We start from the raw sequence: 71,607 nt of genomic DNA on the forward strand, positions 1-71,607 counted from the left end.
GTGTGACGCTGTGATTGGTCTAAATGGGGACGAATCACAAATCACAGACACATGCATTTATTTGACGTAGCCTGCGATTTTTTTTGTTTGTTCTGACATCACATACATCGTAGCATAAAAGTTCACAGTTTATTTATAATTAAAAAAATAAAAAATATTTTTTTTTTAATTTTTATAAATAATAAAAAACGTGTTTATTGGGGGAGGGCAGGAATGTCAAATGGGAGGGCCTGGCCCGGCCTGGCCTCGCCGGGCATGGGTATAATAAGTATGAACTCTTAGTAACAAAAGTAATATTTCTTATTTTTAAGTGGTATAATATTTTAAATGTTCGAACATTTACAGTGCCATGTCTTCTACTTACATTAGTCTCAAAGATTGAGGGAAGAAGGGAAGGGATCACTGCCCTCCACCTGCCACAGGAGCGCAAACAACAAAAACAAGCAAGGTGTCCCGTCATGTACCTGGAAGTTTGGGTTGGCAAAATGGAGTAAGAGAGGGACTTGAAAAACCTTGGTGGCTGTCTACCCATGTTGTTACAGTTGTCTTGGTTACAGATCTCAAGTTTTGTGCCATTTCCACATCTTTAGAAAATATGAAAAAATTGAAGTGAAATCAACCTCATCTCTGGAGAACAAACTTCGATTTCTCTGTCTTGTGAGTTTGCAGTCTTGCAGTTTTGCTCCTCCACCTGTAACATCACTGCCCCTCCACCTGCCATACAGTAGGTTACTAACAAGATTACTTATATAATACAGTGATATAATACATGTTTAGTATGCTTACTTATATAAAACAGTAGTATTAAACTTACCTTGTGTGTTCACTCTCACTTAAGTTCCTCTCCCTTTGCCATCAATCCAAAATCAGCTGAGCTGCAACATTATACACACAGGTAATAATCAACATAATCACAAGGACACAATATGGCTCTGCTAAAAACACTCACTCTTACACGCACCAAAGTTATATTTATCTAATATTTAACTCCCTCCACCCCCGCATACAATCCCGTTTAGAAGCCCCACTTCTCTAATTCAACAACGTTGGACCAAATAGACATTAAGAGAACGGAATTTACAATTAAAAGGCTGTTCAACGTCTGTTGCTAACTTGCTTCGGTATACTAGCTTGATCTGTTATCTGTAAACGTTCCCTAAATCTACTAATTTAGGGATAATCCACTGACATCCTTTAATACACATGTTCAATTGAATCAGATGTACTGATAATATCCGCAATATAAATCTTTAAACTTCTTCTTACCTTTAAAAGTCCGTCACGAACGGTCTATTATGCTGCAACTCCACAGCTCTGCTAGCCTTGGCGCTAACTTCCGGGGAACGATTGAGAGGCTCCACGATCCGCCATTGCTGTAAAAAAAGTGGTCTATTGGGGCCGAGGCTATATACAGGACGGTCCTGTACACAACGCCAAATGGCTATATACAGGACCGTCCTGTACACAGCTCTCTGAAATGGCTATACAGGACGGTCCTGCACAGAAGCCCTGAAATGGCTATATACAGGACGGTCCTGTATATAAGGTCTCTGAAATGGCTATATACAGGACGGTCCTGTACACAACGCCAAATGGCTATATACAGGACCGTCCTGTAAACAGCTCTCTGAAATGGCTATATACAGGACGGTCCTGTGGATAAGATATCTGAAATGGCTATATACAGGACCGTCCTGCAGCCAGGCCCAGACTGGCCATCGGGAGGACCGGGAGGTTTCCCGATGGCTTGGCCTGCTAAGTGGCCTGCTGGCCTGAGGACTTTTTTTTTGTATGTATGTCGTGAACGCAACGCTGCGCAAATGTGGGTCTGACTCTGCATCACAGAGGGTGACTGGCTGTCTACATGATGTGGCCTGCCGACATGGCCACTTTCATACAGATCATACTAATGCCCGTCTCTGTGTGTCATTCAAGCTCGGGAGGGTGTGTGTTATGTGTGGCGCGAGCAGTGAGATAAAGCACGCGCACCGGTTACGTGTATTGTTGTTGTTGTTAGCATCTGGTGCTAGCTAGCTGCGCTAACGGATATAAGGAGCTTTTTCAACAACAAGGTGAGGAGAGTCCTCTGCTGTCAGACTGAGAGGCTGATAACCTCAGACCCCCCTATAGGATTTGAGGTCCACCCCCACTTAAAATATGTTCACATAGGTTCCTAAATAGATTTGCAAATTGTTTTAAATAGTAACCCATGTCCATATGTTTATTTTTGGGTAGTAGATTTAAACTAGAGGGCTATCACTACGTGCAGCAATGCTGTAAATATTGACAAATAAATCCAGCAAAATGGCACAAAAAACTGGTAGTGGCCTGACTGGGTGTATAATTCCCGGCCTGACTTATTGTCCCAGTCCAGCCCTGCCTGCAGCTAACGTCAAATGACTATATACAGACCGGGCTATTATAGCATGCTTAAGCAAGTTTCGCGGGTGGTAATGTAGGGATAGGATTCACAGATAAATATTCTCACGACAACATTATTTTCAATGAGTTTCCCCTCAATATAAAATTGTGGCAATTAAATCTCTTTCCATGCCAATTGCTTAGCTTTTTATGCTGATTTCTGTCTTTTTTTTGGCTTATCTTTTTATGTTGTTTCAATAATTTTATACTTTATATTTTCCAATGCACAATGTTTTACTTGTAAAGGATATCACTGCATACTTTAAAGACTACTCGGTTTTATTAAAACTGAAGGTTTTTTTTTTAAAGAATACGCCGACATTTCGTTGACGTGTGATTTTGCATTGAAAGCAACACAAATCATTTATCGGCTACGCCGGCATTTTTATTTTAGAAATCGGAGAAACCGTATTTTGAATTGTATGTAGTATGCTGTACATTTTTGTAATTTATCCTGCTGTAATGGGCAGGCGCCATCTTACCTTAAAGAACTCATTATACCCTACTGTCCTACTAGGGCATTGCGTTCCAAGAATGCAGGGTTGTTGGTTGTTCCTAGAGTCTCTAAAAGTACAATGGGAGCCAGAGCCTTTTCTTATCAAGCTCCACATTTGTGGAATCAGCTTCCAGTTTGTGTTCGGGCGGCAGACACCCTATCCGTTTTTAAGAGTGCGCTTAAGACCTTCCTTTTTGATAAAGCTTATAGTTAGGGCTGATTAGATTCAGCCCCTAGTTTTGCTGATATAGGGTTAGTTTGTCGGGGGACATCTTACTTCTTCCTTCTCTCTGTCTATACCTGTGTACTCTCATGTTCCGATTAACCCAGCTTCCCCAAATGTCCTTCTTTTTGGTGTCTGTATACGCCGGGATCCGGAGTCATGGATGATCCTGCGCTCCTCTGTCCTGGATCTTGAGTCGTGGCTGTGGTCCTGGATCATAGGTCCTGGATGGATATCCTCGTGGATTCATCTTCCTATTATACACACATGCATTTCCAAACATTTGGACTACCTATGTTGCAAATGTATTATCTTTTCAATTTACACACGGCATCTATTGCACGTCTGTCAGTCCTGGGAGAGGGATCCCTCCTCTGTTGCTCTCCCTGAGGTTTCTCCCATTTTTCCCTTTAAACTGTGGGTTTTCTTCTGAAGTTTTTCCTTGTACGATGTGAGGGTCTAAGGACAGAGGGTGTCGTATTGTCATACTGATATTTTGTACAAACTGTAAAGTCCACTGAGACAAATGTAACATTTGTGATATTGGGCTATATAAATAAACATTGATTGATTGATTGATTGATAAACGTTAATTGTACACCAATTATATCCATATTTCTGTAGACTACATAAAAAGCGACTCGATTTTTCTGCCGATAAAGACGTGAAAATCCCATGAAATGTCAGGTTTCATTTCTAAAATTGGTGAAGGTCACCCTCTGGTTTCAAACTAGGGCTGCAACAAACGACTAATTTGATAATCGATTAATCTATCGATTAATGAAACGATTAATCGATTATTCGGATCGTTAAGGTTTTAACTGTACTACTACTTAGGCCTATATCGATACTGCTTATCGATCCGGTCCTTTAACGATAGTATTAACGGTTCTTTTGACAAGAAATAAGGTAAACTAACTAAACAAATTGTGAACAAAACTAACATTGCTTTTTATTTTTAATTAAATGCATAATATTTCACATCAAAAGAAACAACAATGTTTTAACAAATCATATTAAATAATGTGATGACAGAACTGTAAACAGAATAGCTGAAACTTTAACAAACTAAATAACTCAGTTTCCTCTAATCATTAACCCATGTTTGTATAACTGAGTTAACTCTGTGTATTGCTGCTAGCATACATAACACCTGACGTGGAAACGTTACTCGTGGACGGAGCTACAGAGCTGCTAGAAAGACAGTGGAACCCGGTGCATTCCTCCGTGTGAATGTGGAGCACTTTTGATACATGTTTAGACAAATTGCTCGTGTTACCGCCCTTACATGCTAAACTGTTATTGCACTTTTGGTAACGAGTATTGTCCACATCGAGACGGCTAAAGTTTAACCACACCTCGGAGCGCGTTCTCTCCGCCATCTCCTCCGTGTGTGCGTGTGTTGCTGCATGTAGCAGAGCTGCGTGTGTGTGTGTAAACTGCCCCGCCCCCTCGCAAGCAGGCGGGGGAGAGATCTCTCGTCTGAATTGGGATGATCGAAAATACATTATAGACGCATTTTATAGTCATATTGCATATTAGAAACGGAGTTGGCGACACTAAGACTGCGATATAATGTTTATGTAGCAATAATACATATGACATATGTTTTAAATGTCTCCTGTACGGTCCTGTATATAGCCATTTCAGAGACCTTATATACAGGACCGTCCTGTATATAGCCATTTCAGAGGGTTGTGTACAGGACGGTCCTGTATATAGTCATTTGGCGTTGTGTACAGGACGGTCCTGTATATAGCCATTTCAGAGACCTTATATACAGGACCGTCCTGTATATAGCCACTCCCGGTTCATTGGAGTGAACGGAGATGTCATAACTCTTCTATTATATGGCTCTGGTCGTCTCCAATCATATCTTCTATCTGAGATGAGAGAGGGATTTTCGGTTGCCATCAGGCTGTTGACGTTCTTATTACACATCCATCGTATCGTTGACATTTACACATGCATTTACAGGACATGACAGACTCGGATGAAGAGAATAGTACGCCACAGTGTCAGGTGAGTTATACATTTCTAGTTTTCTGATATCACGTTATTGTTTGCAATGCCTGAGTTTGCTAGCCGGTGTTGCAGTATAACTTGAGTCATGACAACTGGTGACATTCTATTATTTTCGTCATAGGAATCCGGGGCGTGTACATTGAGGACCCATTGTTGACTTACCATGTCGATCGCCTCGTTTGTCGTTTACGTTCATCTTTTGCTATATCTGCCTTCCTAAGATCACTTTGATGCACATTCAGTACTCGTATGTGAGGTTGTGGGTGAGAGGTGGATATCGTGACGCTTACAGGGAGGTATCGAACATTACAAAGTAGGTGGCTGTGTGGCTGCCTGTTCAAAATATTACAAGCTTGAATAAATCATTTAAATTATATATTTGTGTCCGACTTTCATTTGTACATCGTTCTTAATGTGATGTATAGTAGCTTTGATAGCTGTCCATACCTTCAGACAGCCTAAAAGTAAAACACAAGTTGTTTATTCACAGCCCGAACGCTCATCGACATGACTGGATCACTCATGACAAGTTGTGATCAGCTCCGATTAAATTATGATATCAATTCTGTAGCTATTCTCCAGGGAGCACGTTTTTTTAATGAAATACCTGTATCCCTCTCATCACAACAAGACTCTACACTGTGCAGGAAAAACAATTACATACATGAAAATAACCTTGATGCATGGGAATGAATCACACAAACTATCTTCCGTGGCTATACTGATATGTCACAGTAACGGTCAAGTTTTAACCCGAAATTAAATGGTGTTTTGTTTTTGAACCATTTACCAACATCGCAAGACATTCTGACACCAGAGAAAAATTGTGCGGGTAGATTAGTAAACCTGGTGTTTACCCTTCATGCTCATCAAGATCCAGGCTGTCGGGTGTTCTTTTCCCCATGACCGCCTCGCTGCACAAATATCCCGCTTATTTCACGGCCATACTAAACAAACAGAGCCCATTCCGTGTTCCTGTTCTTGTTTACTTCCTCTCTGCCTTCTTCTGGTGATTTATCTGACGTTCAGGCGTTCAGCGCTCCGTCTTTTAACCTCTTTTGCTTTCTCTTTCTTGATCCTCCTTAGCAACCTTCATTGTAGTCATCGACAGTGGTCTGTACTACTGTATTAACAATGTGTCACATGTTCAATGAATCAGAATCGAATATTCAACTAAGCCGTGTAATAAACGTTGTTAGTAGCCTTAATGGCCTACACAGTTGTTATGCTATACCACATTGTCCTTCACTGGATGTATAATGAGCTGCACTAAACTACATTTTAGCATTTAAAATACTTAGCCATTATTTTAAGGTTATTTTGGTAAAGTAACTCAAAAGTAGGCTAATATAAAAGTAGTGTAAGTCATTACATTTCAGAGACAGTAATATTGTAATGTAACGTAGCCTATTACTTAAAAAAGACAGTGTACTGTAATGTACTGTATTACATTTTGGAAGTAACTTGCCCAACACTGCAGATGATCCAGTCATCTCGATGCTGCTTTCGGGCTGTGAATAAACAACTTGTGTTTTACTTTTAGGCTGTCTGAAGGTATGGACAGCTATCAAGGCTACTATACATCACATTAAGAACGATGTACAAATGTTCTATATGTATTCAACTTACGTTTCTGTGGTTGACCGTTACTGTGACATATCAGTATAGACACGGAAGATAGTTTGTGTGTTTCATTCCCATGCATCAAGGTTATTTTCATGTAGCCTATGTAATTGTTTTTCCTGCACAGTGTAGAGTCTTGTTGTGATGAGAGGGATACAGGTATTTCATTAAAAAAACGTGCTCCCTGGAGAATAGCTACAGCATTTATATCACAATTTAATCGGAGCTGATCACAACTTGTCATGAGTGATCGAGTCATCTCGATGAGCGTTCGGGCTGTGAATAAACAACTTGTGTTTTACTTTTAGGCTGTCTGAAGGTATGGACAGCTATCAAAGCTACTATACATCACATTAAGAACGATGTACAAATGAAAGTCGGACACAAATATATAATTTAAATGATTTATTCAAGTTTGCAATATTTTGAACAGGCATCCACACAGTCACCTACTTTGTAATGTTCGATACCTCTCTGTAAGCGTCACGATATCCACCTCTCACCCACAACCTCACATACGAGTACTGAATGTGCATCAAAGTGATCTTAGAAAGGCAGATATAGCAAAAGATGAACGTAAACGACAAACGAGGCGATCGACATGGTAAGTCAACAATGGGTCCTCAATGTACACGCCCCGGATTCCTATGACGAAAATAATAGAATGTCGCCAGTTGTCATGACTCAAGTTATACTGCAACACCGGCAACATAGCTATAGAGGTAGTTTAAGCAAACAGCTAACAAACCGTAGCCTACATGTACATGAACCCTTCTGAGGTATTGATTACTTGCTGTAAGCATTAGAGGTGGCAGAATGACAAAACATGTTTCTCTCTCTATCACAATTTTGAGTTGACCAGAACCTGGACCAACTTCTGTTTACTGTTCTACAATGGGCATAGAGCTTGCGTTAATTTTCAATCAATCAATCAATCAATCAATCAATGTTTATTTTTATAGCCCAATATCACAAATGTTACATTTGTCTCAGTGGACTTTACAGTTTGTACAAAATATCAGTATGACAATACGACACCCTCTGTCCTTAGACCCTCACATCGTACAAGGAAAAACTTCCGGAGAAAACCCACAGTTTAAAGGGAAAAATGGGAGAAACCTCAGGGAGAGCAACAGAGGAGGGATCCCTCTCCCAGGACGGACAGACGTGCAATAGATGCCGTGTGTAAATTGAAAAGATAATACATTTGCAACATAGGTAGTCCAAATGTTTGGAAATGCATGTGTGTATAATAGGAAGATGAATCCACGAGGATATCCATCCAGGACCTATGATCCAGGACCACAGCCACGACTCAAGATCCAGGGCTCGCGATCCAGGACAGAGGAGCGCAGGATCATCCATGACTCCGGATCCCGGCGTATATAGACACCAAAAAGAAAGACATTTGGGGAAGCTGGGTTAATCGGAACATGAGAGTACACAGGTATAGACAGAGAGAAGGAAGAAGTAAGATGTCCCCCCGACAAACTAAGCCTATATCAGCAAAACTAGGGGCTGGATCTAATCAGCCCTAACTATAAGCTTTATCAAAAAGGAAGGTCTTAAGCGCACTCTTAAAAACGGATAGGGTGTCTGCCGCCCGAACACAAACTGGAAGCTGATTCCACAAATGTGGAGCTTGATAAGAAAAGGCTCTGGCTCCCATTGTACTTTTAGAGACTCTAGGAACAACCAACAACCCTGCATTCTTGGAACGCAATGCCCTAGTAGGACAGTAGGGTATAATGAGTTCTTTAAGGTAAGATGGCGCCTGCCCATTAAGGGCTTTGTAGGCGAGAAGAAGAATTTTAAATTCTATCCTGTGTTCTATAGGGAGCCAGTGTAAGGCAGCCAGAACAGGAGTAATGTGGTCCCTTTTCCTAACTCTGGTTAGTACACGAGCCACAGCATTTTGAATCAGCTGAAGCGACTTGACTGACTTCTTGGTACACCCTGATAATAAAGAGTTACAATAATCCAGCCTTGAAGTAACAAATGCATGGACTAGTTTCTCTGCATCGTTTTGAGGCAAGATATGCCTGATTTTTGCAATGTTACGTAGATGGAAGTAGGCGGTCCTTGAAATTGATTTTATGTAGGCGTTAAAGGATAAATCCTGATCAAATATAACACCAAGATTCCTTACAGTCTCACTGGAGGCCAAATTAATGCCATCCATAGTTAGTATATCCTTAGATAATTTGTTTCGTAGATTCTTCGGGCCAAGTACAATAACTTCAGTTTTGGTCGTGTTTAACATCAAAAGTTTAAGGTCATCCACGTTTTAAGTCCTTAAGGCAGTCTTGAATTGTATTTAGATGATTAATTTCATCAGGCTTGATTGATAAATATAGTTGAGTATCATCCGCATAACAATGAAAGTTTACTGAATGATTCCTTATAATATTGCCTAACGGAAGCATATATAATGTGAACAAAATAGGTCCGAGCACTGAGCCCTGTGGCACTCCATGGCTAACTTTGGTTTGCGTGGAAGATTCATCATTGACACGTACAAACTGAGAGCGTTCAGATAGATAGGACCTAAACCAGTCTAAAGCAGTTCCCTGTATGCCAACTAAGTGCTCTAGTCTTTGCAATAAGATATCATGGTCGATAGTATCAAATGCAGCACTGAGATCGAGCAAAACAAGAATAGAGACACGTCCCTTGTCAGAGGCTATTAGAATGTCATTTGTGACTTTAACCAGAGCTGTCTCTGTGCTATGATGTGTTCTAAAGCCAGACTGAAAAGCTTCAAATAAATCATTGTTTTTTAAGTAATCACACAACTGTTTTGCGACCGCTTTCTCAAGAATTTTTGAGAAGAACGGAAGATTAGAAATAGGTCTATAGTTGGCTAAAACCTCTGGATCGAGGTTGTGCTTTTTAAGAAGCGGTTTTATCACTGCTACTTTGAATGATTGTGGAACATAGCCTGATAATAAAGACATATTCATAATATTTAATAAATAAGTGCTAATTAATGGAAAAACTTCCTTCAACAGCTTAGTTGGAATTGGGTCTAACATGCACGTTGATGGTTTAGAAGAGAGAATCATTGAATTTAATTGTTCAAGGTTTATGGCTGAAAAGCATTCTAGTTTACTATCTAGTGTAATATTAGAACTTACGTTTCCGGGAGCTGTTGATAACACTATACTGGTCAAAGGCAAGAGGTCATTAATTTTGTTTCTAAGAGTAACAATTTTATCGTTAAAAAAGCACATCAAATCATTACTACTGAGTGCTATGGGAATAGAAGGCTCAATCGAGCTGTGGCTTTCTGTCAGCCTGGCTACAGTGCTGAAAAGAAATCTTGCATTATTCTTATTCTCATCTATTAATGAAGAGTAGTAAGCTGCTCTCGCTTGACGCAATGCTTTCTTATATTCATTGAGAGTAATATGCCAAATTAAACGAGATTCTTCAAGTTTAGTAGAACGCCATATCCTTTCAAGTTGTCTCGACTTTTGCTTTATTTTGCGGGTTTCGGCATTATGCCATGGAGCTAGTCTATGTTGTTTTATTTTCTTCTTTTTTCAAAGGAGCAACAGAGTCTAATTTTATTCGCAGCGCATCTGTAGCACTATCAACAACATGATCAATTTGGGGGTGGTGTACATTTTGTATAAGTTTCCTCCCTTACATGCAGACATGCTATCGAGTTAAGTATTGGTGGAATCTCTTCCTTAAATTTGGCTATAGCACTAACAGATAGGTTTCTGCTGCAGGAGCTTTTGACTAATGCTTTGTAGTCTCGTAACAGTACTTCAAAAGTTACTAAGAAATGGTCGGATAAAGCAGGATTATGCGGTTCGACTAATAGTTGCTCAATTTCAATACCATAAGTCAGAACAAGGTCGAGAGTGTGATTATAGCAGTGGGTTGGTTTATTTACACTCTGACAAAAACCAACAGAATCTAATATAGAGTTAAATGCAACAGTAAGGCTATTTTTATCATCGTCAACATGAATATTAAAGTCACCTACGATAATTACTTTATCTGTTTTAAGAACCAAAGTTGATAAAAACTCAGAGAATTCTGATAAGAATTCTGAATAAGGACCTGGTGCACGGTACACTGTAACAAATAAGATTGGCTGCAAAGTTTTCCAGGTCGGATGCGTAAGACTAAAAACGAGACTTTCAAAGGAGGTATAATTTAATTTTGGTTTAGTATTGATAAGTAAACTTGAGTCAAAGATGGCTGCAACTCCACCTCCTCGGCCCGTGCCTCGGGCAATATGAGTATTGATATGGCTGGGTGGAGTGGCCTCATTTATGCTGACATATTCTTCATGTCTCAACCAAGTTTCAGTGAGACAGCATATATCAATATTATAATCTGATATTAAATCATTTACCAATATTGCTTTAGATGCTAGAGATCTTATGTTTAAGAGACCACATTTAATATTCCTGTTTTGTTGCACTGTAGTTCAAACCGGAGAGACGTGATGTAAGAATTACATATTTATTGTTTACACGTCATATGAATGAAATGATTGCCATGATAGTACAACAGGAGAATGTAATGGTGTTTGGCGATTAGGCCCCCGGTTTGCAGGATAATCATTCAGGAGGGAAAGCACCGCTCCGATGAAATCCCCGGGGTCTAGACACTGGTGGTGGTGATGAGTAGGTGAGACCAGTCTGAAGGAGGAAGGTTTAGCTTTGTCCTGAAGGAGACGGGAGGCGAGAGGGGTGGAGGCGGGTTGCGTGTGATCATCTGCAATGACAACTGACAGGGAGGAAGAGCAGGTATTTAAGGCATTTAGCATGTGCAGCGATTGGCTGCTGAGGCGTGACGCCCTCATATTTAATGAGGGGGGAAGGGAGCCATAGAGTGACGTGTGAGTGACTCGAGTTAGGTCTTCCTTATTGAACTTGCGCTAAAGCTTTCATTTCTAACCGGAGAGACGTGATGTAAGAATTACATATTTATTGTTTACACGTCATATGAATGAAATGATTGCCATGATAGTACAACAGGAGAATGTAATGGTGTTTGGCGATTAGGCCCCCGGTTTGCAGGATAATCATTCAGGAGGGAAAGCACCGCTCCGATGAAATCCCCAAAACCAGTGAAGTATGAATACTGAGATGAACTGAGTTGCTTACCTTGTGGGGTGACTGGTGATCTGGGGAGGAGAGATAATAGATTAACACGTATATGAGCGACACTGTGCCGGAATCACTGCCGGAGCTTACTGGTCATGCTGAGACTCTGACTGCCGAAATCAGTGCCGGTCTTATCTGAAAACGACCTGCGGGTCGCATGCCTGGCCAGCAGGGCTTGACTACGCCGAGGAGCGAGCGGTTTCGTTTTGTAACGGTGGCCCAACGTCCACGACACCGAAGTGTACGGTAGCCTTCCGCTACGACACCGAAGTGTACGGTGGCCTTCCGCCACGCCTGACTTCGCAGGCTATATATATATATATATATATTTCTCTTTATTCTTTTTCCTTTGTTTTGTAACTGACACCGAAGTGTACGGTGGCCTTCCGCCACGCCTGACTTCGCAGGTTATATATATATATTTTCTTTACTCTTTCCTTTGTTTTGTAACTGACACCGAAGTGTACGGTAGCCTTCCACTACGACACCGAAGTGTACGGTGGCCTTCCGCCACGCCTGACTTCGCAGGCTATATATTTTTTTTTTCTTTATTTCTTTTTCCTTTGTTTTGTAACTGACACCGAAGTGTACGGTGGCCTTCCGCCACGCCTGACTTCGCAGGTTATATATATATATATATATATATATATATGTATCTTTTTTCTTTACTCTTTGTTTTGTAACTGACACCGAAGTGTACGGTAGCCTTCCGCTACGACACCGAAGTGTACGGTGGCCTTCCGCCACGCCTGACTTCGCAGGCTATATATATATTTTTTTTTCTTTACTCTTCATTTCTTTTCCTTTGTTTTGTAACTGGCACCGAAGTGTACGGTGGCCTTCCGCCACGCCTGACTTTGCAGGCTATATATATATATATATATATATATATATATATATATATATCTTTACTCTTTCTTTATTTCCTTTGTTTTGTAACTGACACCGGAGTGTACGGTGGCCCGAGTCCACGCGGACTGCAGGAAATACATTTTACGCTGATGCGTTTGAGCAAGGCCTGGGAATGAAATACCTGTGTGCCGGAGATGAAGCCCGTTACATGTAGTTGCGGCGTGAGACGAGACATTATTCCCTGTGGGCGGGGCCCGCGGAATTAGGACAGGAATGCAGTTTTGAATATCGGGAACCTTAGTGAGACATGTATACTTGTGAATGTGTTTGAGCCACCACCAGTTATATGTATAACTACCATAGTTAGGGTCTGAGAGATCTTTGGGAAGCCCGTACGGTGCTGATGTCCGGACGAATGAAGGTTGTGAAGGCGGAGGAGGACCACCGTCCTAGTTGTTGTAGGGATGAGGTAGAGAGACCTTGATTAGCAGCAGAGGTGGCTGCACCTATCCTGAAGGAATGCCCGGGTATGATATGGGTGATAGGCTGGATTTAGTGAGAACTTGCTTGGGTAGAAATTGACGGGGCCATGACCCTGCGAACCACTCTCCCTGGAAGAAACCCCCCAAAACCCATGGATGGGCGGCATCCGTGAAGACCTCATTGAGTCAGAGGAACGCACGAGGCCATCGTAAAATAAAGTAATTCCGTTCCAGTGGGCGAGCAGGAGGGACCAGAACCGAAGGTCTGAGCGGCAGCCTTCGTCTAAGAAAAACGCAGTCATGGAGGTTGTCGACCGCTGATGCTGCGTCCAGGAGGCGGGAGATGAACGAGCGCCCCTGGGGGATGACGTGCATGGCGAAGTTGAGGTGTCCGAGAAGGGAGAGCAACTGTTGTTTTTGTGATAACTTGTTGCTCGCAGTATGACTTGGTGATGTCCTGGATGCGCTGCGATTTGTCGGAGGGGAGAGACGCCTTCATGTCTATGGAGTCGAGGATGATGCCTAAGAACTCTAAGCGTGTGACGGGACCTAACGTTTTCTCTTTGGAGAGAGGGACACCTCACTCCTGAAGCAGTGTTTAAGCTTGGCCAGTGAGATCCCTGAGCTGTCCTGTGGCGGGTTTATGGGGAGGAAGTCGTCCGGTAGGTGAAGGACGGAGGGGATTCTGACGATGTTCAGCAGGATCCAATAGAGCGCTTCCGAGAAGGAATTGAAGATGCAGGGGCTGCTTCTGCACCCGAAGGTCGTGCGAACGCGAAGATAGAGTTTGGACTCCCACTTAATACCGAACAAGTTCCACTGAGACGGATGAATGGGGATGATTTGAAGGCATCGGTAATGTCCGCTTTGGAGAGCCGAGCTCCGTGCCCTGTGAACTTGATCATCTTTATTGCATTATCCACTGAGGCATGGTGAAGGGAGAACTGATCTGGAGGGATGATGCTATTGACGCTGCAGAATGGGCCGGAGCAGGGAGCGGACAGATCGAAAATCAGCCTTTTATTTACGTGTGGCTATTCCGATGGGATTTGAACGGAACACTGAGAAGGGGGAGGAGCTAAAAGGACCGATTATATATCCTTTGAGAAGTTCTTTGTCGATGAGCTGGGAAACTATGTTGGGTTCTTTAGCGGCTGACTGTAAGTTTCTTGCTACGAAAGTCACTGTGGGAGATGGGAGGACCCCTACCCTGAAGCCTTGGGAGAGCCCTGACGGGAGATAGTCAACGAACACGGAATCTGTAGATAGCGCAGCTGTTAGCTGAGGGATGTTAATGGGAGTGGAGGGGTGATATTCCAGAATGTTTTTTTTTGTTGTTTTTTTTATGTTTCTGGCGCAGAGCCACTGTGACGGCCCGTCCACACGGTGCGTGCGTTACAGCTTCCGACGCTTCTGCCCATTCACTTTGAATGGGGTGACGTCACTTTTAGTAGAACTGTATTTTGGGAAGCGACGTGGAGCGTTTGCTGGCGTTGCTCGCTTCAAAAAGTTGAGCAATGTTCAACTTTTGGCGCCTCGGCAGAAGCGTCAGCCAATGAAATCCCGTTTATGCAAATCTGCCGGTACAAGCGCTAGCCAATCAGACCGCGTGTATGTTGGGAGAGACTACGCAGGTAATTCCTCATATTCCAAAAATGTGAGGGAAAATTCATAATAGCGGTAGTGAATCACCCGGTGCTGTATGATCAGTCTCTGTTCATCTACCGGGATACAAACCAGAGGAGCGAGGCATGGAGGGAGGAGGCAGAGACAGTGGGTGAAACTGGTAGGTTTTTGCCTGTTGGGGATTTTTTTCTTTCCAGTTTACTTAGTTTTAACATTGCTATTGCTTTGTGTGTCGGGGGCAAGAGATTCATGTGATTGGTTGTTGCTGCTGTGCGGACCAGTAGCGTAGGCAGAAATTTACTTTAGGGTGGGCCTGTAAAAATATAGGGTGGGCCAGATTTTCTTCTGCGCATCGGAAACTAACCACGATCCCGCCGGTACCGGTGGCAGATTACTTTTAGAATACTTCCTTTCCTCTTCTTTTTCTTCTTTCCTCCTCTTCTTTTTATCTTTTCCTCTTCTTTCTATCTTTTCCTCTTCTTTTTCTTTCTCTTTAGAATACTTTCTTTTCCATAACAGATGGGTATGTTTTGGTGAACGGGAGACACGTATTTTACTGTTTTAATGGCTTATGAAGAGCACGAACACAACATTTTAGTGTCATTCTGGACAGCTCTCTCATCTGCACCGCACATAAAAAGAAAAACTCACCCAGACTGCATTCTTTGTACTGTCTTAAAACCTTTCCTTGGAAAAGTTTATGCATTGTAAGGTGTCCTTGGGTGCTTTGAAAGGCGCCCCTAAATAGAATACATTATCAATATTATTTATTATCTGCAACGATGTAATCACTTTTAAAACTTTTCCCAGTTACTTGTCCCATGCATTCGGCAGCAGCAGGCCATTCAGTTAGATTTGATCCCGTTATGAATGTCATCATTCCGACAATAAATAAATGCTACGTCAACGTTATCTTCCACGTTTTATCTAAACATCTCCGTTTCTACCTTCCAATATGTTTTGAAAGAGAACTCTCTCTCTCTCTCTTATCTGCGTGCGGGGCGGGGCCTCACGGACACGCTGCATCTCTTGCTCGCAGATACGCTGCAGCGCTGTGCACACGGTTCTGCCGGTAATGAATATTACATTGTGAGGAAACTTTCCACCAATAATTCCAATAAGTATTCACTTCAGGTTTACGAGAGTAACTGCACTCAGTTTAATCGTTTTTCAAATGTAACACCGCTGAATATACTGATTTTTTTTTTTTTTTTCTTTCTTTATTTTTCTTCTGATTACGTAACACCGTTACATGTATTCCGTTACAACCCAACCCTGTGTAAGGGTCGAGTGCAAACGTTTTCGTTAAAACTAGTACCTAAGTGCAACGGAAGTTGAAGCTCCTGTGGCGTAGTCTTCCAGAGCCTGGAGGCGAGCATCGATAGCTATCATGGAGCTAGCCAGGGATTGCAGGGAGCCGGCCGCGCTACTCTCCATAGGGGTGTGTGACGCTACCGGACTGGCGAGCCTGAGAAGGGGTGGATTTTTTTGGAGGGGGACGGGGATCCTGGAGGGCTCGACTTCCTGCCCTTTTTTTTACCTCCGCGGCTGCGGCATCGTCCTGCTCTCTGGGAAGCTGGCTGGAGCTGCTGCCCCGGACTGGGGAGCTACGCTGGAGACCTGGTCCGAGAGCTATCGCAGCTGAGAGAGAGTGAGGCCCTGGGGCTGTGGGAAAGCCCTGCTGCAGGAGCCCGGCGATGAGGAAGTCTTCCTCTGTTGATAAGCCGCTGTGGGGAGCCGAACCGGGATCGGAGACTTCCAGAGAAGGTTCGTGTTCCGAATTGTCCGAGTTGGACATCTTGAGCTAGTTGTTTCTTACGGTTTTTCTCACGAGAAGCAGTATTGTATTGCAACTACCATTGCGTGTGATCATCTGCAATGACAACTGACAGGGAGGAAGAGCAGGTATTTAAGGCATTTAGCATGTGCAGCGATTGGCTGCTGAGGCGTGACGCCCTCATATTTAATGAGGGGGGAAGGGAGCCATAGAGTGACGTGTGAGTGACTCGAGTTAGGTCTTCCTTATTGAACTTGCGCTAAAGCTTTCATTAGTTGTTACATTTACTTTGATTAGGTTATTATGTATGACACCTCTATTAGGTTTTACCTTAACTTGTCCTTGGGCAGACACACACACCGCTAATATTGGGTATTTTATTGGGTTCGGGATTCCTATGGATGACTGCCTAGGAGAGAGCGCAGAGAAGCGTGTAAGACTGCGACTCCGCCTCCTGGTCTCAACTCCAGTTTGTCATGGATTAAGTCCACAAAGCCCTGAAATGTTTGCCGAAATGAGATCGGCACCTTCCAAAGTAGGATGAATGCCGTCTCTCTTAATCAGACCAGGTTTTCCCCCAGAAGGCTGTCCAATTATTTACGAAGCCCACATTGTTTGCTGGGCACCACCAAGACAACCAGCGCTGAAATGATGACATGCGGCTATACATGTCATCATTGATCAGATTGGGGAGGGGACCAGAGAAGATTACGGTGTCCGACATTGTTTTAGCATAACTACACACCGACTCCACATTAAGTTTGGTGCATTCTGATTGGCGTATACGAACATCATTACCACCGACGTGAATAACAATCCTACTGTATTTACGTTTATTTTTAGCCAGCAGTTTAAGATGCGCCTCAACGTCGCCCGCTCTGGCCCCCGGAATGCATGTGACTGTGGAGGCTTCGGTCTCTAATTTCACGTGTCTCATAATAGAGCTACCAATAACCAGAGTTGGCTTCTCAGCGGGTGTCTCGCTGAGTGGGGAATATCTGTTAGATACGTGAACGGGTTGGTGGGGACCTGCGGGTTTCGCGTTATGCCCCTTCTGAACAGTCACCCAGTCTCCCTGCTGCTCGGGAGTTGCCGGGGGACGGCTAATAGGAGCTACCTTTTGCCGGTCCGCACCGGCTAACATGGGCTTTACTGTAGCTGAGTTTCTTTCTAAGATGCGGAGCCGGGCTTCTATGGCTATGATTCCCGCCTCCACCTAACAACTATACTACATTTAACACATGTACCGGTACCAGTAAAGGAGGTAGGGAAGTAACCAAACATGAGACAGTTAGAGCAGGAAATAGCACCCGACGGTGGGGAAAGAGCCATGGCTAGCTATCAAGCTAAAGTAGCTACCGTTAGCAAACCCGAAAAGAGTGTAGGCAACTGTGGAGTTACAGTCGCTAAGAGAAGGAGAGTTGTGAGAGCTTAAGTTATAGTAACGTGTGATTACAACGTCAGGCAGTTGCCGTGATCAAGAGTTTTAAAACGATCGATTAAGTTAAGATAATAAGCTATCAGCAACAGAACGGGCACACGGGATACCCGGAGATGACAACAACCGGAAGTTACAACATGCTTACCGCCGGACAACTAAACAGATTAGGCTAGGATACCGGATAAAGTTAGCAACACACGTTAACCATGAACAGCCTATTAATCCGTTCTTCTAATGTTATTTCATCCAACGTTGTGGAATTAGAGAAAAGGGGCTAAACGTGCTTTTATCCGGGGTGGAGGGAGTTACATATTAGTTAAATATAACATTGGGGCGTGTGATTGTAGTGGGTGGAGTTGGTGAAATGAGGATATCCATTTTAGAGTTCAAGCTAGTATAATATAGTTAACGTTACACAATAATAAGGAAGAGAGCTATTGTTGTGATACATCGCTATTGATATGGATTTAGAGTGCATATTTGAGACTTCCAAACAGTAAACTAAAACGTAACTTATGGGTGAGTGTTTTTAGCAGAGCCATATTATGGCCTTGTGATTCTGTTCATTATTACCTGTCTGTATTATGTTGCAGCTCAGCTGATGTTGGATTGATGGCAAAGGGAGAGGGACTTAAGTGAGAGTGAAAACACAAGGTAAGTTTCAAATAGGTCAGCAATTTCCCATCCTATAGGTTGCTAGATGTATCTAACCCTTTATCCTGTCTCCCTCTTTCAGCACAAAAACCCCAGGGGGATTCAATGGAGCCTGAAGACCTGCAATGAGACCCTCACCCTGAGCCTGAGTCTCAACTCCCAGAGCTTTGCAAGCCTCTCCCTGTTCCTTATTTTGATTAAACAGACGTTAAGCTTCCCAATGGTGTGGTCTTCGTTTTGTGAAAAATATGATTACCTCACATATGTTGTTGCTGTTATTGTCTTTTGTGATAGTTAAATTGCTCCTGCTGACTTGAGCCAGCCATTCTTTCCTCCTCTCTGTGTCAGTGGGGAAACCTTACATTCATACTCCTTTCTCTGAGCGCTTGGAGCATCCAGCACAGCCGGGGGATGCACAAATGGACTTCCCCCGCCACAAACTTCCGGGAACTTTTCTGAGTCTCTCTGAACCACGTGACGATCAAGCAACTATTCTCTCTGAGTCTACATACATTTGTAACGCTGTGACAAGTTGAGCGAGCGCAGACAAAGCTGAGCGCGCACAGGCTGGGAGAGCAAGCGCATTTCGTGGCATCTGCAGGCAGTGGCAAGTCCTTCCGGCATATGCCACAGAGACCGCTACTCTGTGGTAGCTGTGGCAAGTCCTTCCGGCATATGCCACAGAGGCCGCTACTCTGTGGTAGCTGTGGCAAGTACTTCCGGCATATGCCACAGATGCCACAACTTGCCGAGGCATCTGCCGCTTCTCAACGGGAGTTGCCACAAGATGCCAGAGTAAGAGAAGGTTTACGGTAGCTGCCACTCGCCTTCCGTGGCAAATGCTGCTATTTAAACCCGTATTTATCGTGTAAAATGTCGCTGTTTTGGCATGACTTTATCGAACTGATCTGTACACAGGACTGATGATCTGTACACAGGACTAATGATCTGTACACAGGACTGATGGTCCGATCTCTATTTTTTTAAACATTATAATTTCTATTCAATTTTACTTGGAGCATGGTTTGCTAAAATAAACAAACGTGCTATATTTATGATGAAATATTGGCGAGTGAGGGTTGCAACGCCCTTGGCAATTTTCGCTTCTTGAGGGGAGTTTCCACTGCTTGCTACGATAAACCATGAGGTGTATGACTAGTAAAGACAAATAATTAACAAATAAATATCTGTATTGACACAGCAACGTGTACACTGGTGTTATTAGACTTGGCTACAGACTTAGGGCAGCTGTAACTGATTGCAGTTGCCACTGCTAGTGAGATGCTAAGGTTTACTTTATAAATTAGGCAAAGGACTTATATTTGCCCCATGCCTTCAGCAGCAGCAGGCCATTCACTTTGATTTGATCCAGTTATGAAATGTCATCATTTCAACAATAAAGAAATGCTACATAAACGTTATCTTGCACGTTTTACCGAACCATCTCCGTTTCTAACTTTCAATATATTTAAAAAGAGATCTCTCTCTCATCTGCGTGCGGGGGCGGGGCCTCACATACATGCTGCTGCGCTGTGCACACAGTTCTGCCGGTAATGAATATTAGTACAAAATAAAATAATACATTTTGTGAGGAAACTTTTCCACCAATAATTCCAATAAGTGTTCCAAAATGTATTCACTTCAGGTTTACGAAAGTAAATGTATTCGGATTAGTTATTTTTCAAATGTAACGCGAGCTGAATACAGTTAGGCTACTTGGTTTTTGTATTCTGATTACGTAACGCCGTTACATGTATTCAGTTACAACCATAGACTGTATATATATAAAGGTTACAACCCAACCCTGTGCACAGATCATCAGTCCTGTGTACAGATCAGTTCGATAAAGTCATGCCAAAACAGCGACATTTTACACGATAAATACGGGTTTAAATAGCAGCATTTGCCACGGAAGGCGAGTGGCAGCTACCGTAAACCTTCTCTTACTCTGGCATCTTGTGTCAACTCCCGTTGAGCAGCGGCAGATGCCTCGGCAAGTTGTGGCATCTGTGGCATATGCCGGAAGTACTTGCCACAGCTACCACAGAGTAGCGGCCTCTGTGGCATATGCCGGAAGTACTTGCCACAGCTACCACAGAGTAGCGGCCTCTGTGGCATATGCCGGAAGTACTTGCCACAGCCATCACAGAGTAGTGGCCTCTGTGGCATATGCCGGAAGGACTTGCCACTGCCTGCAGATGCCACGAAATGAGCCAGGCCCTACTGCAGGCTGGAGAGGTCGAGCGAGCGAGGGAGAGAGAGCGCGTGCAGCGGTCTGCTTGCGCACGGAGCAGGAGTTTTATGAGAGAAAATATATTTCTCTGTGCTCAAAAATGTTCAAGTGCTCGCTCAATAGCATTTTCTATGCTCAACATGTTTCGTTGCGTGTTCAGGATAGAGGCACAAATATAACGCCATACTTCTCCACGGCCATAACCGAAGGAGAAGGAGTTGCGGTGCAGTGGCTGTTAACCAAAAGCCGGTCAGGGGCAGTGTGATGGGCAGATGTTGTTGGACGACAGCGCGTTTATGCATCAGGGCTCCTGTGTAAGATATAACGAGGGGTTACGTATTGTAACCCTAGTTGTATAAGCACAGGCGGAGCCCTCTACTTGGGGCCCTGTCTGTCCTATGCCGATCGCTGAAGAGGGTGTAGGATGACAGTCTTCTTCTTCTTCTTCTCTTGCTTTTGGCGGATTGCAAACAACTTAAAATGTGCATACCGCCACCTACTGTACATAAGTATGAATCAGGATGACAGTCAGGAGGCGAGGCCGCCTTTTATACGGTGAGCTTGCGCGCGCATTCAGGTAGGCCCGCCCCGGGGGCCAGCTACTTTTATAGATATCTCAGTAGGTGAATGCTTGCATAGTATGGTTGAGAGGTAGTACCCATATAGTCCAGTAGAGGGCTCCGCCTGTGCTTATAACTAGGGTTACAATACATAACCCCTCGTTAGATAGCTGGCTAGTGTTAACTAACTATAAAGTAGGCTACATCATAATAACATACTCTGCAGACAAGAGTCATGAATGACACGCAAACACATGAATGTGCAAGTATGTTGTTAAAATATATCAATTTGATGACATCAAATATTTTCTGAGGTAAAGACTTAGACCAATTGGACCGATAAGACCGATCCCACTTCATCTCCCTCCACAAACTGCCACACCCTCAGTCACCCAAGGCGTTCCCCAGGGATCAGAACTCGGCCCCATCCTCTTCATCATCTACATCCTCCCCTCGGTCCCTCAGAACCACCTCAGCCGGTCCCCCAAGTCCAAACTACGCAGCTTCGGGGACAGAGTCTTTTCTGTGGCTGCTCCCAGGCACTGGAATTCCCTCCCCCAATATCTCCACTATTCCAGTCCCTTCTCAAAACTCATCTCCTCTCTATAGCCCCCCTCATAACCCCCCCATCAATCCATGCCCGTTGATCGTGTTTGTTAGTCTTACTTCCCCCACCCTAACCCTCCCTTATATTTAGCGACTTTGAGTCCTTGAAAAGCCCTATACAAATATAATGTTTTATTATCATTATTATAATACTGACAGATATCAGATCTTGCTGTCTAAAATAATCTTCCTGAGAGGTGTCACTTCTGATGTAGTCTGTGTGGTCTACAGTGAATGTATTCCTGACAGCCACAGTTGATAAGGTTCCCCGAGGATTCCATACACAATGCATAATGGGTCATTTTTGACCCACTTATGGAAGCTTTGGGGTAGTAATACAAAAACTTAAATTTCTTAAAATGTAAGTTAAACATTTGAATGGCATGATATCAAAAACATGTTTTTTGAGGAATAGCTGGAATGTGGAATATAATTACAAAGATAATTCAAGAAAACCACCTCACTGGGTCATTTTTTACCCATTTATGCATCTAATGGTTAAGATAATGCTGGCACTGCATTGTTACTGAGTAAAGATATCTGATCACGACTGAAAATAGACATCCAGATCATTTATGTTGTGCTTTTTAACTAATGTTTAATTATATATTGTCATAATGGTTGTCAATTTACTGTAATGAGTTTTGTTGTACCACTGAAATTATATTGTCCTGACTCCTGTTCGTCTTTTAACCAATAGGGGGCGACACGTTGCCTCCTAACTAAGGACACGTCACTGCACTACAGCGGCAAGGTAGGAAACCAAATTTGAATGACAGTCAAATATCCAATCAGAATTATGTGTGATTTCTGTGGACCGATGCTCGACCAATAAACGCGTAGCAACGCGTGGTTGGGGCGGGATTATTTCTCGATTAAGGTTGTGTGTGAATAGTGTATGAGAAATAGGAACGGAGCGGGTGAGTCTTACTGAAGATTAAATATTACATTTGGGAGCTTTAACAGGAAAACTAATTGTGTATTGTAAACTGTTGTCCTGCTGTCATTTGTGAAGGTGTCGCTGATATTTTCAAAATAAGTCTGTCAGGAGGCGCGGGGCAGAGGTGTTCATTATACAGACGCTAGCAGGTTAGCCTCGCTAGCCACACTTTTAACTGGCTGAAATGGAAGCAGCATCAGCACTAGCCGGCCTGATGCTGACTTGCTGTAAGATGCAGTCCATGCTATAACGATGCTTGCATTGTTTCTAAATGTACATATTGTGCATGTTAATAGGTAACGTAGTGCACAAACACTAGCTAATGTTGATTTCCTTGCTCTGTGATGTTGGGAGTGCCGGTTGAGTCTCAGTACTTTTAGGGCTAGCTCTAATTAGCATTAATAAGAGCTCTTTTTAGCTTGCTGGTTTGTGTTTTTGCTTTGAAAAAACCTACAAAATGTGCCGAATACAGGCATAAATCCCTGCAGAGGTTTTCCAGAGTGAGTGCTTCCTGGTTCCTGATGCCACATCTGAGAACGTGGCCTTATCTGGTTGGTCTGGACATGGAAGTTCACTCTTTACAGTTTCAAGACTTTGATTACTGTATATGATGATCTGGCTTATTTAAAACCTGACATTACAAATAAGTTATTTGCAGGATCTATTTCTGAAATAGAAATGTATATTAGGCAATGTTTTTTTCCTTACATCGTATCAATAGATGGTTAGATTTTTTACATTGATCCCAATTTGGGAAATTGTCACAGCAGCATGTAAATATGTAAAGTGCATAAACGGTCAATATAAACATATTAACAGTAGAAATAGAACGTGCACAAAAACAGTAAATGTATACACATATCAACAGTGAAATATGTGTCTTTAGTGTATCTCTATGGCACACTACAAATATACAAAATAGGTTAGTATACAAAATAGACCAACCTACTACAAATTGTAAACGGAACATTATATATGATATGTCTTAAAAGTGATTGAAGTTAAATGAAATGTAAATGAAGTACAGTGTGAGAACACTATATACAAATCAATGAATTAGGTTTATACAAAGGGAATACAAAGTCGGTGTAAAAAAGAAAAACGTAATCAACTATGATGCTGGGAGTTCTCTGCTAGCCAGAGGTAAAGTGTTGTACGGAGTTATAGCTGTTGGCAGTACGATGTTCTTCCTTGAGACAGTGGACCTGAATCAGAAGAACTTGTACCTCAGTCTTACAGTGTCTGTCTCCCTCCCATTAGGTTGTATGGTGAGCTGTTCCTAAACTCGCCAAAATGACCAAGCTGGGCTTCCTCCGTTTGTCCTATGAGAAGCAGGACACGCTGCTGAAGCTGCTCATCCTGTCTATGGCTGGCATCCTCTGTACGTTCTCTACTTCCCATACACAATGCCATGCTCTCCCTCAAAACAAACTGAACACATTAATCAATGTGCTTTCCCTTCTCTTCAGCATTCTCCACCAGACTCTTTTCCGTCTTGAGGTTTGAGAGTGTCATCCATGAGTTCGATCCGTAAGTGTGGTGCTTATTTCCAAGCATTGTGAAGAACAAAGTGTGTTTAACGTGTCCTTAACTCTGCCTTTATCTCACCTTCAGGTACTTTAACTACCGCACCCACCCGCTTCCTGACAGAAGAAGGGTTTTATAAGTTTCACAACTGGTTTGACGACCGGGCATGGTATCCTCTAGGGAGGATCATTGGTGGCACCATTTATCCAGGTAGGACTCAGAAGAATATATAAGAGAGCAAAGTAGATGAATGTTTGCTTATAATCTTTACTCTGGGTGGTTTGATATCAAAAGTAGAGCCGTTCAAGTGTTGTTTCAGTTAAAGAACAGAGGTTAATCAGTGTGCCTTTGATTAGCACTAATGCTAAGCTAACCTGGAACACCTTGTCTCCTCTCTCCAGGACTTATGATCACCTCTGCCGTCCTTTACCATGTCTTACATTTTTTCCACATCACCATTGACATCCGTAATGTCTGTGTCTTCCTGGCTCCCTTGTTCTCCTCCTTCACCGTCGTCGTCACCTACCACTTCACCAAGGAGTTAAAGGTAGAAAACACATGAAAATGACAACAATCCATGTTATTTAAGAATATAAACTCTAAGTGCTGTTCTTTCTATTAAGGGGAACTCCGGTGAATTAGCTTTGAATTAAAAATAAAGCAGTCAAAATCCAGGTAGAAGATAAACGCACACATCTTTTAAAAGATCCGCACCGCCAGATGGTAACACAGGCCTTCTTTTCATTAGTTTGTGTCTTAAGCCGACATTTAAATATAAAACCATGACTTTATCAGGGTCATTTTTTAATGTCGCAAAATAAATTGTTAAACATATTTCCCGGATTAGAACAGAGTGTTGCTTTAGAATGCTGTTAATAATAATATATAAATAATAAACTTTATTTACTAGTACTCTTCTTAACATGATTACAAAGAACTTTATATTGAAATAAAAACCAGCTATGATGAGTATAGGTTAATGATGCTTTTATAGTTATGATGGTGTACACACTGTTTCCACTAAAGCCCTCCTCCCCTGCAGGATGCCGGTGCGGGGCTCCTGGCTGCTGCCATGATTGCCGTGGTGCCCGGTTACATCTCTCGATCTGTAGCTGGCTCCTATGATAACGAAGGTATGCATGCACTTGATATGCAAAACACTGTATTTGAATAAAACCTCACTAAAAGATTGTTAATGAAATCCCTCGGTGCTGTCCTACTCAGGGATTGCCATCTTCTGCATGCTGTTGACCTATTACATGTGGATCAAGGCTGTGAAGACGGGCTCAGTGTACTGGTCGTCCGTGTGCGCGCTGGCCTACTTCTACATGGTGAGGATAGACCAAAGTGCATGATACATATTGTATATTTCTGAGTTCATAGAGGTCCTGATAAGGCATTTGTGTAAATATATAGGTTTCCTCTTGGGGTGGCTACGTGTTCCTCATCAACCTGATCCCCCTCCATGTCCTGGTTCTGATGATCACGGGCCGATTCTCTCACCGAATCTACGTGGCTTACTGCACAGTGTACTGCCTCGGCACCATCCTCTCCATGCAGATCTCTTTTGTCGGTTTCCAGGTGAGTGAAGATGAAGCGCCGCACAGTATGCCGAAACTAGAAAAGTATCACATTACTACTTGTCTAAAAAGTGGCTCTATACCCTATATTATAATGACTGCTGCATAGCTTCTTCAGACACGTGCATATACAAGTGCACGACAACAGTAATAATTGTAACAAAACCATGTCTAAGAAATGTTTATGTTGGCAAGACAGATAACATTCTTTGAACTTCCTTTTAATTAATACCAACGTTTTGTATAATTGATATTATTGGGCTATGCTAATGTCATGTTAAGACGGGTGATGGTACAGTAACTCAGATTTGAGTGTGCTTGTCCAAAAGAGTCTAAATATGGTTTGCCAGTAGGACGCTGGAAGTCTGCAACTGTGAATCAAAACAGGTTTTTAGCCGCGTTACCATGGAGTCCTGCCATTTAGTTATTAAATGCAGTGTTGTAGCACACAGCCTGTTTTTGAGTCATCAAGTAGTTATTGGAGTTTTATTTTTGATCCAACTTTGTTTAAGATTTTTAAATCTTATAGAACACGAGTTAGAAGTAAGACACCCTTGCAGACTGAGTGGCATAGGAACTTAGCACATTGGACAAACGGCTATTATACCGAGCATTTTGTTGACAAAGCAGACTTGCCGGGATATTGAACTAAAGTACCGCAATTTTGAGTTGTGTCTATACTTATGAAGGTAAAACAGTATTAACACATCACCAACTCTTATTTGCCCCAGTCCTGTCAAAAGCAGCAGCAGCACACTATGGCTTCTCTCTTTTTCAAGATTGAAGGATTCAAAGCTTTATTGTCATTCGTACATAGCCACAGTGTAGTTAAGTCGATGACAATCTTAGGTCACAGGCTCCTCCAACAGGGCAACACAATAACACAGATATCTTTTCACATTGAAAGCTAGCCTAGACTTAAACACTGGATCACTACTTACCAGAGGGAACTTGATTCCACAAAATAGCTGACAATACTGCTAGTACTAGTACTCGTATTCTCTTCAAGCATTTCAACTTATTTAAGCAGCATTGTGACATGTGAAGGTGGGAACAATGTGGCCTTTAGAGTTTCTCTGTTGGGATATTAAAGGTATGAACACAATAGGGTACAATGATACACTTCTGTTGTTTTATGGCTTATTTCCACATCCTCATTGAGAAATGCTGTCCTGGCTCCAGGATGTTGGAATGAGCTCCCCATTGACATCAGGACGGCAGATAGCTTGCACATCTTCCGGCGCAGACTGAAAACTCATCTCTTTCGACTCCACTTTGAGCGATAGAACTATAAACAAAGCACTTTTATACTAATAAAGGACTGGCTTACCTAAAGCCAGTTGAGTAGCACTTGAAATGTTTGGCTCTATGAAACCTGATGTACTTATATGATTCTGTTTTCTTCAAGGTTGTGTCTTCCTGGTCGAATGTACTTATTGTAAGTCGCTTTGGATAAAAGCGTCAGCTAAATGTAATGTAATGTAATGTAGGCAGGTACAGTATCAGTCAAAGTATTCATTTTAGTAACAACACCAGTACTGTCTCATGTTTCTTGAGTTACTCTGATCAACCCTTAAAATACAATGTCATGTGTTGGGGAAAAAGGTTCTGTGTCCACAGTCTGACTTCCTGTCTGTGTCATTATCCAGCCGGTGCAGTCATCAGAGCACATGGCAGCCTTCGGTGTGTTTGGCTTGTGCCAGATCCACGCCTTTGTGGACTACCTGCGCAGCAAACTGAATGCCCAGCAGTTTGAGGTGCTGTTCAAGAGCGTCATCTCCCTGGTGGGCTTCCTCATGCTGTCTGTGGGGACCGTTCTCATGCTGACTGGTAAGAGGGCTCACCAGCAGAAACATGCAGAAGAACGTATTAGATTAACACTCCCTTCACCTTCTCCTTTCCTCTTGTGAGAAAGCAATGTAGTTTTTGTTCGGATCATGACTGACCAAAAGTATCTTCCTTCAGGTAAGATCTCTCCATGGACTGGTCGTTTCTACTCCCTGCTGGATCCCTCCTATGCCAAGAACAACATTCCCATCATCGCCTCTGTCTCTGAGCATCAGCCCACCACCTGGTCCTCGTACTACTTTGACCTCCAGCTGCTGGTCTTTATGTTCCCAGGCAAGTGTTTTATTTATTTTATTTAACCTTTATTTAACCAGATAAAAAGCATTTAGATAAAATCTCATTTACAATGCTGACCTGAAGGCAGCAACGTTACACGTTCTTACGTTCTTCAAAAAGATGAAAAGCAGTCACTACATTGTGCACATTTGGGACAGTAAGAAAGGTGCTACTTATTACTGCAAGAGCAGCTGGTGGTAAGGACTTCAGACAACTTCCATTTAAAACAGGCTATTGAGACAAGTGCCCTCAGTTTGAGGCTTGATTGAAGGTCATTCCAAGACCAAGGACCATAGTAAAGACTCCTTTTCCCAGCCTCAGTCCGCACAGCAGGAACCTGGACCCGTATCCAGGCACTGGGTCTGAGGTTGTAAGAGTCACAAACTGGAGCAGATCTGGCACATATGTACAGTGGAAGCTTTCCTAAAATGGCTTTATACATGAATAAAAACCAATGCTGCATCCTACGCATACTAAGTGAGGACCATCCAGTTAGGCTGTACAGTGTGCAATGATGAGTCCTATAGGGTGCATTTGATATATATCGCAGTGCAGCATGGTAGAGTGGGTCAAGTTTGGCCAAAACAGTGGGACAGGCAAATCTATAGATTGTGTCGCCGTAGTCCAGCTGGGACAGGAATAAGCCAGAGACCAACCTCTTACTGGAAGAAGTCGAAAAACAACGTTTAAGTCTGTTCTTAGTTAGAACTTTAATATGGTGTTTAAAGTTCAGATTTCTGTCCAACCAAAAGCCCAGATATTTGTAAGTTCACACGCAGAGTAACACAAATCTAGTACTGTATGATCTACATCTTTCATGCACAGGAAGCACACAGATACTGACTGCTCCCTTGCCTTTCCTTACAGTTGGTCTTTACTACTGTTTCAACAACCTGTCAGACGACAGGATCTTCATCATCATGTATGGAGTCACCAGCATGTACTTCTCAGCTGTCATGGTACGTCTTTAATAGTCACACGTACTTCTCAAACAACTCTGCAGAGAGCCGTCGATCTGTTTACTTAGGTTTGTGAAATCTACAGTGTCACCAGAAGATGGCATAGTTGCTTGATCAAACATAGCTGAATGGAAATGCATGTATTCAGTAAAGGTTTTTGATGTTGTTTTTATCTCTATACCGGCTTAGTGCATCGATAATGTACCTTTGCATGCCGACGTCGGTAGTTAGCAACGCAATTGCTTCCTCAACTAAAACAATGGGGTTTTTAATTGGATTTTAAAATATTGCAGAAATGAAGATCTGTTGCAAACAGATGTTTATGTTACTCGCATGTATTGTCCAGCGGGATCATCTCCACATACCAAACACCACTGATGTGATCATTGAAGCATAAATGCAATCGACAAATAGTAAATAAACTAGCTACATGGCGGTCACATGAGCTGTTGTCATCACTGCTAAGCTAAAGGTTGCTAATATTCGTGTAATGACGTTTAGTAGTCTAATTTGGGACACATAAAAGCTACAAACATTCACCAGTGGGGAATTAATTGACATATTTCATTTCATAAATCTCATAAGCTTGTGTTAACAACAGACCTTATTTCAGGCACCTAACTTAAAACTCAATCAAAATAACATTTGAGACATGACTTTGAGACCGTTTTTAAGTGCTAAAAAACGTACTTATTTCCGGATGTAGGACTCATTCCTGCACCACTCTACATGGGTTAATGTACTGCTGGATTGTCTCCCCCTCAGGTGCGTCTGATGTTGGTTCTGGCTCCAGTCATGTGCATCCTGTCGGGCATCGGTGTGTCCCAGGTGCTCACCACTTACATGAAGAATCTGGATGTCAGCCGGCCAGACAAGAAGAACAAGAAGCAGCAGGACCCCACCTACCCCATCAAAAACGAGGTAGGAGGCCCGAGTCCTCACGTCTTCAGATTCAAACTGGTTAGACAAACTCATCGTGTCCAGTGCCAGTGAGAGGCATGATATTAAAACAAGAATAATGAAAACAGTATTGAGATGTCACTGTTCAGGCAGAAAGAAACTCCTGCCAGGTTTTAAGTACTTAAATAGGGTTGTGGATTCCACAAATATAAAATAGTTCCCTTTTCTTTTTGTCATTTCAGTTCCCAGTGAGGAAAATACTGTAGCTAGCAAAATGTCTTTATTCTTATTATTCTTTCAAAGCTTAATCTCCATTTGCATCTGCAGAAACACCAGGTTTCTGAATTCCAATGTTGCGTTATATTTGTTATATGAATGTTATGAGTGAAGCTTTAAACTATTCCGAATGGCCTTATTCCATAGAAGAGTCTCATTGAGGACATAGATCTCTTTTAAGGCATCCTGGCCAAGGCAGGAAGCATCACACACAGCATTAAAGGAGTATTTTCGTGAGTAATCCTGTTCTTTGCCCGGAGTCGAGTCGTGTGTTTTAGGTGGTGGTATAAGCTCTTTCAATGCAATGGAACTATCTTGATGCAGATGTGTTCTTTCTGACTGGGAAAGCAATGTTTATTCAGAATAAAAGCACACTAATGGAGAAGAAGGTCAACACCTGCTGACTTCCTGTTGCATATACTCCCAGGTTGCCAGTGGGATGATTCTGGTCATGGCCTTCTTCCTCATCACATACACCTTCCACTCCACCTGGGTGACCAGCGAGGCGTACTCCTCCCCCTCCATCGTGCTGTCGGCTCGTGGAGGCGACGGCAGCCGGATCATCTTCGACGACTTCAGAGAGGCCTACTACTGGCTGCGCCACAACACCCCTGAGGTCAGGAGAAACGCCTTCAGAATGACAGACGCATCGTTACAAGTTAGCAGCATCATAGCTGTTGGATTAAAGGCAGTAAGCGGTTTCATTTTGTGTTTCCAGGATGCCAAAGTCATGTCATGGTGGGATTATGGTTACCAGATAACGGCCATGGCAAATCGAACCATTCTAGTGGACAACAACACGTGGAACAACACACACATCTCCAGAGTGGGACAGGTGAGCTGAGGAAGCTCCAGGGTAATCACCTTTCAAAAAGAGCTGCTGTGGTAACTGTGTTCTCTTCTGCAGGCCATGGCCTCCACAGAGGAGCGAGCCTATGAGATCATGAGGGAGCTGGACGTCAGCTATGTGCTCGTCATCTTTGGAGGACTGACGGGCTATTCTTCAGATGGTACGTCCCAAATAACAGTAACCACGCACATATACAGACTATATTTGTACTATAGATGGAGGCTTCACAGAGTTGGCTCTAAAAGTCTGTTTTAGTAGTAAGCCTTGCTTTTTATCAATGAAAGAAAGTTTCAAACACACTCTGACACATCCTTTGCTTGTAAATGTTACTTCTAATTTATTTAAAACATTCACTGTAGTTAATGCCTTACCGCAGCTTTATTGTGTGCCATCCTACACGGCAGCATGCATCTTCTAAATGTTTGCTGTGAAACGACTTTCATTGCAAACAACTGATTTCCCTCAAATGGTCTCTGCACAAACAAGTCCCACACAGTTTGGAAACCACTAGCTTTTTACGTTACAAATCATATAGCTGAAACTCTAATCCAAAGTGATTCACAATATGTGAATAGACAGGAAGATAGAAACTCAAAACAGCTTAAGCTAATCCATAAAGATACCAGGTAATGGCTTTCTTTCATGTCTTGTCTTGTATTGCCAGGACATGATCCTCCCTAGGCTGGTGCTTTTGTTTTGAAGTGTGAATTGTTGTACTCTCATAGATGTAATGACTCTCAGCTACTAGGTCAGTCAGTGTAAAACAGAGGATACTGCCAGTTAGCACAGCAACAACTTCCACAACACTGACTCTGCTAAAGTATTCCTCTCCCGGATGTTGCCTAACCTGGAAATATCTTTGCTCTAGTACTTACATTGCTAGTTTCCTAAAAGTGAACTAGTTTTTTTACTGCTTGCTGAATAAGTTTGTCACGGAAAAGGAAGGCAAATAAATAAGAGCTTATATTTAAGAGGTTTTTTTACCATCATTTCTGTTATGTGTCCATCTGTTTGCCTCAGACATCAATAAGTTCCTGTGGATGGTTCGTATCGGGGGAAGCACAGACACGGGCAAACACATCAAGGAGCACGACTACTACACCCCCACCGGAGAGTTCCGGGTGGACCGCGAGGGCTCCCCCGTCCTGCTCAACTGCCTCATGTACAAGATGTGCTACTACCGCTTCGGACAGGTCTACACAGAAGCCAGTGAGTATTGCTGTTGTCATGCATGACCCGATGTTACCCTCTGTCAGGGGCCGAATGTGAATGTAGGCTTTTTTCTTTTAAATAACCACTAAGTTTAGGACGATAAATGATGCAGCTCCTTCATTTATAAGATGATGGTTTAATTATAATTCAAAAGAACAGTTGGTGAAAACGATATTGCTATCTGCTATTTTTTAAATCGTTATAAAAAGAAATGTTTACGGGAAATACATATATGAAAAAAGTAGGTACAATAAGTGATAATGTAGCCATTTGTACTGTAATTGTGATGATGCTCCTGACGTTCTCTGCAGAGCGCCCCCCTGGTTACGACAGAGTGAGGAACGCTGAGATCGGGAACAAAGACTTTGAACTGGATGTGTTGGAGGAGGCCTACACAACAGAGCACTGGCTGGTTAGGATATACAAGGTAAGATAACAACGTGTCCTCATGCTGTCATTCAAATATTATCATCATCATCATCATCTCTGTCTATAAAGACTTTGCTAAGATCAGATCTACTGAAACATTGATTTGGGGCAATGCAGGAAGTAAGTGTTGAGCAGACATGACGGTGCTGAACAGAAGAGTATTTTTACATGTTTCACCAACATAAACTTCAATATATTTAAGCTGCCACAATATATTTAATTGACCAGTCAGTAGACAAAAGACTAATCAAAACGTTTCCTGAAGTTGTTTTAAAGTTTAAGCAATGAGGCCAAACATCTCATGGTTTTGTGAGAATTTGCTACTTAAATTATAGTGAAACTCATTTCTTTGGACAAAGATTAAGACAAAGCAAGAGCTGTGATGATGGCCCTTTTTTATTCAGAAATCAATTGCATTTAAGAAATTGTTTTACATGTCATCTATTCCAACAAATAATCTATTAATGGAAAATGAAAATGATTGTTGGAGCTCTACATTGTGAACATTTAAACTGAGATGTTAGTTATGCTTGGATTGGTCTTTATTTTATGAAGGTACTAGTAGATCTTTCTAACCCAAAGTCTTGTGTTTCAGGTCAAAGATCTGGACAACCGAGGTCTTTCAAGGACATAAAACCTTGAGACGCAGAAAAGCCTTTTAGCACTGAACACCTTCCCCTGTGGTCTGCAGATGAGTGGAGAGAACGAATACTTTTTATACTTGTTTGGGGGAAGAAAACTGCATCAGAGATTTTTGATTTTTTTTGTGGATGATTTTCTTTTCTTTTTGTTATAATGAAATGTCTCATCTGGGATCTGGTGTCAAAACGTCCAGGAAGTGTACTTTGCAATTAAGTGTTCAAAAGAAAGCAGTGTTCATTTAAGAATGCTTGAAATGGGTTTTTACAATGTGGTCAATTAAAGTGGGGTTCAACGTGATGGCTGGTGTTCATTTGTTCTCCCACACTTCTGCACAAAATACAGACTGATTGATTTTGGAAATCTGTTTGAACTAGTAAGAACACTTTATAAATCCAGGTTAACCTGACGACAACTGTGCTGAAAGGATAAATGACATTATAGAAGTTACTAGTTCAAAACTACTCAGCATTATTTTATTACTGATTTACGTGCATGTCCTTTAACTCACTTTCCTGAATTACTCAATTCAGCCACTGTAGTTCGAAGCTCACTGCACTCAAATGAGATTAACAGTCCCGTCCACACAGCGGCGTGCGTTGAAAGCTTCGCCATTCAATTTGAATGGGGTGATGTCACTTTTCGCCGAACTGCATTGTGGGAAGCGGAGCTTTGCTGGCGTGGCTCGCTGCAAAAGTTGAGCAATGTTCAACTTTTGAAGCCTCTGCAGAAGCGTCAGCCAATCGAATCATAATTCCAGTACAAGCTCTAGCCAATCAAACCGCTGCTTGTGTGTCAGGGGCGGGAGATTCATGTGATTTGTTGGTTGAGTTTCAGACACGCCCGCCGGCAAGCTTCAACGCACGCCGCTGTGTGGACAGGCCGTTAATAAGATGTCCTTTTGATCAGTGACACTGAATGATAAAGATTCATTCGAGACTTTGACGATGCTTTTATAGAGTAAACAATACAGCTGAACTTTTTAAGATAAAGCTTTCTTTTATTGCACTGCGTTTAGCACATCCGTCACATTTATTTAAAGATGAGCAAAGTGTTAGAGGATAGTAAATACATTCAGAATACAATAAGAAGAACAATGTTTTCCTCAATACAATAAAACAGCATAAAAACGGTTTTTTTAGTGATTGATACAAAATATGTGTGTAAAGTGTCCATTAGCAGCGCTCCTCACAGTCTGGGCTGGTCTGGCAGGTCTTCCAGCAGAGCGTGGTTCTTCCTGTAGATGTAGGCGTTGGAATCGCCGTCCAGCATCACCAGCTCCGCCAGCGAGGACACGCAGGGATCAGGATCCATCAGCATCGCCGGCAGCCGGGACGATTTCCGCTCGATGCGGCAGGAGCGGCGCACTGGTGTCAGGAACTTCAGATCTTTGATGTTGTTCTTTCTCTTAGATCTACTTGTGCTGGCCTCCTCTTGGATCGTCTTCTTGACACTGAACAATGGGATTTGAAGGAAATACATTGCTTTCACAAGTGTAATAAGGACAAATTACTTGGACTCAAGGCTAACAAAAAAATAGTTGTTTGAAAGGATCGGGCAAAAGAGGTGGCTAGTATTGCAAATGAAACTTGATGGACTCACCTTTGCAGATATGGTGTGGTCTTCACACTGTACTTTATCATTGAAGCCCCCTCCCTCTGCGGTGTATTCTCCGTCACACGTTGTAAATCATCATCACTTTCTACTTCTTCCTCCGTCTCCACGCCATCACTTTCTTCTACTTGGTGCTTCACTTGCTCAACCTTTGGCTGCTTGCTAACATCCTCAGGTGTTCCCTTGCTCAGCTCCTCCTCTGGTTGGCTGTCCTCTATTTCAGAACCAGAGGACACATCTGTCACCAGTGAGGGCTCTAATGGAAACACAGAAATAACAAATGTTTGTTAATGAAGTGGATAAATGATTTCTTTTTTAAAAACGGACCATATCCCACTAATAATGTAACAGACTGTTGGTAAGCTTACCATGGCATTTAGAGGGAGTCTCCATGGCATCCAAAGCATCACACAGGTTCAGGACGATCTGTCAAAAATGAATCAAAGAAGTTAACATTGATGACAGTGAAACATATTTTCATTAACAACCACGCTGCCGGTTTTCTTACATCATCCACACTGCCCTGTGGGTCACCAGGCAGACCTGCATCAGAGTCCTCCAGCAGGTCCAGAGTGGTGTTCATGACGAGTGGAGTTCTGTCGTGTGTTGGCGCTGCTCCCGGTGTGTCTGCACAGTGAGCCGCGGCAGCAGAGTCCGGCTTGTGTTCCAGTCTGGGTTCAGGTTTGCCGTGTGCAGCTGGCTGAGACTTTGGTTTGAGATCAGCTGCAGGTTTTGCAGAGACGTTGGTTTTAGAGAGTTCTGCTGTCGCCCTGGCTGGTCTCTTGAAAGTCTTCCCCTTGGAGGCCATCCACTCGGCAAGTTTAGCTCTGCAGAGGGAACGCAAAAACATTTGAGCATGCACAGTAGCACTAAGGCAAGCATAACATGCGTATGTGGGAAATATGTTACCTTCTTTCCTCTGCAGTCTCCATGTTGAATCTGTACTGCCTGAGGGCACTTGAGATAGGAGGTTTGTTGACCTTCTTGTCTGTCACTGAAATCTTTGAGTTCTGAGTGCTGGTCCCCTTTGTGGGAGCCACTTTAGTGTTTCTGGAGCTGGTGCTGGCTAGTGTTGCTGGGGCCGTCCTGGCAGGGGGACGAGCAGAGCGGAATCCTGCGGGGGGGCGGCTGAAGAGGGCAGGCTTGGAGACCTGAGCATGTCTATCCAACGCTGACTTGGAACTGGTCGGCACAGGTTTCTGCATGCTATACCCAGGCAGGTCAGCAACAGATTTGGATCTGCATTTCGTGACATTTCCGACCCTCTGGCCTTGTGTTTTGGGTGCTGATGGTTTAGTATCCAGCTCGCTAATGCTGGTAGTTGACTTCCAAATGGATCCAATTTTAGACTGGACGATTTTGCCTTTGTACATGCCGGGAGCAGACTTTGATGATGGCACAGCAGCTGGTGGCTTTGGCGCTCCTGCAACTATTTTCTTGTGTCTCACAGCCTGCTGGCTGAGGTAGGCCCGGCTGTGTGTCTGTCGTGGTTTGACATCAGCAGCAGCTCTACCAGTTTTCTGAAGAGGCTTTACTTTCTGCGGGGCCTCACCAGATGTTGACTTTGTGTCCACCTTGGCTTTAAGAGGACCATGTTCTTCCAAGGTGTCATCTCTGTTGTTGCTTGTCAGTTGGAAGGGAGTAACAGACGGTTTGTCGTTTCTGATGAAGGACTTGGATCCATAGGCAGGCTGAGCATTCTCCTTGTTTCCCTAATACAATTAAAAGCAAAGGAACATTAAGTAGGCTGATTTAATGTAATATTTATATTCATTAGCGTTACAAAAACAGCGTACCTTCTTATTGGTGTGGTTTCGTGTAGAAACGGCAACGTTTTCCATCGTGAAGCCTCGATGTGTTCAATTCAATGGCGATTTCTGAAGGACGAACAAAGCAGTTAACGTTACCTGCACAAGCAGCAAGGTAACACCATCTAACGTGTTTCCCATCAAAACTCTAAACAGTCAAAGCTTTAGGACAAATTTCACAGCATACATTACCTTATACGTTTTTGGAAAATAATATATACCACTTATCTAGATTTGAAAACATTAGCTACTAGTTGGGCGTTTCGCTAAACTGACCTAACGTTAGTTAGCTTACATTATGCACTGCACTTTCTGGAATACACGACGTTAATGTCAACGGTAGTTCGCTCGTTGTAACGTTGTCTATAACATTACCTATATTTAAGTACAGTTAGAAAGAACCGTTGACTTACCCTGTTCCGGTTTGTTGTTGTATTTGTTAATATACGAGGAGAAAGCCTATTCAAAACAGCACACCGAAAGATTCCCTACAGTGTAACTTCAAAACAGGCTCGGGCACAACTGGCTCAGTCTGGCTGCCTAAACATATTGGATTTGATTTGGTGTTGCTGCGATGCAATTGGCAATACAAGTATCGCGAGATGATGGGATTAACCAATAGGATGTCTCAAAACTAAGAACGAGAATTGAAGAATACTACATTCTTTCATCCCACTTCAAATTTCCAACCCGTCGGTAACGGTTTGAATGTTTGAAACTTTGAACGGTTTGAACACAAATAGAATTCCTCTCATACCGGTCCATGCAGATAGCTAGTTTCAGCGACACGCCCAATGCCCTAACAGTTTGGTGAAAAACAAAGAGCTATGGCCTCCAGTAGCTATTGTTCATCATTAGAGAAATAATGTAAACAAAAGCAATTATTTTCAGTAAACATTACACATTTACGTTCAGCGGTGATGCGGTATGCATACACTGTTACAGGTAAAAGTCCTACCTACTATCAAGATGTTATTCAAGTGAAAGTACAAAAGTATTAGCATCAAAATATACTTAAAATAACAAAAGTAAAATAGTCATTGTGCAGATTGGTCCATTTCAGAATAATATATGTGATATGTTTTATAATTATTGATCGTTATCAAAGCTGGTAAAGGTGCAGCTGGTTTTAATGACTTTGTATACTGTAGGGCTTGTGAATTTACTCCAGGTGGAACTAAAGTCTGATTTAAGAATTGATTATTTCACATCATTAATACAAATCTGCAAAGTAACTAAATATATTAAATAAATGTAGTGGAGTAAAAGTACACAATTTACTCAAGTAGGCCTGCTGTAGGCTACTGAAGTACAGTAGGCTACTTGAGTAAATCTACTAAATTACGTTACACCACTGTTTACGTTGCTATGATTTATTCACAAGTTATGTACTTTTTTTTAAATAGCTGCACCTTCACTGTTTTAAGGAGATGAGGTATATAGGGCATAACCACAATTAAATTATATCATTATTTTCTGCAGTCTCCTAGAAAAATGCTCATGATTGTGTGGTAATGATGATGACAGTAATATCATATTAATAATAACTTTGATAATCAAAAACATGAGTGTGTTATTAGTTACTAATTGAACTGTACTTCACAAATATAAATACTTTTGAAATATGGATGTGATGTAACCATAGGATGTTACCCATAGCATGTGTGAACCATGATTTATAAACAGTCCATGGTGTGTAAACAAGAACATGTCATGACATGTCTTAGTTTTGAAAGACTGCTGGCCGGGGATTATGGGAAAAAAGTGCGACCCTACACAGGCTGCAGTCGAATTGTACAAAAATCAGCTCCTAAATTCTAACCGGTCTATTCCTTGACCTCTGAGTGAAACGTCACGGGGTTAAGGGATAGTGGATAGGAGAATTCAAAAGGATTTAGGAGAAGAGACTGCGGTACTAGAGAATCCGGCCCAATCCCAAACCACTCCCTCGACCCTACCCCTCCGTGACGGAGTGAACTCCGTCTGTAGCCACACTCGCAGCTCAACGAGGCTCCCTCCTGTCAGATGGAGGGAGTAAATACAGCAGCAAGCTTTGGGACGGCCTCCCCTCTCTCCGGCAGAAACAGGAAATGCCGTAACTGTATGTAACAACGGTTTCAAATCAGCATCTCTTAGACAAAAAGTTTAAATGAATAACTCAAATAAAACTCCAAACATCTTTCATTGTGTTTCAAAGCTCTTTTAGTTTTAAACCTGATGTTTATAAGCTTCTTAATTTTTGCAACGGTCTGTAAATATACACAACTTTATAATGAAATGCACAGATTTACCCTTTTCTAGACTAAACACAGGTATGATCCTAAGTTAAAAACACATGAGGTTATCATGAGGTTGTTAACATCGCAATTTATCAGTGGATGTTTGCTGGAACTACTTGTAAACAGCGTGTTTCCTGACGGACACACACAGCGTGACTCCGGTCAGGTAGAGACCGGTGTCACCATAGGTATATATAAACTAGGGCTGTCAAGTTAACGCGTTAATAACGCGTTAACGCAACAAAAAAAATTAACGCCACTAATTATTTTAACGCGATTAACGCATGTGTATTTTTTTTCCTCGGCCGCCCCGTAGTTTCAGAGCGCATCGAGTTTAAAATACCATCTACAAGCTGATGCTGACAGCCCCGCTCCTGCCGCCCGCTTGTGGCAGACCACACTTCCACGCTCACCGGCAGGCACCGACTGGCTGTTGGGAGGACCGGGAGGGTGTGTGTATGTGTGGCCCGAGCGAGCGAGAGAGAGACCTTACGTGCATTGTTGTTGTTAGCATCTGGTGCTAGCTAGCTGCGCTAACGGATATGGAGCTGTTTAAATGAAAACAGAGGAGCGACATTTCGCCACAACTGCGCCGAGCACTTGACTTTATGCAGGAAGCCAGACAGTGGGACGTTGTACGAAAAGTCAGCACACTCAGCACGGATAGTGCAACATGATTGCAGCGTCCAGGCAGCTCCCGTTCGAGCATATGCCTTGAGTTGCACATAGCTCCAACGATCCATCACACACACACACACACACACACACACACACACACACACACACACACACACACACACACACACACACACACACACACACACACACACACACACACACACACCATTTGTATTGTATTATTGTATGAGAGAGGTTCCAGGTTGAATTGAGGCAAATATTTGTAATGTTCAGAGGTTGTTGTGTTTAATATTCATGATAATTTTTGTCATTGTTCAAATGATAATAAACATTAGCATAAAGCATATTTGTCCACTCATATGTTGATAAGAGTATTAAAAACTTGAAAAATATTCCTCTAAGGTACATTTAGAACAGATCAAAAATGTGCGATTAATTTGCGATTAATCGCGATTAACTATGGACGATGCGATTAATCGCGATTAAATATTTTAATCGACTGACAGCCCTAATATAAACACTAGATGGCTCATGGGAGATTTTCCAGCGTAGCTGACCGGCCGCCATCTTGCTACAGTTAACAGTTACGGCCCGTCTACACTACAGGCATAAAAAAATCTTGAAGCTGGGCGTGTCTGAAGCTTGGCGATTTTTTGCGAGCAACGCGACCAACAACCAATCACATGAATCTCCCGCCCCCGACATACAAAGCAATAGCAATGTTAAAACGAAGTAAACTGGATATAAAATCCCCAAACAGGCGAAAACCTACCAGTTTCACCCACTGTCTCTGCCACCCTCCCTCCATGCCTGGTTCCTCCGGTTTGTATCCCGGTAAATAGTTCTGGTCGGAAAGAACCGGGTGATTTGCTACCGTAATTTCTCGTTTGGAATATGAGGAAATGAACTGCGGTCTGGCTCTCCCAGCTTGCACGCGGTTTGATTGGCTAGCGCTTGTACTGGCAGGAATTGCAAAAACGGGATTTGATTGGCTGACGCCAGCTTCGAGCAAGCATCGAGCCTCAAAAGTTGAACATTGTTCAACTTTTGACGCCGATAGACGCTCGCGAGGCTTGCAACGCCTTGCCATGCTACCCACAATGCAGTTCGGCGAAGTTTGAAAATATCCTACGTCACCCCATTCAAATGAATGGGCGAAGCGTTGAAAGCATTTTTTGACGCCTGTAGTGTTGACGGGCCGTTACTCTGATTCGCGTTATGGTAGCTGTTGTAAGGTGAGTGATCTGCACAAAAATACTCTTAACTCGCTGAAATCTTGACTGATTTACAAACGGTTTGGTTTATTATAAACATTATTAGCATGGCTATGATACAGGATGCTTGGACATGTTGAAATTGCAGCTTTTCTTTGTGTATGTGGTTGTATTTATTAGCTGGCTAATAAGAAGAGGCTGTGAGTGAGACCTAGTATTACAAAGTTGACCCAGCAACTTTACACCAGTGGGAGAGGCAGAACTGCTCTTTCTTTTCAACATAACTTAAGTTACACATGATTTCTTCCAAGTGGTTTGGCTTGTTAAAAACATCTTGCATTATGATACAGGAATTTGCTGGCTTTGTGTTTACAGAAGTACCTGACTATGCCGGACTTTTGTGCAGCCTACGGATGCTCTAATCACCGCAGTCTGCAAACAAGAACCCGTGGGATCACCTATCACCTGTAAGATATGACAATATTATGACTCAAATTAGGATAATCGTTAATTACTTAGTGGATGTATGTACATTACAAGTCCTGCTACACAGGATCAGTGGGGCTATGTGAGATAATAGTATTGCAAGATTGTTGTTGACCCAGCCTCTTTAGAATATGTTGTTACCATTTCTTTACACAATTATTTAATGTTTCTTTTGGACACCTTTTTTATTACTCTTAGTGTGGTTGTCTTATTCTTAAAGTAGGCTATACATACATGCATACATACCAAAAATATGATAATTTCGGTGTGTATTTTTGTCCTTACCCTTAATGTTAAAGGAAAGAAGGGAGGAAAATGTTGACAATAATTTATATATCTGGCTACCTTTCTCATGTTTTTAAGGTTTCCCAAAACCGAAGAGAGGAGGAGGAGTTTTTGCTTATTGTTTTGTTTCCACTTTAGAAGTGAGATTTTCTTTCCTTTTGTATAGTACTGGGCAACTCTCTTTTGGAGACCCGTTGTGTCAGATAGTAACAGTTTGACCCGTTGTTGGGCCAAGCTGTTTTGTGCATATCATTTTACTTACTTGCAGTTACAAATAAACTGCTGGTAACACATACCAATTCTACTCTGGTCGTGTCGTTTCCCTTTGTACCCCTCGCCAAGAGGGAACGTAACAACATGTGTTACGTGCCGTAGTGGGTGCTTGTGTGTCTCCCTCTCTTTCCCCCTGATGTTTCTTCTTCTTCTTTGTTTAATGGCGAATCGCTACCACTAGGAGCATATATCGCCACCTACTATGTATTTATTAAATCTTCATGTTCCATGAGACGCAGCACTATGTTCCCCACATATGTTTATGTTTGCTCAGTCTAATAAACCCATAACATGGTTGTGAAAGAATACCAAAGCTGAGGCTGGACGATGATTGATTGTTGGTGTGCCATGTGTCACCGTGTGTCTTATTGGTTTTGTGTTATACTGTATTTTATTGTGTGCAGCTGGTCCTTATCGCCAAGACACATTTAAAACAAATAACCTTGAACCTTGAAGCCCCATCTCTCCCCACCTGCTCCTGCTTCCTACATCCCCTCCACACCACACCAAGTTGTTCTTCTTAATAATAATAATAATAATAATACATTTATTTTGGGAGGCCGCCTTTCCCAAGGACCCAAGGACACCTTACAGGGGCATAGGGGCAATATAGGGAACAATTTAAACAGTGGATTTTGTGATATATCAGCCGGGGTGAGACAAGACAAACCACAAATGGACTACAGAAGGACACAAAAGGACACATGGTACAGTTTATATTATTCTTGGTCTTTTTTCAATAACATATTTCAAAGGTTCTGGATTTGTTTACAAATCTAGAAACTAAATACAAAACTAGTATAGTAATATGAAGATCTCATGTCAAAAATAATTGTGATAAATTAGACAAAACTGGCCTGTCTGTGAGCACATTTTATGTTGGTTTGGTTCTTCTGATAAAGGTGTGAATATCTAAATAATATACCAACATATGCTATTGTCATTAGTTGTGTCCCTGTTCTTAAAGCTAAATTAACAACTCTTGGCTTACAGAGTGGTAACATGAGACCAATTTTTATATATAAAATATAAATGTATTTTAATTTTATAATTTATTTTAAATATTAACAATATAATAAAATAAATGGAAATATATACACCGGCAAATATTTAATATAAATACCTTGTGTGTGTGTGTGTGTGTATAGCTATTGCTTTATCTGATGTGTGTGTGTGTGTGTTATTTTCATATGAAAGTCCATGACTATAAGTATACAGTATCATAACTACATCTTTGATGTTTATAAAAAACCAAACCGTTTGAAAATTGGTTGAAAATTGAGCAAGCTATGGTTATTTAAATAGTAAACCATAATGTTATGAATGAGAGAACTCCCTGTAGCAAGATGGCGGCCAAGTGGCAACGTCGGTCTCCATTGGCCAGCAGCGCGGGTGAGTCATCTAGTGTTTATATATATCTATGGGTGTCACTACCATGGATGTATAATAAGAACTGGATACAGCGTGGGAGGCGGGGCCTCATTCATTCCTATGAGAGCTGCTCATTAGCGCATGATGATAAAATGGCCCAACTTTTGAGAGAGTGAAACGTCACAGATTACCCAGCATGCCTGAGAAGTACCCGTATGGCCTGGCAACCAAACGGAAGTGTAGTACCGCCGTTTGGCCAGCACGAATATTTTCATCTGAGTCCGGCGCACTTCCTGGGGGCTTGGTCACTACCCGATCTGCAGATCGGGTAGTGACAACCGGTCTCAAGTCAGCACCGCTGCAGACTCGCTGTTTGAGGGCTTGATAGCCCACTCCCCCTCCACACCGCTCCACACTCGTTGCTTTGGAACATCCCTCAATATGGCGGACCCTCCGCGTGAACGCGCAAACGGAGGGGTAGGGTGTAGGGGGCGGTTTGGGAATGGGCCTCCGACTGCACTTTCACTATCTGACGTGTTTATGATGCGCCAGCGGACGTCATGAATGTGCGTCTGCTGCTGTGGGGAAACTATGGAAACTACAGTTTTCTATACAGCGGACTACAACATGGATGTTTAATAAGAACGAGGGACTACTGTAAACTCATCTAGAGACTCTGCACCGTGCTCTGATGCTGTTGCTTTATGCTTTATGAACGTGGACAACAGAGAAACATATTCTTCATGACCAAAGTTGGAATTGAAATAAAAAAGGAAAGTGAAACATATGCTCGTCGTCACCCTCTCCCTCCGGTCCACATTAATACAAATGATCCCAATACGTATGATTGTATGAACTATGAAAATATCTTAAAATCAATACAAATGTATTTATTATAAACGTTAGTCCTTAACATCTATCACTGTGTATATCACCATTCTTTTAAAAGTTGAACAAACCCCACACAGCTCAGTAAAGACTGTGAAATGTTGACTTTATTTGATCATTTCAGTAAAAACTAACGTTCATATTTCTCTTTTTGATTATAATACTGATGAACGTTCAGAAAAAAGCACTTTGGCAACTTACCACATAGCCTACGTTTTAAAATGCTTAATAAGCACCGTAACTTTCATGATATAATTTCTCGGTCATAATCGGTTGTTTCCGTGAACGGCCGACTGTTGTGTGACGGCAAATGCTGCAGCTGCAAGGCATTGTGGGGCAGCATTTTCTCCTCTCCTTTCGGTGAGGGAGGTCCAGTGGTTCCTAAGCTAAAGGAGGTTATAAAGGAAGGCCCATTCCCAAACCACCCCCTACACCCTACCCCTCCGTTTGCGCGTTCACGCGGAGGGTCCGCCATATTGAGGGCTGTTCCAAAGCAACGAGTGTGGAGGGGGAGTGGGCTATCAAGCCCTCAAACAGCGAGTCTGCAGCGCTGCTGACTTGAGACCGGTCTCTACCTGACCGGACTCACGCTGTGTGTGTCCGTCAGCAAAACATCCACTGATAAACTGCGATGTTAACAACCTCATGATAACCTCATATGTTTTTAACTTATGATCATACCTGTGTTTAGTCTAGAAAAAGGTAAATGTGTGCATTTTATTATAAAGTTGTGTACATTTACAGACCGTTGCAAAAACTAAGAAGCTTATAAACATCAGGTTTAAAACTAAAAGAGCTTTGAAACACAATGAAAGATGTTTGGAGTTTTATTTGAGTTATTCATTTAAACTTTTTGTCTAAGAGATGCTGATTTGAAACCGTTGTTACATACAGTTACGGCATTTCCTGTTTCTGCCGGAGAGAGGGGAGGCCGTCCCAAAGCTTGCTGCTGTATTTACTCCCTCCATCTGACAGGAGGGAGCCTCGTTGAGCTGCGAGTGTGGCTACAGACGGAGTTCACTCCGTCACGGAGGGGTAGGGTCGAGGGAGTGGTTTGGGATTGGGCCGAAGTTTTAAACCTCCTTTCCTAGAGCAGTGGTTCGCGGACCCCTAGACATACTTTGGTGTACTGCAGGGGGTACGTGAGATTTATTTAATGTTAATGAAAAAAACAACATAAGTAATGCATTTAAATAATAGTTATAGCTAATAGCTAATAGTAGATGCACTACTTTATTCAAAGGTTTACAGTAATTCTGGATAATAAAATGGGAACAATAAACGGGGCGCTCTCTTTTCCTCTCCCTCTCCTGACAGCCCGTCAGTCTCGTGCAGCTCGCTGAACCTGTAATGAGTGACCCGACAGTAAAGAATACATATATTTCTTATAACTAGTTTAGCTAGTTCAAGAGTATATAAACTAGCTAAGTGTGTTAGGTCTAACTCTTAGTGTGTTTTGCTCCGCTCAACGGTCCGTCACATCGGCGGAGCTGCAGATCATGCAGAGCTGCGTGTTCTCCGTCAGCAGCAGGCAGCTGATCTGATCTCTGATCTCTGATCTCTCTCTCGCGTCCGGTTATATGAGGGGTCAAAATCCCATGCTCATAAAATGCTCATATATTTTTTTCTCTTCATTCCCTACTCCCCAAAATAAATGAATACATAAATATACAAATGTTAGGAAAAGTAAGGAAGTTTGAGCAGTGTGGGTTTTATATTAACAGAGTTACACATATTTCAAAACGCGAAGTGTAATAACTGCAGTTTGCCTCCCTGTCAGAATGACAAAGCTCCTCAGTGAAGCACAAGCCCATGTTTCACTAAATTGTAAGTACAACTTATTAAAAAGATCAGTTCAATGCAACTTATGTCGCCTTAGTGTTATTGCATGATGTTAAAATTGGTTTGCCATGAATTTAGTGATGGATTGTAAACATTTGAAATGTAGCATTTAAGTGTTTCTCAGTTACAATGTTGTTGTTTTAATAAATCAGACACTGATGGTGCAGCGCTGTAGCCTACTGTACCTCTTTATATAGGCATTTTGTACCTAAAAAAATGGTTTCTGCGCTGTTCAGGGGGAACTTTCTTTTTAAAGGGGGTACATTATTGAAAACAGTTTGAGAACCACTGATCTAGAGGATTGGAGGATTCGAACAGCACTTATCATGGCTGCCACTGAGGGACTTCCGGGTCATTTCACTCCGTTAGGAAGGTTCATAAGAGGCTTCTCAATTCTTAAATTTCCCCTCCTCGACTCCCCTCCTCGAGACTTAGTCCCGCCCACAGGAGATGCGAGCGGAGGACCGAGGAGGGGAAGCAGCAGACGTTTAAAGAAATGAGAACTCCTCTCCTCCATATTAAAGCGACATCCGTTCATTATTATGTGGCAACAGCTGCATCAGCTGTCGAGTGTTTTGTCATAGCTCTGTATTTTATAATCTCTGTTAGATCAGCTGAACATTGTTCCCCCACATATTTACTTTGAATTCATTGAAAGTGCGGTATAATGAGACAATAACAGGCTACAGATGCGGACACACACACACAATATATTTCTATAAATATATACAATTTAAAGTAGGCCTATGAGCAGGGTCGGCTCTAGAACAAATCGAATGGGGGGGAAATCATTTACCAAGGGGGGGCACACACTGCCGTCAACAACCAACACACAAACACCAACGCAACTTCAATTTAAAAAAACATGCTGTAAAGTCTATTGTCTTTCACACACATTGCAGGGGTGTATGCTATTTATAGCGCACCTATGACTTGTGCATACATGCACGGTTGTGGCATGACCACCAAAACAGAAACATATGGACATAGGCCACCATATAAAAGTGTGCAAATGTATTTAGTATCCTATCCATGTGAACATGTTTTAGGTGGGTGTGGACCTAACCTCCTCTAGGAGGGTCCGGGGGCATGCTCCCCCGGGAAGATTATTTAAAAAATATTAAAGTTAAATGCATCAATCTGGTGCACTTTGAGAGCAAAATGAAGAGATCTATGGATAGCCTACATCTCTCAGCATCCATATGAAACAGAACTGTTTACAGATTTACTTTTTCTTTATGGATATTTTACTAATCACTCCCCTTTTAAACTGTATTCTTGTCCTATAGTATTTCATACCAGTTTTTCATTTATTCTCTTATTCTTTAATAACTATAATGATCATATATAGGTGTTCCTCGCAATTTGTTTACATAAATGGTGACCAAACCGTTTGAGACCCACTGAGATAACCTACACTAAAGTGAACTATCTAAACACTAAGAGAGTCCTTACCTCACTGAGCTGACGTTATAAGATCCTCTCAGTCTGACAGGAGAGGACTGTCCTCCACTTTGGTGTAGAAACAGCTCTTTATTCCGTTAGCATAGCTAGCTAACCAGATGCTAACAACAACATTCCACGTTACCGCTCGCGCACTCACAAAATGCGCTCGTGCCACACACACACAGAGCCGAGCTTGAATGAAACACAGAGACCCATGTACTTGTAATCAGGGCCGCCCCTCCCTACAGGCCAATCACGCAGGCTGCATGGGGCCCCGCCTTGCGCAGCTGGGGCCCCGCCCAGAGGGCCTCAGCTGCTGTGCGCAGTTCTCAGCTCAGTAGTCCGCGCACAGCGAGAGAGAGTGAGAGGTGAGAAGGGGAGCACGTCTGTAACCCGACACCGTTGCGATGAATTGACATATGACCAATCACGGCTTTGATACGGCCACTAGTGCAGGTGAAGAGATGTCGGTGAAAAGACAGTTTCAGTCCGGCACAAGGAAGAGGGGATAAAAACAAAACATGAAGAAACTAGAGCATCACTCGAAGGTGGGTTATTGTATGAGTCAAATGTACAACTTGCGAATGTTGTATAAGTCAAATTGCCAATTGCCATATTAAAACATCAGCTGCAATTCACGACATGAAGAAGGGAGTCTCTGCAGAGCATATAGGCTAATGGAGATGCAGTTATTTCCAGCATTCTTTATTTAACATTCATTCAAGTATGTTATGCCTTTTATCTGCTAATGTACAGGAGGAAGAGTGATACACTGTCTGTCTAGTTGCCTTAAATAACAGTTAAAGTTTACAGCCTAAAAAACATGGAGCATTGTTTCCCCTTTTATTCATTTTTATGTCAATTTGCACATTTCATGGTGATGCTCAGCCTCTCCCCTTAACTCCTAACAGTCATCATCATGTCAACCACAACACAGAGAAATACTGATAGAAATGTGTGTGTAGTTGTTGATACATTGCTGACAGAGAGAACTAGAATACAGATTTAAGAAATATCAGTTTTTGAGCATGTCATAAGCATGTTTTGTCTTGACTATATTACAACTAAATTATAATAAAATAATATAGTATTTATATTATTGAATTGATTCTTATTATTAGTAGAAGTAGTTTATTTGCATTCATTATATTTTAATCTTTTTGAGGCTAGTATTTGGCAGGAAATGCAGACGTACATGCACATTTACCATTTACCTCACTGTATACAAAAGTAACTGTGTTGATACTAATAATAAACAGGAATTATATTTATATAAGTAGCCTACTTTGTTTCCAAAAAAATGTGTTTCACTCCTGTCGGTTGGGGGGGGGGGGCCTCATCTCACAATGTTGCTTGGGGCCCCAAGTTGGCCAGGGGCGGCCCTGCTTGTACTGTACTGTATATCATATTATTTTCGATAGCTTTACTGTATAATCAGTATAACAGATGGACAGATCGCCACTGGGCTCTCATCTAAACACACAGCCACGTAATGATAACAAAATAAAAGTCGGGGGTCATTGGTCATTCAAGCAACACACCAATCAGAGAGCAGCAGTGAGTCAGGCTGTGTTTTATATTTGCATTCTTTATTTCTGATGTATTTCACACAAAAAACTTGTAGTGGAAACGTTTTAACTTATATGATTAAAAAAAAAAAAAAACGGCAAAGTGGCAAGGCTTGCCCACCCTGCGTTGGGGGGGCACAGTGACTCATTTGGGGGGGCATGGCCCGCGAATGACCCCCCATGACGCCGACCCTGCCTATGTGAGCACTCTCATAATAACGTAACACAATCAGAGACTGGATATATTCCCCCCCCTCTCTCTGGTCGCTGAAATGGGGAATTGAAATTACGGGCCAAAAGTTGTACACGTATTACAAGTAAGCAGAGGACACCAAACCAATTGAGACCCGTCTGTCCGCCGCATATACGCACTGTACAACACACACCTACACACTGTACCACACACACACCTACACATTGTACCACACACACACCTACACACTGTAGGCTACCACACACACACACACCTACAGCTCCTAAAGCAGAGGTGCCCAACCTTTTTTGAACCGAGAGCTACTTTTAAAGTTGCCAGTCTGCCGAGATCTACCAGTCCAAATAGAGAGGCGTAGCCATTACTGACAGCCTACTACCAGGTAAATACACACTTCTACTTGTATAAAACTGACCTTTGTACGATTAATACTTCATAAAATACTGCAGATCCTTTATCGCACCTCTTTCTAATCTACACACAATATTTAACCGAAGTTACACAACAGTGTTGTTGATACAGAGTTGGAGTTTATTCACACGTCAGTGGGTAATGTTTTCAAGAAACATTGAACAGTGCTGCCACATACTGTTTGACACAGGAAAAAAAGAAAATACTCTGAACCTTTTCTTTGCCATTATATAAAAATAGTGTTGCTACAAAAGTATAAATTAGGCTTACTAATAAGACAACTCAGATCTGAAGCTACACAGGAATCTGCTGCAACAGTGCAATAAAAAAGACAAAATGAATAGAATCAAACCCTTTTTTTATTGCATTTTAGTAGAGTATAAAAAGAAATGCCTTTAAAATAGGATGCAAGCAACACTAGTTTCTTAACCTGAATTGATAATAGACTATAATCAATTTAAGTTTGCATTCTTATACCATTTTGTACAATAATTATAATGAATAAGTTCAAACAAACTCAAACTTACAGCTGATTAATAACGGTATCTAACTTGAGTTTTTATCATATAAAAAACCTGTTGAAATGCTACTGTTATTTTTATTACGCATCGGCAGCCTCCAGGAATGCTTCTTTCACAACTTCGCCGTCTTTGAAAGACTTCATGTGTTTCGCAAGAACGTGACTGACACAATAAGATGCTATGGTAGCATCCTTGCTCTTGTTGTTGGGCCTGGTGAAAATGGACTGCTGTGCATTTAGCTGTCCTTTCAGGCCCCTCCCCTTTTGGGAGCGTAGGGCAGAATTAGGAGGGAATTCCGTCTCGTAGCGTTTGTGCACTGTTTTGAAATGCCGCTCCTAAATTACCCTTCTTCGATAAAGCCACGCTCGCATTGCAGATGAGACAGATGGACTTTGAATTGGAATAGATACAAAAATAATCATCCTCCCACTCGGAGTGAAAATTATATATGCTTTGCTTCTGCCATAATTGCGGTCTTGTGTGTGTGCGGACTGTCACTCCTGTTGACAAGCAGTTTCTAAAATAATATCCAGGGGATGCATGCAGAGCTGTCATTGGCTGAGATAAGTCCGGCGTGCGTCACGCCTCCACCGTTCCCGGAAATGCATCCGCGGAGGAGCCGTGGAGGAACCATCAGTGTATCCTCGGTTAGAGCTCCTCCAGAGAGCCTCCTCGACGCTCGGTCCTCGGTGTGCATTTAGAGAAATGAGATGTCCTTCAAAATGGCGCGCTGAAATTCATTTCCGGGTCACTACCAGAGGACCGAGGAGTCGAGGAGGGGAAATTTGAGTATTGAGAAGCCTCTCTAAGCTAAATGGACTATTCGACTGCAGCCACACCCTCCGTTTGCGCCATAGGTTTGCGCGTTCGCGCAGAGGGTCCGCCACATAGAGACCCAATCCCAAACTACGCCCTACACCCTACCCCTACCCGACTCGCAGCTCAACGAGGCTCCCTTCTGCCATTCCCAAACCGCCCCCTACACCCTACCCCTCCGTTTGCGCGTTCACGCGGAGGGTCCGCCATATGTAGTAGTAGTAGTAGTAGTAGTAGTAGTAGTAGTAGTAGTAGTAGTAGTAGTAGTAGTAGTAGTAGAACCTTTATTTATCCAGGAAAATCAATTAAGAACAAATTCTTATTTACAATGATGACCTGACTTATTATATATCTATATATTATTATATTGAGGGCTGTTCCAAACCAACGAGTGTGGAGCGCCTATGGTGTGGAGCGGTGTGGAGGGGGAGTGGGCTATCAAGCCCTCAAACAGCGAGTCTGCATCGGTGCTGGCCTATGGTGCTGACTTGAGACCGGTCTCTACCTGACCGGTCTCAACGCTGTGTGTGTCCGTCAGGAAACAAGCTGTTTACAAACAGTTCCTGCAAACACTCACTGATAAATTGCGATGTTAACAACCTCATGATAACCTCATATTTGTTTTACTTAGGATCATACTGTTTAGTCATACCTCCTAGGCCTATGCATTTTATTATAAAGTTGTGTATATTTACAGACTGTTGCAAAACCTAAGAAGCTTATAAACATCAGGTTTAAAACTAAAAGAGCTTTACAAAAAAGTAACACAATTAAAGATGTTTGGAGTTTTATTTTAGTTATTAATTTTGTGTCCTAGAGATGCTGATTTGAAACCGTTGTTACATACAGTTACGGCATTTCCTGTTTCTGCCGGAGAGAGGGGAGTTTGTTCCAAAGCTTGCCGCTGTGTTGCATTTACACCCTCCATCTGACAGGAGGGAGCCTCGTTTAGCTGCGAGTGTCACCCCGCCACCGAGTTCACTCCGTCACGGAGTGGGAGTGGGTAGGGTGTGGTTTAGAATTGGGCCTACATCACGCTTCACAATTTTTTTTTTTCACTTGCAAGAATGTGCCTTCAAAATAAAAATCTAAATTCCAACCAAAATCAAAAATAATACACTAGTTGATTTAGACTTGTCAAGCCTAGTTCTCGTATGCATTTTCTCATAGGGCTTATGACAATAACTTGTGATACATTAGAACATTTTGTAAAAAGCAAAGTGCATTTGTTTTATTTTGAAAAGAAAAAGACGGAAATGAATTTACTATAGGCCTACAACAAAGCTTGAAAGCTAACTTAGCGTTAGCGACGTAGTTCGCTTATCTGAAAAGGATTTCATAGTGAAAACACTAGTATATGATACAAAAACAGAATGCAGGTTCAATGCGCTGTGCCGGGCTGTCCTGGGGGCCAATCCGACCCCCAGCCCCTCTTCAGGTTTCCTTGTGACCCAGAAAGGTAACTATTGCTAATGTTGCTAAAGCAAACGGGGAGCTCTCAAGCTACCCACAACAACGTGTTACTTTGTACGTCAAATAAGAGCACGGCATTATACAACGAGGGTAACTTTGCTTTAAGTGTCAAGGCATATTTCAGCAAGATGTCCTGCCTGTGTTTCGCTCTGTAGCGCATTCTTTATTAAACCCATACAATATCGAGTTACCTCAACTTGCAAAACCAATTCAGAAGGTTGACAGTTGCACGTGGCGTTGCTTTTTGCAAACATGAGACACCTGACATCATGATTCCTTTTGGAGGATGTGAACATGTTATGCAAATGCCGATTTACAAAATACAACACATACCAAAGTATACAATACTACAGTTGTGGTAAATGATATCTGTAGACGACATACTTAGTTTATTTTTCCTGTAAGGGCACGTCTACAACCTTTTGTTATAGCAGAAGAGGCCCAGGTGGGATTGATAACAGAGTGTTCCATCAGGAGATCTTGTTCATGGTCGTTTTATTATGCATCATACATTATCATTCATTAATACAGTACACAGGAGGTTTGGCTCATGTTAGCCTCCCATATTAATCTACAAAATAAATAAATGTCACTAGTTATAGAATTGTTATATCCATGATATGCTTTTGTTGTTTTATGTTTTGTTTAGCTTTATAATCTTAGTCATTGTTACTTGTTTTTAGTAAAATAAAGCATGCCTTGGCTGATTGATGTTTAACTGAAACTCGAAGCCAAAATTGTATGGACAATTAATAGTATCTTTGGATGTATCCCCTCCGTTCAGGTCCAAGAAGTGGGTTGAAAAGTGTCAGAGGCAAGATCTCAGCGACAAATCAGCAGAGCAGTTGTTTGAGTGCTACAGACTGTGTGGGAAACATTTTGAAGCATCCTTGGTTGAAAGTGTAAGTTGTGTTTACAAGATGTGCACGAGTTTTGGATCAAATTGCCCGGCCTTCAATTAAAATGTAAAATAATGGCTTTGTCCTGCCCTGTATATTGTTTCACTACAACCTCAATCAATACAGAATCAAATGTAGTTATTTTATAGGTTACAGGAATAACAGTTAGTTAATATGACTTTGCAATATGCCGATAATGTGATATTAGACTATATATCGTGTTTGATTGTAGATATCATAAAATAGCATAAAGGTTAATATTTTTCTGGTTTTGAAGGCTGAAATACAATAATGATGTTAATGTCAAACTTTTAATATTTGTCATGACCCAATAAGTCATTATATACGCATTGCTCATAATCATTTATCAAAAATCTTATTGTGTTAGTATTTAACAAAGCAAATCAAAGGCCTTTACAATAAAAAAAGCCCCTACAATATTGTTGCAATATCAATCTTAAAAGAATATTGTGATGTTTTATATTCTCAAAAGATCACATTCCTAGTTAGTCCATTAGTCCTATTTGTATGTTCAGTCTAAATATGGTTTGTATAATGGACTTCTCTGCCTTGACTCTGTTTACAGGACGCTCAGGGTACAGTGTTGAAGGATGGTGCCATACCAACTATCTTTGAAGGACAGAGCAAACCTCAAAATGGACAGGGGAAGCGCAGTAATGCAATGGTGGGTAGAATACATCTTAATTTGTCAATGGGAGATAATCATTTGTATAAGTAGATTATCATTTTTTTAAATCACGTTTTAATTTGCCTTTTATTATTGTAGACCAAGGATGATGAAACAGACAGTAAGGGGAGAAAAAGTAAGTCGAAATATCAACACAAACACACATGTATTACTTACAATGAAACAAATGACTCCCACATTCGACACATAGTGAATGATTGACTCATTTTATCTTGCCTGTTTTTTATATTCTCTTTTTAGAACTCAAGAAGTCGCAAGCAGAGACAGCTAAAAAAGATGTCCAGACTCCCCCAGAAGAAGAGGAACACAAAGAGTATCTTAAGTCCTTATTTAAAGTTCTTGTGCTATTGGGAGAGCAAAGCATTCCTCCGACAGGGCCCGGCGATAATAAACAGGATGGCCTTGGGTCAAGTAACTTTCAAGCATTGTTAGAATATAGCATGAACTGTGGAGATGAGGTCCTTAAGAAGAGGTACGACGCGAATACAGAGAGCTGCTCCTCAGCTCAGCTCAGTCCGCTGATTGAGGTTTGTGAGAAATACATCCGCAGTAAGCTTGTGGAGGAAGTTCAACAAAATGGCTTTTTCTCCTTACTTACTGATGACTTGGTGAAGATCTCAGGAGAATGGTTCCTCCCCGTCTTTCTCCGTTTTGTGGACCAGTCTAACTGCCAGCAGGAGAGGTTTGTTGGATTTTTGTCTTTCGAAGGACACAGAGAAGCCTTAGCAGAGAAACTTCTATCTGAAATGACGGACAATTGGGGTTTGGATATGGAGCAGTGTAGAGGTCAAGCCCACTCCTGCTCTGGGACACATTTAGGTAAACTAAAAGCATTTTCTGCCAAATTGTTAGAAAGGTATCCAATGGCAATGCTTACACCCAGATCTACTCGTACATTGAACCTGGTACTGGCAAATGGAATGGCTTTGTCAGGGGTTCAGCTTGTTTTGTCGACCTTGAAGAAGATTGAGTCATTCTTTAGTGAGTCCACTCTACTGCAGTTGGAGTTGGAGCATGCCATTTCGATTTTCTACCCGGACAAAGAAGAGAGAGCCAAGGAGCTGAAGGAGATCTGTGGAACCAGCTGGACCAGACGACATGATGCGTTTGAGGTGGCCTTGGAAATCCTAGAGGCATTGTTACTCTGTGTGGACAGTGTTCATGACAACGAGGACATGAGGTGGAACGATCAAGTCACACACAACGCTTTAGAGATTTCAAAAGCACTAGCTGATTTTGAATTCGTAATGGCTCTGGTTGTGATGAAAAACACTCTGACACTGACACAAGCTTTCGGGAGGAACCTGCAAGGCAAAGCATCAGATGTCCACTTTGCCGCAGCGAGTTTAAAAGCTGTATTGCACTCCCTGAAGGAAGTGTCTGACAATATTGATGTTTATCACGAGTTCTGGAACGACGAGGCCGCTAACCTAGCCACTGCGATGGAGATCCCAATTAAGGTTCCTCGGTCTTACTTGAGAAAGCACCAGTCAGAATCTGGAGCTGTTCGGCCGGAGAGTTACTACAAGGAGCACCTGTCTGTTCCCATAGTGGAGCATGTCATCAGAGAAATTGATACTCTCTTCTGTGAGGACCACCTGAAGGCTATGAGATGTCTGTCCCTGGTCCCTGCCGTCATAGAGCAGCACAAGTCTACTGAACCTGAGGAAGAGAGTCTGCAAGTGTTTAAGAACTCCATCCCTAATGCAGGAACCCTCTCTGCCGAGATGCACTGTTGGTGGGTTAAATGGAGCAAAAGGGGCAAAGGCGAGACTTTTCCCACCAATCTCCAGGAAACGCTGCAGCTGCCCGATGTGAAGTTCTTCCCGAACATGCTCGCAGTTCTGAAGCTGATCGCCATCATCCCTACCTTGACTCTGGAGGACAGCTGTGATGTGGCGTACAAGCGCTTCCAGATGTACATGGAGAACACGCCTGACCAATTCAAATCAAAAAGTGTCGCTCTTTTGAACATAAACTGTGATGTAGCATATGATCTGGACTCAATGGTTGAGGTCTATATGAAGACATACCCTGACAGGGAGGATGTGTCTCTGTGATTTGGTAGTGAAGCCTCCGGACAGATTACCCACAGCTTTGTTAATGAATCATACCACTTTATTTGTGTTATTACTTACATATTTGTACTACTTGAGCCATTATACTGAAGTAGCATCTTTTATAGCTTGTTTTTGTATTGTTTTAGAATGTAAATGAATGAGAAACTGGCTCGCAAAGTGTCATGAATTTAGTAATAAACACCAACATCTGTGATTTTCTTCTTTTTTTTCACGATGCGAGTCCTTGCTATACTCTTTTCTTGTTATGTTTCCAGTATTAGCCACTCTGTTCACATCCTCTAGACCTGCCAGGGTTCAAATGAGTCATGATACCAGCTATCCAAGTCCATTCCTCAACTCTTCAAATAATTGTAATAGTTTGTTACCTTAGGTAGGAGTGAATACTTGTCTTGGCTTTGTCAAAGTGTTTTTGCTCTGTCACCAAGTGAACTGCAGAATTGGATAAAGGGTTCAGCTTTACATCCTTCTATAAACCTGTTAATAAAGAGCTTGTTTATAACCTTTTGTAGTCTTCATTCTAAATGTGTGAGTATTTTGTCTCCGTTTATCTTGCTTTTTTTGTTGAAAAAGGGTATGTTTTCAAACAAAAACGTACAATACCTATATAGAAACTAAACTTGGTAGAACATTCCTTCCAATGAATAGGAACCATAGGAACACATTTAAATTACGTGTTTTGCTCAGGACTTAAACTGATTTTCCCTCTTGTGAAACACACCAATTAGCACAGCCAGGGCAGTGCCTATAATGAACTAGTAAGGATGTTTCATGAGAATGATTCACCTAAGTGTGGGGTCCATGGTTAGTTAGTAGTGTGATGCTTGAAGGCTCCTTAATAAGACCCACAGCTCTTAGCTCACCCCTGTCAGTATCTATCACTATCCATTTTGCTCGTGGGTCTGAAGAGCTGAGTCACTGTCTGCGCTGAGACTCAAATGTAGTGTAAGGTGTAAAATACATATTTTATCATTAAGGACCACAACCATTTGGAATGCCTACACTTTTTATATATTCATATTTTGCAGTGGTTGCCCTCCATTTTTTTCGAAGGGTGATCTTCTTAAAGTGAATTGCTTTAAAAGTGCAACTGTTATCACATCTGTATTTAAATGAAAGTAATGATAGCTGCATGTCATTTTGTATTCCAGTGCTGGGCTGTGTTCTGTTTTGTACTCTTTTTGTAATAAACAGGCAAGTCAAACAGCACAATGTATCCCTAAATGTCGCTAAGAGAAAACAATAGACCATAGCCAGTGAATGTTTTTAGTATAACTGAAAGTTGTATTCAGAGAAACACATATTTAACAACAAACTCCGTACTCATTACACAGTAGATTCCAGTCAGTGTACTCTGTTATTTTCTGCCAAGAAACATGAAAACAAAAATACTTTAATGTATGATCAAACCTACATTCATTCATTTGAATTTACAGATGGTCGAAAAGTGTGCTAAATGGGATTTAGGACACATGGTCCGAGATTGAAATGATCTACCGAATAATAGGTAAGGATCTGTGGTGGAAAACAGTAAGAGGGACATTAACCAAATCTTACTTTACAAAATATGTGCAGAGGAAGCTGCACATCGAAATCAAAGAGTATGAAATCAATTCAAGAGTACGGCTGCACTACAAGATATCAACGTAACAGTGAGAGCTATGTTTATAATAAATGCAATTAACACAGACCAAGATTGAAACACAAACAAAGTTGATGCTGTTTCTTCAGCGAAAAAGCAATATCCTTTATAAACTACACAAAGCAAAGAGCGTATACATGCCATTTTATATAATCCTTGAGTTGTGTTGATATGTACAAACCCACATTAACACAACATAGATACACGTATAGAAAATTAGACATTTTGCGAATATACTATGGAATATACATGCACGTTCCGCAATATATTGCTTTGGTGCTGCATACTATAACATTTAAAAACACACCCTTGCACTTATCTCTCGGTTGGAATAGAACCAGAACAGGATATTAACTATCTTGGCGAGTAAACTCTTTGACACAGTGTGAGGGTGCTATTCTGCCCTCTGCTGGTGAACATTTTGTACTACACGGACCAGTTCCTGGTTGATAGGATAACACGTTTTCGGTGACTCTTGGCTCAACACGCAACATCAACTTTTTTAAAGCATGGAATCAGTGGTTTATTAATTTACCAAAGAGACATTAAGCGAAAAAATACGTTGAAATACAAGTGCGTTGGTTGCAGCTTTTGCCCAAGGCATGGCTCTGTAGACTCTCCAGCAGGTTTGCTCACAGTAGGCTTGCCAGCTTGCAACCGCCAGCTAAGCTAGCTAACTTGCTAGCTAGCAACATTGCAGTTCAAAATGACTGACTGCTGCGCCGCAGCCAACTGTGATTACCAGCGAGGGGATTCCGAAAACTCCCCTTCACTTTTCAGCTTTCCTTTGGATCTGGATCGGTAAGAGTTGTGCTTATTTCATTGGGATGTGGGCGAAAAACGAGCCACTGAGCATGCAAAATGAATGTGTTAGCTAGCCACTGTTAGCATTGGCGTTAGCCTAACATCATGGCTAACAGTGACACAACTCGGTCGAAAATGGCGCAGACTAGCGTTACTCTAGAAAGAAAAGTCCGTGTGAAATACACTCCGTTCTTTCATTCAGTCTCGGTCAACCGACGCTAACGTTGGATATTAGCTGATATTCACTTCATATATGTGTTTGGTTATGTCGCAAACAAAGATAAACCATAGTTTAAAACTTTTTGTGCTCTAATTTAAATCGCCATCGGTACACGACACCTACCGTCTCCATAGTGCGGTAACATTAGCAACACTGACAATTCAGCTCAATTCAAATACAACGCATTGAAAGTGCTAGTTTACGCTATTGCGTTCTAAACTGCACACAGTCTATAGTCATTTGGCAACACACCTCATTGTAAACAATATAAGGTGAAACTTTATTTACGTACTTTTATCAGGTGAATAAACAGCAGTCTAGCGCCCCCTTCCTTTCTATCCTGGTTTTTATTGTTTAACGTTGAGATTTAAATTGTCTCGTACAAATGAATGTGTTTATGTTGCATAACATGTAATAAATGGAAGGACTATGATTCGGCATGACGGCTGCAGATTAGCATTTTGACAGTACCAGAGCAACGGGTGTGAACCTTTTTTTACATCCATTCCTGCAAGAGTTAGTATTTGTTCCCCTCCTTTGCTCTGTTGGCTCTTTTTTAATCTGGCATCCACTTTGTATTGTGTTACATATAGTTAAGTTAGCTTATTTGCTTTAATCGACCCTTTTCTGAGCATGCTTCCATACAAATAATTTGAGAGAGATTACTTTTAAATTCAACTCAGCGTTGAAAATGGTAGTGTATTATACAACATTTAACGAAAGAACTGCATCAGTGGGAATATATTACTTGCATATGTGACAGCTTTACATTTCATATTTGAATATGTTGTAAAATGCTTGGGCAACAACATGACTTGTTCATTCCAATAAAGTTATTTGAATTGAGAATAGTCCAATTATTAGAATGAATGCAAAGGACTTGTGGAATGGAGAAGGCGTCTGAGCAGTCAGTTCTTCCCTTTATCTAGCAACACAGGCAGGGCTGTTGCAAGTGCAGCTGACAAAGCACAATCCCTGGGTGTATCAGGGCGGTTGTGTACCATGTTATGTTTGACTATGAATGTTTGGAAATAGTCATTAAAGAAGGGTTTTGAGCAGCATACGGTACAGTGCTTTGGACCAAGGGCATCATATAGTGTCTGTTTTCAATCAACCTCATTGTTTTTGCTCAGTAAGCATATTTTATGCTCTGAAATAAGACAATTATGGCTTTTTAATGTATTCTAAGTCTACTGCTTTGGGTGAATTTCTCTTGCCTTTTAATTTGTCATAACCAAACATCTATAGTTACATACTATAGATGTTTCATAACCAAACAATCTAACAAGTGGTCTGTAAGTCCCGTTGTCTTTGGGTTAGAAAGAATATTAGAGTTAAGATTTAGTCATGTAAAGCTTCACTAATGTTAAACTGGTGAATCACAATGAACAGTTGACCTTAGAGCAAACACTGACCAACCTTCGAGCGCTCATGAGTCATTTCAAACCTTTATTTAACCAGATCCCATTGAGATCATAGATCTCTTTTTCAAGGGGGTCTGTTTGTCACGTCATCATTTCAGATATCGAGTACAGATGTAATGCATATTGAATTTGTTTGAAATGATTGAGTGTGTGGTTGTGACACATGAAAGTTATGCACGTTCTTTATTTTTCAGATCCAAACAATGGTTGCACAACTGTCATCGCCCAGACCTGGCATCAGAGCCTCCGGAGCAGCTGCACAGGCAGTACAGACTGTGTGCAAAGCACTTTGAGCCCGCGGTCATCTCTTATCAGGTGAGAAGAAGATACATTGTCCTTTTTGTGTTCATCATCATAATAATAATGATATGTATTTATATCTGAAAGTTGTTGTGAAAATGCCACCACTAGTGCTTATTTTAGTAAGCAAACAGTACAGGCTCACTCTTGATACACACACAACCTAGGAACTAAGTTATTCCTAAATAGAGTTAGCTGCTTATGTAATACACTTTAGTTAAAAGAAGAACATCTCAAAAAGACATCCTTGATGCTGGAGCGTCCCAGCAGGCGTACAGTTCACTGCAAAGCCCTGGTTCAGATGGTGTCTTTGTTTCCTTGGCTGATAAACATACCACATTGTTTATTAGCAGCACCTTAGAAATCTAATGCACTTTAATACAACAGCTAAGACATATCTCCTATCTTTGGGAAGCTTGTGATGTTGAACCAGTGTTTTCTAATGTCTTTTGTTCTTACACAAGGGGGAAATCATTATATACATTATAATATATTATAATGTATTATAATGTATACTGGTAATGGGTATTATTTTAGGGATTTTCAATTATCTATTCAACTTCCTTTCAAACAGTATAAAAAGGATTTGGTTAGTTAGTTTGTAATAAACATGTTGTAGTCATTTAGTTATTTGATAGCCAGCCCAGGCCCAATGTATCTTTAGTTATCATCCTAATATGAATCTCCCCATTTCACATGAATATTGAGATCAAAGTGTGATCTTCTGCTTTTTGTTTACCAGAGCGCCTCCAGTTGTGTCTTAAGGGACGATGCTGTTCCAACAATATTTGACTCACCTGTGAATAATCAATCAACCTGCAACAGGAAACGAGCAAGAGATCCTGTAAGTGTTTTTGTTAAATCTTTCAAAAATCTTTTACACGTTTTAGACACTAAGAGACTAAATATTAGAATCGCTAATTTGCTTCCTTCTAGTCTGAAGAGGAAACTGGCTATGTGAAGAAATCAAAAGGTACAGTAACTTGTTATTCAAGAGTTTTGGTTTATGTTAGAATGAAATGGTTAGCATTTAAAATCACCTCAGCCTTTTATATATATATATATTTTTCCATCAGAAAACACGGCCGCAACAGAGGTGTCTGAGGAGAGGATAGACGATCCTGAAGACAACACTGAATTGCATGAACTGCAAACGGAGAACCAAACACCAGAGGATGTAGCTAGCTCTAAAGCAAAAGAGACTCTAAAAGTCTATTTCAAAGAAATCCTGGCACTGACTGGATTCAGCATAAATGGTTCAAACATCACCAATGAGCCAATCAGCGGTTCGAGAGGGCAGCAGGCTCTCAATCGTATTTGTGTGGAGAAAATTGAAAAGAAAGAAATTCTCCAGTTCAGTGAAGACCTCATGCGGGAGGAGATCCAAAACAGCCTCCGACAGGCACGATTCTTTTCCATCCTGCTTCAGGATGTGACAAGTATAGAGGGGAAGGATCAGATCCCAGTGTTCGTCAGGTCCGTCACAGTAGATGGGTTCCCGCAAAAGCACCTCATTGGGTTCTTACCGTGTGACATGGATGCAGATAACCTGTTTTACGTGCTTCTCGCAGAGTTGCGAAACAAGTGGGGGCTGAGGATGGAGCACTGCAGAGGACTGTCCTATCTGGTGACGGGCAACATGTGTCAGAAAATGCGAGACCTGACCTCAAAGATTCTGCAGGAGTTCCCACAAGTAGTTCTGTCACCAAGTGACCCATATGCCTTCAACATATGGATCATTCGCTGCATGCCTGTTCCCTCGATTCAAAATGTTGCCAACACTGTAGAGGAGGTGGCCTCGTTACTCAGGAGAACCCCAGAGCTGTGGAAAAGATTGGAGGGAAAGATCCAGATGACATATGGGCATATAAAAGGGGAAGTAGACAGAATCAAGGCAGCTGTCAGTGAGAATTGGGAATATGGCACGGATGCCTTCCAGACCATGTTGGACATCCTGGAGCCATTCCTGAACTGCATCAACGAGATGATTTCAAAGGTAGATGAAGATACTGCTGAACAGATGGCCAAGCTCAAACCCGTTTTGAAGAATTTCAATTTCATCATCACACTTATTGCTCTAAAGAACACCCTCTGTTGTGTGAGCATACTCAACTCCAGTCTCAGGGGAATAATAAGCATCAGCAGTACGTTGCAGTACACCATTTCCAATGCCTTAAAGCTGGTAAGCAAATACCAACAGGAGCTTGCAATATTCCACAGGAAGTGGTTTTCCGATGCAGTCGGCAGAGCAAAGAAGCTTGGAGTGGAGGTCACTAAACCAGAGGTGGACCAAGGAAACGCCACTGAAACGCCACTGGAGGACTTTTACAGGGAAACCCTAAGCCGGCCTATCTTGCAGTATCTTGTTGCAGAAGTGAAGAGAGTGTTTAGCACAGAGATGGTGAGGATTCTCCGATGGCTTTCGTTAGTCCCATCTTACATGGCTGACCACAATTTCAGCATTCGCAGGGATAAAGTAGCCGACGCCAACTTGAACAACCTTGCAAGGCCTGACACATTCTACGAAGAGCTTGGTTGTTGGGAAGTGAAGTGGAAGCATGCGAGCAAGCGCAGGATCTTACCAACCACAGTGTTTGCTACGCTCAAGATTCCAGATATCGGCTTTTACCCGAATGTGCAGAGCCTGCTGCGGGTGTTGGGCACTGTTCCATGTGTGAATGCAGAGGCAGATGTGTATGGTCAATACCATATGGTACTGGAGAGGTGCCATTCCTACCTTAAAGACACACCGGAAGACCAAAGAAAATGCAGCATGGCATATGTCTACGTGAACCAAGATGTGCATTTCAATGTTGAGCAAATAGTGGATTCATATGTCCAGAAACACCCAGACATCCTGAAATTGCTGCAAACGGTTAGTGGATTTTGAAAAGCAGGAATTTTATTGCTCTAAAATAAATGTTCTGCCTGAAATGACAATGTACTTTGTGTGTGTTGTTACAGGATGATGACACAAAGGAAAAGCAATCCAGAGGTGAGATGACTTTAAAGTTATGTTAACCATTCTATCACATAATGTAAACATTTCAGGGAAGGTTATTTTAAGCTTAAAACAGGACAATATATTTGAAAATGTCTTGGAAGTAAATGCTTTTCGGATTGAAGTATTTAGCTGTAAGACCTATTTACCTCTCATTTCAGGTGCATCCCATGGGAACCATGCTGAAAAGGACACTGAAGAAGAGTTACAGTTCATAAACCTAGAGATGGATGCTGAAAGGCTTGTGGAGTTGAAGTGTGCAGAGACTGATAGAGATGCTCTTAAATCTGCTTTGCAGACTGCAGTGACGTCTGCATACAGCAGTCACAGCAGGCCACAGGGTGATGCTTCTGCTCAGGAAGGAGAGGTTGAGTATGTGACCAAGTCTGAAATGAAAGAAGTTCTCACTGTGTGCGAGAAGGCTGTCAGGGAGGGAATCCTCTTGGAAGTGGGCACTTCATTATTTTCCTTGTTCATCGACCGCGTTGTGAAGTTTGGAGAGAAAGACTACCTTCCACTTTTCCTGAGGTTCGTGGACAGCTTTGATGTCATGCGATTAGAGTTGATGGGATTCCTTGAGGCAGATCTTGATTGTGATGACATGGGACAGCGTCTTCTGGAAATAGTAACAGTTGAGTGGAATCTTGATTTGAATAACTGCAGAGGCCAGGCATACCTAGGCTCTGGGGATGTTTCTTACAAGCTGAAAGCATTTGCCTGCAAAGTCCAGGAGACTCATCCTCTTGCTATAAGCACGCACTGCTCTTGCTACTCTTTCAACACATGGTGGTCAAAATCCATCCCAGTGCCTGCTATTAAGAGAGCCCTGGATACTTTTGAAGAGGTTTTGATGTTTTTTGGAAGCAGTGCTACTCTCCAGAAACAGCTGGACCATGTGATAGCCTTTGGTCTCAGAGAGAGCTATGAGAAGGTCCAAGAGTTACAGGGGAAGTTCTGTGCTCTTTGGCAGGAGAACCATGATTCTTATGAGGTGTTTGTGCAGATGCTAGAGCCGATGGTTGAATGTCTGGAGAAAATCAAAAATAACCCACAGAGATGGAAAGCCTTTGTGTCTGACCAAGCTGGGGCCCTCCTCCGCAAAGTAATGGAATTTGATTTCATCATTGCCATGGTGGTCTTGAAGAATGCATCCTCTTTCACCAAAGAGCTGAGTGCAGGTCTCCAGAAGGACCACTTCAGTGCCGCATCCCAACTTTGCCAAATCGCTGGTATTGTGGCCACTCTGAACCGAGTAAAAACCAACATGAAGGTGTTTCATCAGAACTGGTTTGACGAGGCCTGTGCAATGGCACAGAGTCTCAGAGTGCAGATTGAAGTTCCTGATTCATGCCAAAATGCAATGCCAAGAGACGGGATGATGAAGCCAGTTGGTTTTTACAAAGATGGCTTGAGTGTGCCCCTGGTGGATAACCTTATCAATGCAGTGAAGGATCATTTTTCAGAGGACCACAAAGAAGCTCTTAACTTCCTCTCCCTAGTTCCATGCTCAGTCACAGTGAGTTACATGTTTGAGAGCTTGAAGTCAAAGCCCCCTCTCTACAGCAGAGATCTCCCTGATGCTGACAACTTCTTCACAGAGCTCTGCTGTTGGAGGGTAACATGGAAGACCAAAGTTGCATCTGTGACCGTACCAGGCTCAATATTTCACACATTGCGTCTCCCACTCATGCAGTACTTTGGGAACATCAATGCCCTGCTGAGGATCATGTCGGTGCTTCCCAGCACAGCACTGGAGGACTGCGGTGTCATAATGCGCCACAAGAGGTTCCAAGAGTACCTGAGAAATACAAACCCCAAGGTCAGGTCCCAGTGCCTGGCTATGCTGCAGGTGGGCACGGACTTCAGCAGAGACCTGGACCGCATGGTGACCCAGTGTCTGAAGGTTACTCCGCAAGCCTTGGAGGGCATTTGTCTGGTACATACCTTTTTGTTATTTCATAAAAATGGCAGCAAGTATTTATTCGTTGTTTTTTTATCCCTAATTTCTATATTGTTTGAACATCAGACTAATGTTTATTTTTCTTGGTATATATTCACAGGACAAGGAATCCAAAAATCTCATCAGGAACTCAGAAAATAACATGGAAGGTAAAGCTATTTAGAGATCTTACTCTTATTGCATGTATTAACGACTCCTAATTAACAAGAGAACATAGATATACTATGTCCATACTAAGTTTTAAAAAGTAACTTGTAGTAATAACCATTTCCTGTTTTCTTTTCTGCTTTATTTTGATATATCTAGTTGACTGTGTCAAGGAGGAAACTGAAGAGCCTATAATTGAGCAATCTCTTGACAAGATTGAGGACCAAGAGATAAAAACAGCAGATGAGAATGGCCACTCAGGAGATAATCGTCAAAGTTTGGCGACAGTATTCAAACTGGCCACACTACTGGGGAAAAAGAATGTCAGTCTCTCTGACCTCTCAGAAGAGGATGGAGAGCATTTCATCCAGGAGCTCAGCCTGTGCCACTGGTTTGGAAACGAGAGCAAATGCACACCATCTATAGGTGATGATGAAATGGTGAACCTCCTCATAAATGGAATCAGAGATGTCATACTCAAGGAAATACAGGAATCGCCGTTCTTCTCACTTATCACAGACAAACCTGTTAGAATTGCTGACAAGACCCACCTGCCTGTTTTTATCAGGTATGTGGGAGAATCTGCTCCAAAAGTAGAGTTGATGGGTTTCTTACCATTTGATGAAAACCGTCATGTTGATACACAAGCGAATAACCTCGCAAAGATTCTCACTGAAGACTGGGGCGTACCTATGTCTCAATGTCGGGGACAAGCATTCATGCACCTGGGCTCAGGTTATCAAAGCCTGAAGAAAATGTCTTTGGATTTCCTCAAGAGCTATCCGCTCTCTGTTGTGACACCCAGTGAGTCATGCGGCCTTGCCCATTGGCTGGCAGGAAGTGTGCCTTGCCATTCAGTAGCAAGAATGCTGGATATCACAGAAGACCTGCTGCTGTTCTTCGATGAATCTCCTTTACTGGAGGAACAGCTGGCACAGGCCGTTGACGGGCTTTTGAATATGCCAAGAGAGGCTCTCGATGAATTCCCAGAAACATGTTGCTCGAGGTGGAAAAAGAGAGAGGACTTTTTTGACCTACTTGCTGACACATTAGAGGGTGTCCTCACCTGCCTAGATGCTGTAAGCTCTAGTGCCACAGGAGCAAAGTCAATGCATGCTCAAGTACTCTCCACTGCTCTGAGGAACATGGATTTCATCGTCACCCTTGTGATTTTAAAGAATGCTTGCGCTCCTCTTCGTAACTGTAGCACTGTCTTCCGCTGTGGAAACCCTGCTGACATTCTCTGTGAAGTGGAAAAAATCCCCTCGATCATTGACACTCTTGACAAAATGTTAGTAAATGTGAGCACTCTGCACTCCACTTGGTTTGAGCAGGCATTCCAGCTAGCAATCAAGGTAGCTCCTGAACATGTGTACTTCTCAGAGGAAGCCAACAGCTATGAATCTCCTGAGATATATTACAGGGAAAATCTGAGCGTCCCTCTCCTCGGGAGTCTCATCCACGATATGAAGTACAGCTTCTCTGACAGCCACTTAAAGGCCCTGTCGGTCCTGTCGTTACTGCCCTCCTGCAATCCCCAGACCATTCCTCCCGAGTCTACAGACAAGCCATTCAGCCTCTACCTTGCAGATGTTTCTGACCCTGAGGCAGCTGAGCAGGAAATCAACGCATGGGCCGCCGTCTGGAGCGAGAAATACCAGGATGCTGCTCCGCCATCATCCATCGCTGAAACACTAGTGCATCCTGAGTCAAAGAGCCACCCAACTGTGACCTCACTGCTAAGGCTAGTAGCTGTCCTGCCTAGTGTCAGTATGGAGTGGGACCTGATGAAGACCACTTTGAATTCCATGAGGGATCTGTTAAAAAGCACTGTATGCAAAGGCAGCAGAGTGGATCATGTGGTGCTTCTCTCTCACTGCACAACTCTGCAGAGACTGCCAGAGGTCATTGAGAAGTGTATTGAGGTCGATCCAGAGAGCAGTCCATGTCTTTCCCAGGTACATTTCAAATGGTTTTAAGATTGTTATTTGTTGTTTAAGTTAACATAGTTAATAGCATTCTTTTCAGCCATTCTAATAAGACTACATATTTTGTAGGTGATGGGAACTTTGCAAAGACTGAAGTTGGACAATGGTAAGTCCATTTATGGCAACTTGATTATCAAGAATCACAATGTATTTGATTGTAATCATAAGATGATCAATAATAATTAACTTTGTGGCATTAACATTATTTTTATGTTTAAATCAGGAGGCATTAAAGCGGCAGCACCAACAGACACCTCCATTCTACCGCAGGAGCCTGCTGATGGGGAGGTGACATCGGCTGATGGGCACATAATATTGGAGGTCGCACAAGGACCAAGAGAAGCAGTGTCTTTCTACGAGCCACAAATGCGGGAACAAATCCTGAAGGAACTCTGGAACTCTCAGTTCTTTACATTTATTACTGAGCAGGCTGTTGAAATTGATGGTGAGATCTATGTCCCGTTGTGCATCAGGTACTTAAGCAAAGAAGACATCCAGTGTGAGGAAACACTAGCTTTCATCCCTTTCGGTGAAGACCCAGTTGTTGTTGCAGATTCTATTGAGGCGGCCCTTTCAGAGAAGTGGGGTCTCAACATGGAGTACTGTAGAGGCCAGGCCTTGCTGAGTGTTGGTGAAGTAGGAGCTCAAATGAGGGCTGTAAGTTTAGCTATAGCTAAGAAATACCCCCAGGCTGTCAGAACTGTCAGCTCTGCTTTGTCTCTTAATGTATGGCTGGCTAAATCGTCTCCCCCTGAGGAAGCAGCAGACGGAGCAGTTCTCATAAGTAAAATATTGTACTGGCTCACTGAGGATGTCGAACGCCAGAACAAACTGGAAGACGTGATCCTTCACGTGTTCCAGCAGGATGAGGTAAAGGGCAACGAGCTGAGGGACAAACTCATCAAGAATTGGGACAAGAGCCATGTGATGCACGAGGTGATGGTAGATATTTTAGAAGCTGTCATGCTCTGTCTGAATGAGCTGAAAGGAGAGGGAAGTGCTTCAGACCAGCAGCAAGCTTCACAGTTTTTCGATGCGGTCAGAAACTTTGAGTTCATCCTATCAACAGTTGTGCAGAAGAACATCTTGAGTGTAACTACAAAGCTTAGTCAGTCTCTTCAGGGCAAACCTTTAGATATGTTACATGCTGTGAATAATTTGTCTGATCTGAAAGCGTCCCTCAGTCAACTGAAGAGTGATGTTGCCACCCATCACAAGGCCTGGTTTGAGGAAGCCACCGCGCTGGCTTCTAAACTCCATGTAACGATGTTGCATTCAGTGCTCCTAGAGCCTTTGAGTGAGTTTTACAAAGAATCAATAAGCATGAAGCTTGTAGAGCACTCAATTGCCGAAATTGACGACCTTTTCACAGAAAAGGTATTGGATACCTTGAAGTGTCTGGAGATTGTGCCTTACGCAATGTCCAAAGTAGAAACCAACATTCTGAGTGGTCTTGTGTTCCGCCTGTACAAGGAGGACTTGCCAGATCAAGTCTCTCTTCAGTCTGAGATGAAGTTGTGGAGGGAGAAATGGTTGGATCCCCTGGCAGGCTATCTCCCAACCACTGTGCTCGACACGCTCAAGACGTCACAGATTAGAAGTTTCCGTAACATTGAAACTCTCCTCAGACTCCTGGTCATTTTGCCGTTTTCAAGGAGGGAGAGCAACTTCAGGCAGGGAAAAAGAAGCTTACCGGAATTCATACTGCAGGAAAAGCGCTCTCTCACTGAGCTACACCCTCTGTAAGAGTTGCAGGTCTTCCGTGGCGGGCAGCAGATTTGAGCAATTTGTTTTAAATATCACCGCCACCACACTTAAGAACTAATCTGTCTCGAGACTTGTTGAGGTCCCGAGTTCTAAACTCAATATTGCTGTGTACATTACTGATTTAAAGTTCTTTGAGATTTCTTTTTGTTGTTATTCTGCAAACCAAGCCCTATGTTATGTTTTGTTTTTTTATTCTGTAGTTTGTACAGTTGTACTGCCCAATGGGACCAATGTCTTGGCAAAAAAAAAAGCATTGCTTGTGTGCCTTGATGCGAAACGATAAATTCACCCCATGTATCATGATAATTCAGATGATGAAAAAGTCCCATTGGAGTTAACTGACTTCTATATCGCTCTCATGAAATCATTATAATTAAATTGCACCCTTACCTTTCCTGGGCACAAATAGAAATGGTTAGCTCCATCATGTCTCCTGCTGATTTATCATGTTTCCTGTCTCTTTGCAGGATTGAATTTGCTGTAAACGTATCTTTTGAAAGAATGTTTCCCTAATAGGAAACCTTCATATATATTTGTCAAAAAAGTAATAAAATGCTCCAAAAAAGACGTTTTGAATTCTGCGTTTTTGTTCTTTTTTTCAAAGCTAGATGCACAGTCGACTTTTACACCTTTTAGTCTGCAGTCATGTCTGTAAATGAACACAAGATGGTGCAGGTGGGCTGTTATTTGTCTTCGGAGGAAATGACATTACATGTGACTTGTTAGACGCTATTTTTTATCCAAAGCGACTCACATACTCAATACTGTGGACATTCCCCACAGGAGCAATTTGAGGTGAAGTGTCTCAGGGACACCACGACATGCTGACTGCAGTGCTGACGCCTCCAGGAAATGACTGGTCAGATGTGCCACTAAAAATACATGAACCCATTTGATAATTAAATGTAGATGTTGAATCTTAATAGTTGCAGGGATATATTCTAGTAATGATGCCAAGTTTTTACTAGCTGATAATATTCACTTGCTGTTATTGTTCAGGATTTCTATTTGGATAAATACAAACACACAACTACAAAAAATAAATTGCTTTATTTTTGAGAAGTTACAGAAAAGTTGAAACAGGCTGCCAGTGTTCATGCTTGCTGGCTGAATGTTGGCAGTTCCCTCTAGCTTAGGTCATTATGTGTTGAATAAATGATCCCATGATTCATTTACTGCTTAACATCAGCTGTGTGTTCAGAGGCGGGTTTGTTAAGGCCATACAACTGCTACTTCATCTCAGGATACCTGTTAAATATTTATTTTAAATCACCTTTTGTCCTCAAAGTGTAAACTTTCTGTTATGCTGGGTATGTGAGAGAGACCGGTTTAACTTGTATTCACCAGTAATGCAAATCATGGCTTTCAGGCTCCATTGATACCATTGTGCTTTGGTTAATGTGTAATTGTTTAAAGAACAAGTGTATTCTGTTGGTTAATAATTTGCTATAAATTCCAAAGTGGTGTATAGGCCTTTTATAAGAGGAATTCCAATAACTGCTACTGTGCTGAAAATGAGAAAAGGGTAGCTTTTATTTTCTATGGCTTCATTAAGGTGTATAATAGTTAACATACAACAGTTAGCTAATGGCAATGTAGCATCAAATGTTAGACTGAATATATAACTTGCCAACATTTAAAAAAACAAAATGTAAATCATAATACGAAAGGGCTACATTTGATTTAATAAATCCACTTTGTGTTTGTTGACATGAAGCCACCTTATCTTTAACACTGATGCCCACTGAGTGAACTTTTTAAAAGACCCATGTATTCTTCCTGTGAGCTGTAACAGCAGATGCCTCCCTGACAAAGGCCTGATTGTCGGTGCTCAGCTCAGTGTGAAAGGAGCATCTCCGTGTCCCCGCTCAGCTGCTGAGCCGACGGATCTGTCTCCGCTGTGGCCCCAGCAGCAGCAGCAAGGCCTGACTCCGGCCTC

General features: G+C 42.1%; 4 protein-coding genes and 1 long non-coding RNA gene across 5 annotated transcripts; 4 read left to right on the forward strand and 1 right to left on the reverse strand.

Annotated features, from left to right (window-relative positions):
• Positions 1–24,381: 24,381 nt before the first annotated feature.
• stt3a (STT3 oligosaccharyltransferase complex catalytic subunit A) lies at positions 24,382–33,884 on the forward strand. The gene is given in 18 exon segments (XM_034226816.1): positions 24,382–24,469; positions 24,558–24,618; positions 24,703–24,721; positions 24,723–24,825; positions 25,017–25,162; positions 25,658–25,748; positions 25,840–25,946; positions 26,032–26,196; positions 27,845–28,025; positions 28,161–28,316; positions 29,187–29,278; positions 30,044–30,199; positions 30,882–31,070; positions 31,173–31,289; positions 31,362–31,464; positions 32,325–32,513; positions 32,828–32,943; positions 33,541–33,884. Coding segments are annotated over 18 exon segments (2,118 nt in total). The 3' UTR covers positions 33,580–33,884.
• A 679-nt stretch (positions 33,885–34,563) lies between these two features.
• Positions 34,564–37,624, reverse strand: si:ch211-266i6.3 (cytoskeleton-associated protein 2). The gene is made up of 7 exons (XM_034226817.1): positions 37,420–37,624; positions 36,995–37,075; positions 36,108–36,910; positions 35,707–36,025; positions 35,567–35,624; positions 35,187–35,454; positions 34,564–35,037 (listed from the first exon to the last, which is right to left on the reverse strand). The coding sequence occupies exons 2-7, from the start codon at positions 37,037–37,039 to the stop codon at positions 34,773–34,775; spliced, it is 1,758 nt and encodes a 585-aa protein (XP_034082708.1). The 5' UTR covers positions 37,040–37,075; positions 37,420–37,624; the 3' UTR covers positions 34,564–34,772.
• A 3,793-nt stretch (positions 37,625–41,417) lies between these two features.
• On the forward strand, positions 41,418–42,495 carry LOC117553083. Its single transcript, XR_004570075.1, has 2 exons — positions 41,418–41,605; positions 41,988–42,495. It is a non-coding gene; the product is annotated as an uncharacterized LOC117553083 (long non-coding RNA).
• A 9,997-nt stretch (positions 42,496–52,492) lies between these two features.
• On the forward strand, positions 52,493–56,919 carry thap12a (THAP domain containing 12a). Its single transcript, XM_034226770.1, has 5 exons — positions 52,493–52,715; positions 53,514–53,631; positions 54,215–54,313; positions 54,416–54,452; positions 54,578–56,919. Exons 1-5 carry the CDS (start codon positions 52,630–52,632, stop codon positions 56,395–56,397), a joined length of 2,160 nt encoding a protein of 719 aa, XP_034082661.1. The 5' UTR covers positions 52,493–52,629; the 3' UTR covers positions 56,398–56,919.
• Positions 56,920–58,481: 1,562 nt separating this feature from the next.
• On the forward strand, positions 58,482–70,235 carry si:dkey-250d21.1. The gene is made up of 11 exons (XM_034226815.1): positions 58,482–58,858; positions 60,700–60,820; positions 61,548–61,649; positions 61,742–61,778; positions 61,882–63,680; positions 63,770–63,800; positions 63,968–65,742; positions 65,867–65,915; positions 66,073–67,871; positions 67,971–68,007; positions 68,125–70,235. Exons 1-11 carry the CDS (start codon positions 58,764–58,766, stop codon positions 69,645–69,647), a joined length of 7,368 nt encoding a protein of 2,455 aa, XP_034082706.1. The 5' UTR covers positions 58,482–58,763; the 3' UTR covers positions 69,648–70,235.
• The last annotated feature ends 1,372 nt before the right edge of the window (positions 70,236–71,607 follow it).

The sequence above is a fragment of the Gymnodraco acuticeps genome, unplaced genomic scaffold, assembly GCF_902827175.1.
Source record: "Gymnodraco acuticeps unplaced genomic scaffold, fGymAcu1.1, whole genome shotgun sequence".
Taxonomy (NCBI): domain Eukaryota; kingdom Metazoa; phylum Chordata; class Actinopteri; order Perciformes; family Bathydraconidae; genus Gymnodraco; species Gymnodraco acuticeps.

Bases quoted from the DNA above. Each gene is read 5' to 3' on its own strand.
- si:ch211-266i6.3 (XM_034226817.1), bottom strand. From the start codon at position 37,039: ATGGAAAACGTTGCCGTTTCTACACGAAACCACACCAATAAGAAG. The intron at 36,911-36,994 runs GTACGCTGTTTT...TAATTGTATTAG, and splicing joins GAAACCACACCAATAAGAAG to GGAAACAAGGAGAATGCTCA. The intron at 35,625-35,706 runs GTAAGAAAACCG...CATTTTTGACAG, and splicing joins CACAGGGCAGTGTGGATGAT to ATCGTCCTGAACCTGTGTGA.
- thap12a (XM_034226770.1), top strand. From the start codon at position 52,630: ATGCAGGTTCAATGCGCTGTGCCGGGCTGTCCTGGGGGCCAATCCGAC. The intron at 53,632-54,214 runs GTAAGTTGTGTT...CTCTGTTTACAG, and splicing joins AAGCATCCTTGGTTGAAAGT to GACGCTCAGGGTACAGTGTT. The intron at 54,453-54,577 runs GTAAGTCGAAAT...TTCTCTTTTTAG, and splicing joins AGACAGTAAGGGGAGAAAAA to AACTCAAGAAGTCGCAAGCA.
- si:dkey-250d21.1 (XM_034226815.1), top strand. From the start codon at position 58,764: ATGACTGACTGCTGCGCCGCAGCCAACTGTGATTACCAGCGAGGGGAT. The intron at 58,859-60,699 runs GTAAGAGTTGTG...TTTATTTTTCAG, and splicing joins TTTCCTTTGGATCTGGATCG to ATCCAAACAATGGTTGCACA. The intron at 61,650-61,741 runs GTAAGTGTTTTT...GCTTCCTTCTAG, and splicing joins GGAAACGAGCAAGAGATCCT to TCTGAAGAGGAAACTGGCTA.